At 38.5% G+C, this 72089-nt stretch overlaps 1 long non-coding RNA gene and 1 other non-coding gene across 2 annotated transcripts; both read right to left on the bottom strand.

Annotated features, from left to right (window-relative positions):
* Positions 1-28128: 28128 nt before the first annotated feature.
* On the bottom strand, positions 28129-30526 carry LOC110883368. The gene is made up of 4 exons (XR_002560443.2): positions 30204-30526; positions 29740-29864; positions 29567-29663; positions 28129-28413 (listed from the first exon to the last, which is right to left on the bottom strand). It is a non-coding gene; the product is annotated as an uncharacterized LOC110883368 (long non-coding RNA).
* Positions 30527-40738: 10212 nt separating this feature from the next.
* On the bottom strand, positions 40739-40845 carry LOC118483456. The gene has a single exon (XR_004870745.1). It is a non-coding gene; the product is annotated as a small nucleolar RNA R71 (small nucleolar RNA).
* Positions 40846-72089: the final 31244 nt, after the last annotated feature.

The raw sequence follows: 72089 nt of genomic DNA, 5'->3' as shown, positions 1-72089 counted from the left end.
GTGCGTGCTAATGCAAAGGGGAAGGGTGATCGCATATGCCTCTAGGCAACTTAAGTGTAAAACCCCGAAAACGGGTTTGGTAATTAACCCATGTTAATACTAAAAGACGGGTAAAGTACCGTTAGTGGTAAAATAGCCCGGTGAATATTAGGATTTTAAATAAATAAACCTAATATTAAATAAATGTAGTATAAAGGCTTTTGGAGGAAATAAAGTTTATAGAAGGCCCGACCTAACGGGACCTAAAATAAACTTAGTCATAAATATTCCCGAACCCGCTAAGTTAACTAGGAACATTTAACCTAGTCAATAAGTGGGAAAATTGTTAAAAGAAATAAGTAGGTCGTGGCCTACTTAATAACGAACCAAACACGAGGGGTTAAAGCGGGATAACTAGAAAAGTTATTTAATAAAAACAAACACAAACACACACACACACACAGTGTGTGTTCTGGATCGAGCTCAGGGGCGACCAAGAAGGGTCAAACCCTAATCAACACAATTTCATCAAATTGAAGGGGCAAATCAAGTCCAAATCAAAATCCGAGTATGAATTAGTGATCTCCATTGAAGAAGGAGTCATGAGGTATGTAAATTTCTTGAGAAATCTCTAGTTGAAATTCTGAGCAAACCTAGAGAACTCGAATCTGAACTTGCATGTTTGTTGTTTGGGTGAAATTAGTGATGAAACTATGTCTAGGAGTAAACCCTAGTCATGTACTTGTTGAATTGATGTTCATGGTTGTGAATCCATGATCATACACTCATGTGTCAAGTGGGTTTTGATTATGTAGTAAAGATGATGATGTACACATGTTTAAAAACATCATAGTTGCTAGTAGGAACAAGATACTTGAACAATTTGCAAGTTTGAGTAATTGATCATAAGTGATAGTGGTGAATTTTGATGTTAATCTTGGTAAAAATAACTAGTTAGGAACTAGTTAGTAAATATGTAAAATCATGCACATTAGGTGTTTGTTAAAATGCCTAAATGAGAACTAAGTGTTGATAATGTGCCTAATTGAGTCTTGTGAACTTGATAGTGCAATCATATGTGTTAATTGGTGATTTGACTTTTAAATAGTCAAACCGACCATTAATAAGATCGAATGGTAATTGTGATAGAAAATATGTAAGATGGAATAGTCATAATTAATGATGACTAATATAACCGTCTTACGAATTATGATGATAGTTTGAAGCTTGACAAGCTAGGTGGAGGCTTGGAAAGGAAGCGGGTCAAACGAAGCAAGAATGGCGGAAAAAGCATAATTCGGATGCAAGGTAAGTATAGCTTACACTAGTCTTAAATTGTGGAATGTTTTCTTATCATATAAATTATGAATGAGATATCTAAACAATTGAAATATGATGTTCCGTCGTGTAGTCGAACGGAACAAGAAAATCAAAGATGATAGAAACCATAATAATGGTTAAAAAGAAGTAAATCGATAAATTGGTCATATTATGTCGAAAGAAATACACGGTTTATATTTAAAATTACCGTACGGTGTTAAACGGGAAGAGTCATGTAGAGGAGATGATAATAAATATCATTTCGCAAAGATAAATGGTCAATTCGGCCAAACGGGTCAAAAGGTGTAGACAACACCTTTTGTTATATAGACTAATGATTCTTTTGTCGAGTCATATGCTTACAGGAATAGATATCCAATGGATATTCGCATCGTTCTAAATTAGCGAAATAAAGCAAGGTATTAAAATCGGGTCTATTTGTTGATCCGAGTCAGGTACGCTTATTCATGATGTATGTAAAAGTGCTAATTTGGTCGAATAATTGGTGGTAGCCCTTCATTGTAAAAGAAGGACCAAAATCGACCCAAACGCCCTTGTAGTCTAAATTGAACAAACAACTCTTAGAGGTTGTTTGGAAAGGAGTCTTATGATTAAACAAAAGTTTAGAACGAGTACGGGTAGTGAAAGATGTAGTTCTTGGGCCAAAAGACTCCATATGAGTCTTCGCCGTAAAATGATATTTCAAGAGGTATAAATTCGGAACACATAGATATCTACTTTAAATCCAACACACATTTAGTTGTGATGGAAGAGTACTAGATAAGAGATATAGGTTACAATGCTAGATTAGAATGAAAGCGAAATTGAGCTTAAAAGTGCTTAAAATATCCTTAACGGGTCAAAATAAGCATACTAGTGGAAACGGGTTTAATTTGTGAATAAATCTATGATTAGAACCTAATATGGTATATCACAATTATTTGATGAAGTGTATGAAATATAGGAATCAAATAAATACGTTTGTTTGATAAAATGCATAACCGGGTCAAAATTTGGTATAAAGGGTAATAAGCCGAAGACTTAGAAGTCTTAAATTTTGTTAAGCCGAATATCGGATTTTAACTCCAAATGATGGAGAATCAAATTACAAACACGTAGGAAGAAACGGTAGGCCAAACGGACAAGCGGTTTGAAAGATACGGAAGATTTCGTGTCAAATTACGGCAAAAATGGAAAACTGGATGCAGGGTCCACCGTAAATTATGGTGCCACCGTAATTTACGGTGGAGATGAAAAGCCTTACGGTGGCCCCCTACTGGTTTACGGTAGGGGCATGTAAAACCAGTGGCCACCGTAAATTACGGTGCCACCGTAATTTACGGTGGAGGTCAGGTTGAAATTTTTGTTTTTGTTATCAATTGTTTCTCGGACTCGTTTAGACACGTTTTAAGTCCTGTATGACTAAAGCATTTCATGTTATTGAAATGTAGGTACTTTTGGATGCCGGAAGACGATCAAGCTCAGTGAAGAGCCGAACACGATAAAGACACACGCTTCCGCACTTTGACACATAGTAAATTTTAAACAACGAATTTAATCACGTTATGTAGAATAACTTATGATTTGTAAAAGTTTTAATAAACCCGTATTTTTATAGCATGTGTAGTCTTAACCACACATCTAATCGTTGGTAATTACATACAAAATCGTTAATTAGTAACTAGGGTGTTACAAGTTGGTATCAGAGCCTTGGTTTAAGAGATCCGAGTATGGTGGGGAGGAACCATGCTTGGACTTAAACCTTATGCTCTTGACAAAGAATAGTGTTCGGTTTGAAGCTTGATCGCAAATCCGGTAAGTACAAGTATGTTAATAGTTTAGCATGCTAAAGTGTTGTAAACAACACATAGGGCTATCGTGTGATACACGTTACCCCAATTAAAATGATTGATATAGTTGACGAAAATACGCGCGTTGACGCGTATAGTAGAAAAAGCCTTGTATTATAATACGGGCGATTATTGAAGTTGACGTTACTAACTTTGTGAATGTTTTAATTGAAGGACACTCGCGTTTGAAGACGACGAGAGTCAAACGAATTGTGAATATGATGATGGAACGGTCCGAGGTATGATAGGAAGAGCATACTCATCAAGGACCAAAATCGCGTAACGGTCGCGAACAAGACTAATGACAAGAGAAGCCCGTTAGGGCAAGCATTACCAGGTGCACACTTTTAAATTTAATCGTACGAGTCGTTATATGCAACAAACACGTAAGTAATAACGGTTGCATACACATATGATAGAACTTGGAAAACCTGATTTCCAAGAGAAATTTAATAGGAAATGTGTTATTCACAATGATGAATAACAAATGAATAACAAGACTTGTTTATATAGAAACTTGGACAAGAGTGATCATCCAAGTAAATATTCTCAATATAAATCCTATTGAGAAAAGTAATGATCACATCAATGAATGTGAATAAACGTTTATAAAAAGGGACATTGTACATGTTCAAGGAATAAACGACTAAAACTAATAATTGTTAACTAACAATTAAATAAAGTTTTACCAAATGAAACCATAAACATGGAGATAATTTGAGGAGTTACTTACATGGGACGTGATGTGGTAATTATAATAAGGTCACGCGTACCACGTGTTGATCGCTGACTCTGGCCAAGTAAGTAGTGAACACATGATAGCATGAGCTTCTTATAATGAGCGCAGTTATGTCCGATGTAGTAAGGTCAAGAAGAATGAAATTTAAAGGATCCTTAGGGTCAAGAAATCTCATGGGCATACTCGTATAAATGGTTTTCGCGGGAACCATAAAAACGATGTATGGCGCACATAGAAATAAAAGACCCAAGGAAATTCGTGACATAAGTCATTTTTGATGAAACAACCATGGTAGACAAAAAGGGCATTGTAAAACCAAAGTATAAATGACCCGCGGGGTCATAGAAACAAAGGTATTGCCCACATGGGGAAAAACGATCGAAAACCATGGTAGACAAAAAGGGCATTGTAAAACCAAAGTATAAATGACCCGCGGGGTCATAGAAACAAAGGTATTGCCCACAAGAGAAAAACGATCAAAATCGTTGACTTTGGTCGTAGTAAAGAAATGATGATGATGATAATCATCATTCATAGTTTAAAAGACTGTCAAGGATGGTCAAATAAAGAATAAAGGTTTGGTTGAATAAAAGCGAGGGCTTCCGCTAAGACAACCAAACAAATTAAAACGAAAACTTGATGTATACCGGAATGCTTGCACTAATAATGACTTCGGTAAAGTACCCGGTTAATGGGTAAGGATTTAAACACATGCGTAAACCGAGAAACGAGAACACGAATTTAAAGTCAAAAGACTCAGATTATGAGTTATGACTAAAAGACCATAAAATTTCGTAAACAGAAATTTTGATAATTATATTCAACTATTTTGAGATTGAACGGGTTGAATAAAGTATAATGCTTGAAGGCATAAGTAAGCGCAAGCCGGATAATGGTAAGCTTGAGACAAATGATTTTCAAACGTAAAAAGAGTGCTTTGACACCAAATATATATTTTAATAAGACACGAGTAAAAAGAGTGATCTACGGGATCAACATAACCTTTAGGGTTATAAACAAATGAGAGATCTACGGACTAAAACGACCCACGGGTCATGATTAGAAAGAAGTTATAGGGACTTCGCCCTAAAGAGGTGAATGTCGAATCAAAAATAGCCCGTAAGGCTAAGTGATAAAACCTACGGGTTAGATTGGATAAAGCGAGGAAATCAGTTAAGAATCCCCGCATAAAACTAAGACTGTAAAGGATTAAATTACGGACTGTCAATATCCGGGTATGGATGATTGACACAAGTTAAAGAAAAGATCCTAAAACTAAAACTTCGGTTTTAGTAAGAAATAATGTTTTTACAAACATAAATTCTGATAGGAATTTAAATAGTAAGCATGAAAGATACAAGTCTTGACACTGATAGGCGCAAGATGATATATTCGAAAAGTGATATTTTCAAAAATGAAAGGTTGATACAAATTAAACATGATGTGACACGATCACGGTTAGGAAATGTAATGTGAAGTAAAATCACATTATAACCAAGCGAGTGATAAAAGTAACTGAACTAATAAGACTAGTTAATGAGACCGGTTAAGGTCACCAATTCAAATCAAGAAAATTTGGTTTGCTTGTAAGCGGTAGATTCGGTATAGCTGAACCGAATAGATAAATTTGAAAACAAAAGAATTTGTTGCTAAAAGTGGAATATTTCACTAAGGACCCTTAAACGGGTCGAGGCGACAAATGCACCAAGAGTTCGATAATATATAAAAGCGATGGAAATCGCTAAGTTAACTAAACTAGTAAAAATAACAGAATTACGTTATTTCAAGTTACATTATGTCATATGAGATACGTAAAAGTTCTGTAACCAAAAAGATATTACCATAATTTTTCTGGTAATGCTAACAATTGGTTAAAGTATGAGTAATGCTTAAGAAATTACTCAAGTCAAACGCATTGAGTTTAGAAACTCAATGAACTATGTAAGCAAGGTTTCGAGGACAAAACCTCTTTAAGGGGGTAGATTTGTAACACCCCGAAAACGGGTTTGGTAATTAACCCATGTTAATACTAAAAGACGGGTAAAGTACCGTTAGTGGTAAAATAGCCCGGTGAATATTAGGATTTTAAATAAATAAACCTAATATTAAATAAATGTAGTATAAAGGCTTTTGGAGGAAATAAAGTTTATAGAAGGCCCGACCTAACGGGACCTAAAATAAACTTAGTCATAAATATTCCCGAACCCGCTAAGTTAACTAGGAACATTTAACCTAGTCAATAAGTGGGAAAATTGTTAAAAGAAATAAGTAGGTCGTGGCCTACTTAATAACGAACCAAACACGAGGGGTTAAAGCGGGATAACTAGAAAAGTTATTTAATAAAAACAAACACAAACACACACACACACAGTGTGTGTTCTGGATCGAGCTCAGGGGCGACCAAGAAGGGTCAAACCCTAATCAACACAATTTCATCAAATTGAAGGGGCAAATCAAGTCCAAATCAAAATCCGAGTATGAATTAGTGATCTCCATTGAAGAAGGAGTCATGAGGTATGTAAATTTCTTGAGAAATCTCTAGTTGAAATTCTGAGCAAACCTAGAGAACTCGAATCTGAACTTGCATGTTTGTTGTTTGGGTGAAATTAGTGATGAAACTATGTCTAGGAATAAACCCTAGTCATGTACTTGTTGAATTGATGTTCATGGTTGTGAATCCATGATCATACACTCATGTGTCAAGTGGGTTTTGATTATGTAGTAAAGATGATGATGTACACATGTTTAAAAACATCATAGTTGCTAGTAGGAACAAGATACTTGAACAATTTGCAAGTTTGAGTAATTGATCATAAGTGATAGTGGTGAATTTTGATGTTAATCTTGGTAAAAATAACTAGTTAGGAACTAGTTAGTAAATATGTAAAATCATGCACATTAGGTGTTTTTTAAAATGCCTAAATGAGAACTAAGTGTTGATAATGTGCCTAATTGAGTCTTGTGAACTTGATAGTGCAATCATATGTGTTAATTGGTGATTTGACTTTTAAATAGTCAAACCGACCATTAATAAGATCGAATGGTAATTGTGATAGAAAATATGTAAGATGGAATAGTCATAATTAATGATGACTAATATAACCGTCTTACGAATTATGATGATAGTTTGAAGCTTGACAAGCTAGGTGGAGGCTTGGAAAGGAAGCGGGTCAAACGAAGCAAGAATGGCGGAAAAAGCATAATTCGGATGCAAGGTAAGTATAGCTTACACTAGTCTTAAATTGTGGAATGTTTTCTTATCATATAAATTATGAATGAGATATCTAAACAATTGAAATATGATGTTCCGTCGTGTAGTCGAACGGAACAAGAAAATCAAAGATGATAGAAACCATAATAATGGTTAAAAAGAAGTAAATCGATAAATTGGTCATATTATGTCGAAAGAAATACACGGTTTATATTTAAAATTACCGTACGGTGTTAAATGGGAAGAGTCATGTAGAGGAGATGATAATAAATATCATTTCGCAAAGATAAATGGTCAATTCGGCCAAACGGGTCAAAAGGTGTAGACAACACCTTTTGACTATATAGACTAATGATTTTTTTGTCGAGTCATACGCTTACAGGAATAGATATCCAATGGATATTCGCATCGTTCTAAATTAGCGAAATAAAGCAAGGTATTAAAATCGGGTCTATTTGTTGATCCGAGCCAGGTACGCTTATTCATGATGTATGTAAAAGTGCTAATTTGGTCGAATAATTGGTGGTAGCCCTTCATTGTAAAAGAAGGACCAAAATCGACCCAAACGCCCTTGTAGGCTAAATTGAACAAACAACTCTTAGAGGTTGTTTAGAAAGGAGTCTTATGATTAAACAAAAGTTTAGAACGAGTACGGGTAGTGAAATATGTAGTTCTTGGGCCAAAAGACTCCATATGAGTCTTTGCTGTAAAATGATATTTCAAGAGGTATAAATTCGGAACACATAGATATCTACTTTAAATCCAACACACATTTAGTTGTGATGGAAGAGTACTAGATAAGAGATATAGGTTACAATGCTAGATTAGAATGAAAGCGAAATTGAGCTTAAAAGTGCTTAAAATATCCTTAACGGGTCAAAATAAGCATACTAGTGGAAACGGGTTTAATTTGTGAATAAACCTATGATTAGAACCTAATATGGTATATCACAATTATTTGATGAAGTGTATGAAATATAGGAATCAAATAAATACGTTTGTTTAATAAAATGCATAACCGGGTCAAAATTTGGTATAAAGGGTAATAAGCCGAAGACTTAGAAGTCTTAAATTTTGTTAAGCCGAATGTCGGATTTTAACTCCAAATGATGGAGAATCAAATTACAAACACGTAGGAAGAAACGGTAGGCCAAACGGACAAGCGGTTTGAAAGATACGGAAGATTTCGTGTCAAATTACGGCAAAAATGGAAAACTGGATGCAGGGTCCACCGTAAATTACGGTGCCACCGTAATTTACGGTGGAGATGAAAAGCCTTACGGTGGCCCCCTACTGGTTTACGGTAGGGGCATGTAAAACCAGTGGCCACCGTAAATTACGGTGCCATCGTAATTTACGGTGGAGGTCAGGTTGAAATTTTTGTTTTTGTTATCAATTGTTTCTCGGACTCGTTTAGACACGTTTTAAGTCCTGTATGACTAAAGCATTTCATGTTATTGAAATGTAGGTACTTTTGGATGTCGGAAGACGATCAAGCTCAGTGAAGAACCGAACACGATAAAGACACACGCTTCCGCACTTTGACACATAGTAAATTTTAAACAACGAATTTAATCACGTTATGTAGAATAACTTATGATTTGTAAAAGTTTTAATAAACCCGTATTTTTATAGCATGTGTAGTCTTAACCACACATCTAATCGTTGGTAATTACATACAAAATCGTTAATTAGTAACTAGGGTGTTACATTAAGCCGCATGAAACAAAGTATCCGACTCATGATCTTGAGTTGGCAGCCGTGGTCTTTGCCTTGAAAATCTGGAGGCATTACTTGTATGGTGTGAAAAGTACTATTTTCACTGACCATAAGAGTTTGAAGTACTTCTTCGATCAGAAGGAGTTAAATATGAGGTAGAGACGTTGGTTAGAAGTGGTGAAAGACTACGAATACGAGATCCACTACCACCCTGGAAAGGCTAATGTGGTGGCGGATGCCCTTAGCCGAAAGGACGAATGCGCTCCAATTCGAGTACGGTCTATGCAGTTGGTAGTAACTTCAGGCTTGCTTGAGCGAATCCGATAAGCCCAAACCGAAGCGGTAAAGGAAGAAAATTGGAAGAAAGAACGTATAAAAGGGATGGTAAAAGACCTTACGGAAGGAAGTAATGGGATGAAATACCGGAATGATAGGATTTGGGTCCCAAACACATGTGGTGTTAAGAGTCTCCTGCTTGACGAGGCTCATAAGTCTCGCTATTCGATCCATCCCGGAGCGACTAAGATGTATAGAGATTTGAAGCAAAACTATTGGTGGCCGGGGATGAAAAGGGATGTGGTTAAATATGTGGAGAAGTGTTTGACTTGCTTACAAGTCAAAGCGGAGCATCAAAAACCATACGGTAAGTTGCAACCATTAGACATTCCAGTTTGGAAGTGGGAACAAATTACAATGGACCTGCTAACCAAACTGCCCAGAACCAGCCGTGGTTTTGATGCCATTTGGGTAATTGTGGATAGACTAACCAAAAGTGCCCATTTCATCCCTATCCGGGAAACCTATACGTCAGAAAAGATGTCAGAAGTGTACACTAATGAGATAATAGCACGCCACGGAGTACCGTATCCATCGTGTCCGATAGGGATACCCGGTTCATTTCAAGTTTTTGGTGCGATTTCCAAAAGCAAATGGGAACTAAATTGTTCATTAGCACCGCGTACCATCCTCAAACGGATGGTCAAAGTGAAAGAACAATACAAACATTGGAAGATATGTTACGGGCGTGCATAATTGATTTCGGGGGTAGTTGGGATATTCACCTGTCGTTGGTTGAATTTTCATATAATAACAGTTACCACGCAAGCATCGGTATGGCTCCGTATGAGATGCTATACGGTAGGAAGTGCCGAACTCCGGTATGTTGGGGCGAGGTTGGTCCGCGTGAACTTGCACATAAGGATATAGTCGGACTCACGAATAAAAAGATTGACATAGTCCGAGCTCACCTGAAAGCGGCTCAAGATCGACAAAAGGCGTATGCAGACAAACGAAGAAGACCAATAGAGTTTCAACTTGGTGATAAGGTGATGCTGAAGGTATCACTATGGAAAAGAATAATCCGATTTAGAAAAAGGGAAAACTAAGCCCAAGGTTTATTGGGCCTTTCAGAATCATCGAGCGGGTCGGTAGGGTGGCATACCGTCTCGAACTGCCTGCGGAGTTGAGTGGGATACATAGCACGTTCCATGTATCACATCTCCGGAAATGTCTAACTGACGAAACCGCGTATATCCACTACAACGAGATCGAGGTGGATAATAGTCTCAACTACGCGGTGAGACCAATTGCGATTTTAGACCGTAAGGTGAAAAGCTTGAGAAACAAGATGATTAATCAAGTAAGGGTCAAATGGGAACACCGAAAAGGATCAGACACCACTTGGGAGTCTGAAGAGGAAATGAGACGACTCTACCCTACACTTTTCGGTACGTGTATACATTTATGTCTTATCCATAAACAGGTTTCGGGGACGAAACCCTCTTTAAGGAGGGTGGACTTGTAACACCCCAAAAATATTAATGCTACGTTTTAAACTAAATATCAGTAATAAGTTAAGATAAAAGACTAGGAAAGATAACCTAGTTAGTAGGTATCTTAACATAATATGACAAGTATGATTAAATGCCCTTTCTATAGCTTATGTATAATTGAGGGACCAAACTTGTCAAATCTGGAACTTGAATTATTATTAGTAAAACAACACACCAAACACACACCTAAGTGTGTGTTTAATCGACCAGAGCTTAGGGCGACCAGGAGGTTTCTCCATCAAACCCTAACATACACAAAATTCACCAATTGAAGGTTCAAATCAAGTCCAAATTAAAATCTGAATATAGATTTGTGATCATCTTGGCTAAGGGGTCGTAAGGTATGCGAAATTTCATGATTTGGTTCTATCTTAAATTTTAGATAAATTCATGAGATTTGAATCTGAGCATGCATGATAGTTGTTTTGATTGAAATAGTGTATAGGGATGAACCCTAGTCGATTACTTGTTGAAATTTGGCCTAATTCTTGTAAAGTTCATAATCACCATTAGAGGTGATATGAGAATTTTGTAGAAAAGTATGGAACATTAGGATTATGATGTTATCCTAGTGTAATTCAAGTTCTATGAAATAGGTTCAGAATTTATTGATGTGAAAATTATGTGAAATTGCCTAAATTGATGTTTATCATGGCTAAATGACAAATGTTAAACTTAATTATGAATTGTGAGAAATCATGCACATAAGATGCTCGATAAAATGCCTAAAAGACATTGATTGACACAAATTGTAGTGTTGGTAAAGTAACAAGCTTAAGTCATGAGCCGAAAGGTTCTAATGGTAATTGGCTTGTATATTTTAGGCAACACGAGCGAGGCGTCGGGAAGTCAAGCCGGTGCGGACGCTCGTTTAAAGGGAAAGCTTTGAGGTACGTGGCTAACGCTTCGACAATATTGTTAATTTAGTCTTCATTGTTAATGTTTGTTAGTTATGAACAATATAAGGTTGTAATGGTTTGGTTGCTTGAATGAGGGACTTCATGATGGCAACCCAAACGGATTACCAAGGATGGGTACAAACCGGGTAACGGGAGTACCTTATCCGTAGACCATAAACCCGGTGTTGGGTAATGGGAAAATTTGTGTTAAACACGCAAACCGGTAATGGGAGCGTGGGTGTTGAAACAAGGAACCCAAAACGGGTCACACTTGTTGCAAAGAAATGTCCCGTATTGTGCTTTGATATCTTAAAAGTGCAAAAACTGAAATAAACGGGTCAAAACAGCAAAACAGGAAAATATGCAGAAGCTACCGTAAGTTACGGTAGCTACCGTAACTTACGGTAGAGGATGATCTCTTACGGTGGTTCTTTACTGATTTACGGCAGGCCATAGTTGCCCAGTGGCCACCGTAACTTACGGTGTCCACCGTAAGTTACGGTGGAGCCCAGCCAATTTTGTTGAACTTTGTTTGTTTTCATAGATTGAATCCGTTTTAAGCGTACTTTCGATTATGCGTAATTTCTAAGGATTCTCACCCTAATATTGTTTAAATTTTCCAGCTTCAAGTATGTCAAGCGAGCGGATGATGATCAATTCAAGGCTCACGAACCGAACACATTTGAGAATTAGTTCCGCAACTTTTGTCTTAGTTAATCATTAGTGAAACTTGTAATAGAAGAAATACTTATGTATCCTATTATTGTTTTGGAAGGTTGATAAACTAGTATGTACTAAGTTAACATTAATATTAATGTTTTGTTTTAAATTGATCATGAAAATTCGTGTCTAGTTGGTAAGAATTAGTATAATTAAAATTAGAGTGTTACATTTTTTTAGTAGTAAATTTTGCGGTTTTTTGTTAGTTCGAACTAGATCGAGCCGAGCTAGCTCGAATTCTAATCGAGTCGAGCTCGAGCCTCAAATTTCAGCTCGATTTGAAATTTGACTTCGAGCCGAGCCAGCTCGAATCGAGTTCGAGCCGAGCTCGAGCTGGGTCTAGCTCAGCTCGACTCGGCTCGTTTACAGCCCTTCTGGAGGGGTTGGGTGCCTTGTGTTGAACTCGTATAGCATGGATTATATTGCAGTTTACACACAAATAAACCAAATCTAATTTTGTGTTAATATTTCATTTTCAAATTATTTAACCAAGAAATCACAATAAAAAACAATACTTTATTGTACATACCAACCTTGAGAATTAATATAAAGATAATGTTTAAAAAAAAGAGATTACGCGTACAATTGGGGATGTTTCGTCAAAAGTTCTATAAACAATTAATTTTTAGTGTATCATTTTATTAAACATATTTGCTTTTTTGGATGCATTTGTTATTTTTCTAAAAGTATTTAAAAGTTTTTTTTCGTAAGATATGTCAAAAAAACTATTATTTAAGCATCAAATAACACCAAAATAATAACGGAAGTTTTTTTATTATTTACAAATCAAAATTTTTTATCTTTTTATTGAATTACACAACCTTTTAACACAAGAGTTCTATTTAAGTTTTAACAATGTAACTTTTCTTATAAAAGTTGCAAATTTCAATAAAATATGCAACCTTACAAGAGAAAAGTTGCAATTTTAATAAGATTCTCCAACTTTTTATGAAAAAGGTCGCATTAAATATTTTTATGAAAGTTTCAAGCTCTGTAGTCGACATTTTTCATAAGATTCTCCATCGAAAATGTCGCAATTTTAATAAGATTCTCCAACTTTTTATGAAAAATGTCGAAAATAGACCTACCTTCCATTTTAGAAAGTTTCAAGGCAAGATTCATAGAACCTGTAATTAGAAGACCGACGCTGGATGGAAGAGGTTTTGCACATATCACAAATGATCAAATAAATAAGCTGGTTACTGAGTTCTCAAGAGAAGAGATAAAAAAAGCGGTCTGGGCGTGCGGCAGTGACAGGGCTCCCGGGCCTGATGGTTTTTCGTTCAAATTCATTAAAAAATACTGGGATCAACTAGAGAAACACTTCATGGGAGCACTAAAGGAATTTCATGAAAAGGCACGTATCGACAGGGGTTGTAATCCGTCCTTTGTAGCTCTAATTCCAAAGACGAGAGATCCAAAAGACGTTAGCGAATATCGGCCAATTTCTCTGATTGGAGTACTATACAAAGTGATTGCTAAGATTCTAGCAACTAGAGTTAAAAAGGTCACCAGCTCTGTAGTCGGCTCGGTTCAAACTGCTTTCGTGGAAGGTAGGTCTATTTTCGATGGCCCGATGATTGCAAGTGAGGTCATATCCTGGGCTAAGAAGAGTAAGCCGAAAATCTTCGTTTTCAAAGTAGACTTGAGAAAGCATACGATTCAATAAACTGGAAATTTCTTTTGGCGAATCTAAAAGCAATGAAATTCCCATTCTTGTGGAGAAAATGGATCGGAGCATGTCTGAAATCAAGTTGGGCTTCAGTATTGGTGAACGGTTCCCCAACCTCAGAGTTCAAACTACAAAGAGGCTTAAGACAAGGTGATCCCCTATCCCCTTTCCTATTTATCTTAGCTATGGAAGCATTAAATGTCATAATGAATAGGGCGGGAGAAAGGGGGTGTTTAAAGGTGTAGAATTACCAAACGAAGGCCCGTGTATATCACACCTATGTTACGCGGACGATGTTATTTTCATGGGGGAGTGGTCCGAAACAAATATACAAAATTTAAAAAGAATACTGAGATGTTTTTATCTAGTCTCGGGTTTAAAAGTAAACTTAAACAAATCCAAGCTATTTGGAGTGGGTATTGAAGAGGAGGAAATTGATAGTATGGCAGCCAAGTTAAATTGTAGCAAAGGAGAACTACCTTTCCGGTTCCTCGGATTAACTATCGGAGCAAACATGAAACGAGTTAAATTTTGGAAACCAGTTGTGGATAAGTTTAATAGCAAACTCTCGGCTTGGAAAGCTAAATGCTTATCCTTCGCCGGAAGATTGGTCCTTGTGAAAGCAGTGATGGGAGCTTTGCCAAATTACTATTTGTCAATATTTCGAGCACCAAAGAAAGTCTTACAAAAACTAGAGGGCATCCGCAGAGATTTTGTCTGGGGAAAGAAAGATGGAAAGAACAAAATCAGATGGATAGCGTGGAACAAAATGACAAAACCAAGAAAAGACGGAGGCTTTGGTATTGGGGACATGAGCATTGCTAATCTAGCATTGCGATCAAAATGGGGATGGAAATACAAGATGAATCCGACAGAACTGTGGGCAAGGGTCATAAGGGCGATTCATGCAAACTTAAGAAGTAAAAAATACTTTCCTGTAAACAATAGAATCAGTGGTCTGTGGAAAGACATAGTGGCATCATTTAGAGAACTGGAAAGCAGAGATATAATTATACAAGATCGACTAATGGTGAAACTGGGAGATGGAGCAGAGACTAAATTTTGGCTGGATAGATAGGCTGGAGAGAAACCGTTTATAAAATAATTCCCAGAATTGTATAAAATCGCAAAAAGCAAACAGGCTAGGGTTTCAGAACTCGCCATATGTGTTCGGAACGAAGTGCAGTGGAACATCGAATGGTTGAGACCGCCATGCTCTGATGTTGAGTGGTCTCAATGGTCAGGATTGTTAAAAGAATTATATAACATAAAAACTCTTACAGGTAAAGATAGATGGGGATGGGCGGATGGTAGCTGGGAAGAATTTACAGTAGCAGCCGTCAAAGAGCAGATCTATAAGCAGATGGATAACAATAGAGAAGCAGAATGGAAGCACTAGAACTCGTGGTTGCCTGCAAAATTAAATTATTTCACATGGAGGGCGGGGATTGGTAGAATTCCGGTAAAAGCCGAATTGAGGAGAAGAGGTATTATGCTAGAAGATTACCTATGCCCTAGATGTAGATCAGCGGAAGAGACGGTTGAGCACACCATCAGCGAATGCATAGAATCAGTATTAGTGTGGAGGAAAATCATCATTTGGCTGAAACTACCATCAGCGGGGGATATCAGTTCTTGTGAGAAGGCTCTAGCATACGCAGATGAGTTAAATGGTTCTACAAAGTGGAAGAAAATTGTAAAACTGGTTATACAGACGACTATGTGGCACATATGGAAAGCAAGAAACGAAAAAGAGTTCAAAGGCATAGTAAGGTCAGGAGAAAACATAGTCGATGAGATCAAGGCAGACTCGTTTTTATGGCTAAAAAGCAGATCGAAGGTAAAAGATGCGGTTTGGGAGAGATGGGAGGATTTCAATATAAGAGATATTATAAATTAGTAATAATTTGTTGGGGGATTGTGTAAAAGTTTTGTTTTTCTCTTTTTTTCGGTTTCTAGTTGTAATTTTGGGTTTTACAGCATATGCTGGCCCGGTTCTATAATCATAGAATTTCTGCCGTTCAAAAAAAAAAAATATTTTAATGCAACCTTTTTGTTGAGCGAAATTGCATTAGAGTCCAATGCAACACAGTTGAAAAAGGTTTCATATAAAAAGTTGCATTATCCTCATTTTCTAGTAGTGGAAGATGCGGGTGGGATGAGAAATCATGAGAGACCGGCGAGAACATCGCCTCGTCGATAGGGTACCTTCCAAAACCAACACCAAACGGCATGGCCATATCCCAAAACCACTATGACGAGCCTAACTGTAACGAGCTTGAACCTAAAAACAAGCTCATTAAGTAAACTACCCCGAGCTCAACCCAGCTCATGAGCCTAAACGAGACATTGTTAATATAATTTTTAATTAATATATTAGATATATATCATTTTTCATAAGTCCGTACAATTTTTTCTCTTTAACAGTTTTCAAGTTTTTCCCATGATTTGCTATTGGAAATTAACCATGATTTCCATATTACATAAACAATAACTGCTATAGAAAATTAACCCTTATGTTTATATAATGTTTTTTATGACGCTAAAAATGTGACACACCAAAACAGTTTCATAAATTTACTAAATTTTGTACAGCTATGACATTTTTTTCTTAACAGCGTGTGTCACGTATCAAGATAGATCTTGTTTTTTTATGATGCTAAAAGGATCAACAAAAAAGTGTGTCATAAATATATTAAATTTTGAAAAACCATGACATTTTTTTTTTCTTGACAGGCACTTTCAAATGTCATAAAATGAGCGTGTGTCATTGTTTGCGTGTTAAGATGAATCTTGTTTTTTTATGACGCCAAAAACATGACACACAAAAAAGAATGTCATAGATTTATTAAATTTTGTAAACCATGACATTTTTTTCTTGACATACGCTTTTAAATGTCGTAAAATATGTGTGTGTCATTGTTCGCGTGTCAAGATGAGTGTATTTTCTAGTAGTGTGTAATGAGTAAAAACAATGGTTTTCTTATAGAATATACATTGTTGATTAAAATGATTAGTTTTAAACTACTTACAACGTTGGATGACTATGGGACTAAACTAGTTATAACATTGCGCTCAACTTTGTAACAACGGTGTGCATCGACAACTTATAATAGTAAACCTAACTTTACAATGGTGCGTCTAAATATCGAGACTTAATGCATGAACAATATAATGGATCATCTGAATTATTATGACGATGCGCCTAAAACTTGTAATTAGACATGTGCATATGCAACCGCCCTTAAATACATGTGTTGCATCGTGGATCCTTTGAATACTTGCACAACAAGGGGCAATTCGGGTACAGAGTGAAAAATAATGCTCAACGTTTCTAATAAAATCGGTATTTAATTACGATGTTGAAAACCCTTTAGAAGTTGCTTATAGTGATTGATGGAAAACTATATGAAAGCGGTAGTAATGAATTATTAGTAGTGAGTGATTATCAATAGTTATTGTCATTAATACCAACTCGGTCCATCAGTGCCAAGTAACAAGCGGCAAGTGGCAACTTATAAACAATCCGATTTTTTGGGTGTAAAATATAAGATAAAAAATAAATATTAGTTTATGATGTGTTGGTATAACATCATCATAATTATTATAGAAATGGAGTAAAAATGTCGTAAAATATTGATGTTGGTTATTTTGTGTAAAAAGTGGACTAAAAAGATTGTTTATTGGTTTACTAATTTGAGGCAGCAATGGTTTTGGCATGTTTAGTGATTGAACTATTTTTGAGAGGCAAACGGATCCATATTCCATTCTAAGGGTTCAAACGTGAACAACTGAGTTCCAGTACTTAAGTAAGTATAATTAGAGTGAGATTAGAAGTTAAAGTAGTTGAATTTACCATTAATGATATTGAGTTGACTTATCGGAAGTCAACAAAATTTGACTAGGAACATGCAATTTTGGAGCTCTAAAGGTGAAGGTGGAGAGTATCGTTCAATCACTTAGGGTGTTTGAGTTATTTTCTAGCCAATAATGTTATGTCATGTCAAGCCCCCATTTTACTCTCCATTTTGCACTCAATCACTGGCAATGACTCAAACACTTTTCAGACGGTGTCCTTTTTAACGAATGTTGACAGACGGTGTCCTTTACTAGGTATTTTGTTGCAAGTTTAGTCCTTTACACCCAACCCAGTTAAAAAACCTGTTAATTGTTGGGTGTAAAGGACTAAACTTGCAACAAAATAACTAGGTAAAGGACTAAATTTGCAACAAAATACGTAGTATAGGACACCGCCTGTCAACAATTAACTGAGTTTTTTAACTGGGTTGGGTGTAAAGGACCCCGTCTGTCAACATTTGTTAAAAAGGACACCGCCTGAAAAGTGGTATAAAGATAAAGGACAAAACTTGTAATTTTTTCTAAAAAAAATTGTGATTGGTTGAAAGGGGTTGGGACCTATCATTAAACCCCACTCTCTCCTCCTTCCCTCCTCTTCCCGCATCGGTGAGTAGTCACCGAAATCACCACTCCCCACTCATCGATCCACCACCGGCAATCGTTCCCCGTGCAGCAAACCCTCACCCTGATCAAACTCACCAAAGCCATACCGTGTACCCTAAAGATTAGGGTGAGTTCATTCTACTTCTCAATTTGTGTATGTTGTCCAATTAAAGGATAACTAGTTTTTTACTATCGCCGCGTTGCGGCGAACGTTTTTTGTTGTTTATTCTGTGTTTACATGTGTTTTGAAATTACTACGAGCGCGTTACGCACGGAAACCGCTGACAAGAATAAAAAGAAAATATAGAAAAAAAACACTAAAAGATAACCAAAATAAAATCAACCAAAAAAGTTGTATGGTAATAATGTTGTTCGTATGAAACATATGGTCAGAGATGAGCAAATGATACTGCAAATGATACTGGGTACCGGTACCGAATTTCCCGAACCGAAAGATCTTAAGTACCAATTCGATACGACTTTTGGCGTTCCTGGTACCGGTTCGCTACCGTTTTTTACCTTCATATACAGGTACCGTAATTGGTATTTTCGGTTCCAGTACCGATTCGGTATTGGTTGGCACTGAGCTCATCCCTACCCCTGAAACTAAAATAGAAATCATTAAAAGTTAAAGAAAAAAAGTTGCACGATACCGTTGTTGTTCATACGACACCCGTGATCAGGGATAAAAAAAGGGTACCGGGTAGCAGTACCGAATTTCCTGAACTAAAAGATTTTCAAAATCAATTCGATACCGACTTTTGGTGTTTTCTGTACCAGGCTGGTGTCGTTTGTTTATGTACCGATAACCATGCGTTGACAAAAGCTTATCTAACTTAAAAAGTGAAGAAGATAATGAAACTATTAAAAAATCATATATATTCATATATATGTATTATTTTCAAGCATCACCGAGGAACAGTGACTAAACGGTCACGGCGTCAGCTTTATCATCTTCTAAACCCTAATACCTAAATCACATTCTTCACTTCTTCTTCACCACATCGACACCTTCCCACCACCGCCCTCCATCATCGTCTTGAACGCCAACGCCACCCACTCCGTCGCCCACATCCGCTTCCAACCAACCTCCACCTCCATCACCACTTCCCCGTCGCTGGTTCCGACCACCACGGCCTCACCCGTCTTCTCCAGCCATACCGGAACCACTACACACCACCGTTCGCCCTCACCTTTGCCGCCGATCTCCGACATCAGGTAAACTTCCCTTTATTAGAGCATTAGTATACAGCATAGGGTTTCTTCTGTAACTGTTGTTTACAACCATCGAGTAAAGAGTTGCTTGATTGGTTGCATCATGGTAACATTCATAATTAGGTTACTTTGTTTCTTTGAATCCCAGTAAACAGAGACAGAGGATTAGAATGTGGGTATTGTCAGTTGATTTTTGGGGCTTTTTTATAACAATGAAAAGAACACTCAATAAAAAGAGTAAAAAATTACTTGAAAAAAAATCCCTTTGTTTTTATGCAAATAAGTTGATATTTTTTTGCCTAAGAAGTGTAAAAAAAAGTTCTATGATGAAAATTGATATATGGCAGCTGTTATACTGCCATCTTTGAGAAGGCTACACCTTGACTTGGTGGTGGTTCTTAAGGCGAAAGCTCGAGTTTAGAGATATATGCCAGCTGTTATACTGCCATCTTTGAGAAGGCTACACTGTGACGTGGTGGTGGTTCTAAAGGAGAAAGCTCGAGTTTAGAGATATCAAGTAAAAACAAACCAGAAAACGAAAGTGGTGTCAAATATGATTTGTGCACTTAGCTTGGAAAAGCTTAGCCAAACATAACATACAAGTCTGAAGCTTTCATAATCCAATTGAATTGTATAAATCAAATGCTTTAGTTAAAGAAAAAAACCTTAAAACATTACAAAGTAAAATTTTATTGTTTGTGAGTTTTTTTCTTTGAATGGCGTTTGTGACTTATTGAGCCATTGAATTGAAAGCCCACAGGATCTATCACAGAATCTGAAAGCAAAACGCCCAAAGAAAAATTTTCTCTCTTCGTTGTATTTTATGAATATTACATCATTTATCGTATACGTATTGTTTTTGGTGTTTTAATATGTTTATTATTGCTGCAATTATCTTTTAATAAAATTTACTTTAGTCTGCTCTGTCTACCAATAATTTCAGTGCATGTTCTTTTTTTTACCAATAAAACCACTTTATTCTTTTTGTACAGCTGCAAAACCAGTGAACACACATGGAGATTGAAAAGACGTCCACTTTCAGCTGGAGACTTGATGGACATCCGTAGAAGATGAGAAGCAGGTTAATATACGATATTGTAGATATGGTATGCAAAATAAAACCATTTGTACCATATCTACAATATCGTATATTAACCTGCTTCTCATCTTCTACGGATGTCCATCAAGTCTCCAGCTGAAAGTGGACGTCTTTTCAATCTCCATGTGTGTTCACTGGTTTTGCAGCTGTACAAAAAGAATAAAGTGGTTTTATTGGTAAAAAAAAGAACATGCACTGAAATTATTGGTAGACAGAGCAGACTAAAGTAAATTTTATTAAAAGATAATTGCAGCAATAATAAACATATTAAAACACCAAAAACAATACGTATACGATAAATGATGTAATATTCATAAAATACAACGAAGAGAGAAAATTTTTCTTTGGGCGTTTTGCTTTCAGATTCTGTGATAGATCCTGTGGGCTTTCAATTCAATGGCTCAATAAGTCACAAACGCCATTCAAAGAAAAAAACTCACAAACAATAAAATTTTACTTTGTAATGTTTTAAGGTTTTTTTCTTTAACTAAAGCGTTTGATTTATACAATTCAATTGGATTATGAAAGCTTCAGACTTGTATGTTATGTTTGGCTAAGCTTTTCCAAGCTAAGTGCACAAATCATATTTGACACCACTTTCGTTTTCTGGTTTGTTTTTACTTGATATCTCTAAACTCGAGCTTTCTCCTTTAGAACCACCACCACGTCACAGTGTAGCCTTCTCAAAGATGGCAGTATAACAGCTGGCATATATCTCTAAACTCGAGCTTTCGCCTTAAGAACCACCACCAAGTCAAGGTGTAGCCTTCTCAAAGATGGCAGTATAACAGCTGCCATATATCAATTTTCATCATAGAACTTTTTTTTACACTTCTTAGGCAAAAAAATATCAACTTATTTGCATAAAAACAAAGGGATTTTTTTTCAAGTAATTTTTTACTCTTTTTATTGAGTGTTCTTTTCATTGTTATAAAAAAGCCCCAAAAATCAACTGACAATACCCACATTCTAATCCTCTGTCTCTGTTTACTGGGATTCAAAGAAACAAAGTAACCTAATTATGAATGTTACCATGATGCAACCAATCAAGCAACTCTTTACTCGATGGTTGTAAACAACAGTTACAGAAGAAACCCTATGCTGTATACTAATGCTCTAATAAAGGGAAGTTTACCTGATGTCGGAGATCGGCGGCGAAGGTGAGGGCGAACGGTGGTGTGTAGTGGTTCCGGTATGGCTGGAGAAGACGGGTGAGGCCGTGGTGGTCGGAACCAGCGACGGGGAAGTGGTGATGGAGGTGGAGGTTGGTTGGAAGCGGATGTGGGCGACGGAGTGGGTGGCGTTGGCGTTCAAGACGATGATGGAGGGCGGTGGTGGGAAGGTGTCGATGTGGTGAAGAAGAAGTGAAGAATGTGATTTAGGTATTAGGGTTTAGAAGATGATAAAGCTGACGCCGTGACCGTTTAGTCACTGTTCCTCGGTGATGCTTGAAAATAATACATATATATGAATTTGCTGTTAAAAAAAGAAACCAAATTACATTTGTGTTTTGTGAATGTAAAAAAAAAAAGTATAATACGGCCCTCTACTAAAACGGCGGTACTGACCGCATGCGACAGTATTTCCGCAGATATTGCGCCATCTTTTTACCCATGTGCTTCCTTGTGCGTCAATCCGTCCACCCTAGGTCTCATGTATTAACTTATTCCCAGATTTTTTTTTATGACTTGAAACTAAGCGATGAAAGAAAAGCAGGGTTTTGTCACTGCTAGACTAGAATACCGGACCCAAACTGAAATATCCATAATTAAGTTGATGGACACTAGAATACCGATGAAAGAAAAGTAGGGGTTTTCCACTACCAGATTGGAATACCGAGTAGAAATAATGCTTCTTGCAAACTTTTTCCCACATATATGTTGTTGCTTATTATTAATTTTAGGTTGATTTGCATTCTGAAATAGAGATAGACACACATAACAATTAAAGGAAAGTTTGGTGTTGTAAAGTACGCAACTGCTTCTGTTTGTTTACTTACTGTTGTATATGAAAAGCCTATTCTTTTATATAAACTATTCTCTTAGAAGCATAAGAGTGAGAGACTGACTATGTTAGCAAAAGATTTTTTTTTTTAAATGAAACTAAAAGTGACTGCAGACTGAAATTTTGTTATGTTTATTGCAGCACTAAAGCTAAAGATACCCAAACCGGCAGGATCGTTTGCTTGCTTGAACAGTTTTCATACCAAAAAACCAACCCGACTCATGCTTTCTGGAATACAAGGAACACTAAAGGATTAAGCTACAAAACATAATCAGACCTGTTTGCTTTTGCGAGCAATATGGAGTACTGTTATTTTTGTGTAAAGGATGTCATGTAGAACTATATTTGAAAATCTTAGCTATACAGCAATCTTGATTCGCAATTTTAGCTGATGGCTACTTGTGATTTTTTATTACATCGTTTTGTACATGTTATCAAGAAATACCCCGCCGCACCGCGGCGGATCAACATCTAGTTATTATTATTATTATAACTTTACTGTTCAGAACATTGGACTTTTAATATACAGGGGAATGCATGTAAAAATAATAGCATGTATTGGTATGTATGAGTGGGTATACTACTAAGCAAATATGACTGGATTGTTAAATATTTTAATTTGGGTTTCAAGATAGTAATGTGTAAGGGGCTGTTTGGTAGTCTTTTAATGACCATTCAGATGCAACCTCTTAATGGTTTAAAACATCAGAATGAATAAGAGGTAACCTTAAGTCTGAATGGTTAAGAGGTAACATCTGAATGGTAAATCATCACATGTCACATTCTTCTACATTCTTATTGGAAACATTCTTAATGGTTCCATTAAGAGGTAGCCTCTTAATAACCATTCAGAGGCTACCAAACAGCCCCTAAGTATGTGGATTATTATGCAAATTACGTCTTGAGTTGTTATATATATATAATTTGAATTACATGAAAATTACTTAGAAGTATCTGTGTTATTACATATTTACATTTACATAAGAACTTGCCATTTATGTTTTGTGGAAAGATGGTAATATATACTACAGTTAACTTCCGTTTTGCTTCCTGTGGTTTGGTCATTTTAACGGTTTTGCTTAAATAGTTTAAAAATAGCCATTTTCCTCCCTGATATTTTGAGTTTGTCGCCAGTTTGCTCTCTGGCTCTAACTCAGTTAAAACGTTCAATTAAAAGTATGGGTATTTCGGTAGTTCACTCCCTGGCTCTAACTCAATTAAAACGTTTAGTTAAAAGTCACGATAGTCGTGATCGGCAGGTGGTAGTTGCAGGTGGTGGTGGATGGTGGTGGCCGGTAGAAAGAGTGGTTGGAAAGATGGGGGATGAGAAAAGAATTACTTATATACATGTAAATAAACAAGTTATATGTTTATTAGGTGAAAAGACTTACATGCACTTGCTTTTATCTATAAAATTACCAAAATACCATTCTAGTTAATGGATTTTTTGGATGGAGTTAGAGGCGGGGAGCAAAATGACGATAAGTTAGAAAAAATCAGGGAGGAAAATGACTATTTTTAAACTATGGGGGCAAAACCGTTAAAATGGCCAAATCACAAGGAGCAAAATGGAAGTTAACTCTATATACTATATATTATATATGTAATTGCATAATACAATGGCATTTTAAGATACCAAAAAATAAAAACTTTTTTTTTGCTTTAATGTATAAGGTACAACCTAAAATGAGGGTAAATTAGTCTTTTAAACACTAATTACACTTTAATTCTTCATCTTTAACAAGATTATACTCTCTCCGTCCCACTAAATGTGTCTTATTTTGAATTTTCAAAGTCTTTATTTATAAACTTTGACTTTAATTATATATTTTTTGTGTTATATAAAACGTGATGAAAATTACCCTGATAAAAACACTTGTATAACACACTCAAATCATATAACTTTCATCAAGTATTATCTAACACAAACAAAATTAGTTAAGGTCAAAGTTTATAAACAAAGACTTTGAAAATTCAAAGTAGGACACTTTTAGTGGGACGGAGGTAGTACATAATTAGTTAGTAGTTATATTTTATCATCTTATAAAACACTAACTGCCTCACGATTTTTAATGATCATAACATTTTTCTACTTTAATATTTTTTTTTATAAAAATTCCACCATAAAAACGAGTATTTTATTCTCATTAATTTGAGTACAGTATTGCTATAGTTTTTTTTATTTAAAAAATTGATATGGTATGTGATTAACAATATTGAAGGGTGAGCAATAACTGAATTGTTAACCGAAACCGAACTCAAATCAACCAAAAACTGAATTAACCAAAAATCGATTAACCAAAACCCAAATTAACCAAAACCGGTTATCGATTTTTTTGTACCATCATTTAACCAAAATTAAGCGAATTGAACTATTCATATTTTCATATATTTCTAGCTTTAACACATTCAATTCATGTATTTCATATTTGTACCTCCATTTAGTTCATTTATACATCCATTTCATGTATTTATAACTCAATTTCTTGTATTTCTAATTAAAAGTTTTAGCCCAAGTTTGGTTTTGGTCATTAACCGAAATTAAACGAATAAAAACAAAAGCCGTCAATCTAACCGAATAAACCAACCTATTAACCGAAAACCAATTGATTAATAAAATAGACTAATTGATGACTTCGGTTTTGGTTGAGGATAATAACCAAACAATGCATACCCTGGCAGTGTCTGTGTTTCCCATCGCATGGCGCGGTAATTCTTCGAGTAGCTTTTAATTAATGTCAAGTAAATGTTCATATTGAGATTACAAATCTCACACAAAGGATTGTGAATTCAACTTGTAGGTTTGAGGTCAATGAATCTCACTTGAAACATAAACACAATGAATCTCATATTGAGATTACAAATCTCACATAAACCATACTTACATGAAGAGGAACTATCAAAATTTTTTAATGATCATAACATTTTTCTACAAATGTATGGTTTTTAAGCATTAGCATAATTGTTTGAAAGGTTTACATCCTTTACAAACACAATGGATTTTATTTTCGAATGTTTAAGGTAAACATATGATTCATGTTGCATGACATTCAGCATGTATAAATAACATTTTATATGCATAAAATTGGCTAGTTGGAAAGGACAAGCGTGTAGGATTTTGCTTTAACTGTTGTAGGCATACGCAGTGGGTGACTAGGCGTAGCCATACACCAACTACAAGTTGACGTTTTAAAGTGCATTGCCAATTTGCCATAAGCCTAAAAGTGCAAGTTTTGAGGCGTTTAGTGCTTGATGTAGGCGTATGTTGCTCTAACTTATTCAATCAAATGGTTTGTATCTAAAATGAACTTTACCAATGATTTTCAAATGGTAATTTGTAACAACTCAAATTTTGGTGCATAAAATTGGAATCCCTAAATTTGATGATAAAAAAACTTTTGTGACATAAATTTGCATTCTTGTTAGATATTAAATAAAATGAATATATTAAAATATTAACCTATGGGGTCAAATAGGTAAATAATATGTTTGGGTGAATAATTCCAATGTAGTTAGAATTGAAGGACTTGATGTGTAGAAACTTATATTTAATTAAAACTAGATGAATTCTCCATATACCACGTTTATTCCATCAAGAAGAACAGAAATTCAAGTCCACTGTGTCAGTCGATGACGGTGAGGAAAGCCATAGGAGTTCACCCAAATTGAAAATTAAGATCAGTTTTTATACATCTCAATTTATCTTAGACTTATATCACTAGCAATTATCTTCGTGAGTTCCTATTTTTCGTATTCTGTCAATTTATCTTACACTTATATCACTAGCAATTATCTTCGTGAGTTCCTATTTTTTCGTATTCTGTAAGTTCTCAACTAAAGGCTTACAAAGGGCAATTACAAAGCAATGGCAGGTAGTCGGGCAACAAGTTACGCCGCCACCCAAAATTTAAAATCACTATTATCTTCTTAATTAAATATACCAATTATCGTCTTATTATGAGTTTTTACTTTTTTATAGTTATGACTGGTGAGTTTATATTATAGGACAGGTAGACCGTTAATCTTGCCGAGGGCCCAAAACTTTTTAACATTTTCAAGGATAGGCCTGCTCTAACAGATAAAATTTATATTAAACCGAGATCTGACGGTGATGTTTAGTGATACTTTAACCCTTCAATAATCACCCTACTTAAAAGCAAAAAAAAATAGAAGAGGAGAAGGTAATGTAACCGTTATATTCTTTTCCTGGTGGGTTGTGGTTAGACTTTGTAGTTGTTACTTGTTAGGTTTGGAAGATGAACACAGAAGCAAAAGTAACGACATATTATTTAGAGTTAAATGCCATTTTAGTCTCTATAGTTTGGGTTATTTTGTCAGTTTAATCCAAAGGTTTGAAACCTTGCCATTTTAGTCTAAATAGTTTCAAACTTTGTCATTTTAGTCCACTGGGTTAACTTCATCAATTTTTTCTGTTAACGTGAAGAGCAATTCGGTCATTTTATAGATAATTCTGTTAACTAGAAGGACAATTCGACCATATAAAATGACTGAATTGCCCTTCTCGTTAACAGAAAATGTAATGAAATTAATCCAGTAGACTAAAATGGCAACGTTAGAAACTATTTGGACTAAAATAACAACGTTTCAAATCTTTAGACTAAATTGGTAAAACGGCTAAACCACATGGACTAAAATTACATTTGACTCTATTATTTAATTACATTAGGATTTTGAAAATTCGATTCATGGCCCTATGGAAAATCTAATAAAACATCTAATATTTTTTGAAATGTTTTTTTTTTGGGTTTTGAAGACTACTTGCTGAAAGTTGAAACACTCGACATCATCAGCTGATCATCTTAAAAATTATATAAAATTCTCAAATAAGTATTTTATTTATTTATTTATCTATTAGTTTCTTTGATTAAGTATTAATTTTTTTTTTAAATTCTTAAGTTTCGGTATTGTTTTATTTTTATTTTTACTTTATAATTTGTGATTACCGTTTCTATTTAATATATCATTTGATTTAATTAATGTAGAGATCTATTTAATTTTCTTATAATAAACTTTCATTAAAAGAAAACTCAAAACCGATATTAACCAATAAAAATGTCTAGCTTATCATTAGCAATATAAAGTCGATATATCTGGTGCAAGTCCATCATTAAATAAACTAGGTTTATTTAAACGGCGCGTTGTGCCTGGTTCACTCGTGTTTATTTGTGATATTACTCTTAAGCTAGCTACAGTTGCTACTTTTTTCGTTAATTCAAATACTCGAAACTATACTCGAAGCGCTTTGTGCCTGGATTTCCCAAGCTACACTTTCCACCTCAATGCGCTGGGATACTTTGCGTTACGCTTTCCAACTCGAGCGATGTGCCCGGGTTAAACCAAGACGAAACAACCATTAGTATTTAACCAAACATACTCAAATAGTCAAATAAATTGAAGACATCGGAAAAATTAATATAACAAAATAGAAGAGATGTTGAGGTCTGTAAAACCAATATCAAATCGATAGAAAAATTGAACAATTTGTTTCAATTACCAATACCATATAGTACCATCCAAAACATCTCCACAACAGGTTACAATTATTGGTCTAATCTAAAAGGAATACCAAAAGAATAATAGAACATCCGCCTTGTTCCTTGTTCTTTTACTCTGGCGCATGAGCTATGTATTCCAAACCATTCTTTTTATAGCTTTATGCTTCTAAAGCACACCTGCACTTGACACAACAAAACTATGCAACTCAGTCCCCATCACATCATCAACACTCAAATATTTTTTAAAAATCCCTTCGAACGTCACTCTAGAAGTTTCCAAAAAGATTGAGCCAAACACACGAATCCTCGAAAATGGTTAAACGATCATGTAAGGGTTTGTTTAACAATTGTTTGAGATTCGGACCAGCGTCATAGCCATACCTTTGATCAATAACTGTTATAACTTGACTTTTTCATAGTCAAAGTTATTATGCTCAGTTCTATTGAGAAATAAGTCATAGCCATTCCTTTGATCAACTACAGTTAGACTAGAGGGTATGGGGGTCGGCTGAGGCCCGGCTTGGCCCGACGCCGGTCCCCCACACCGCCCCCCACTCCTCCGGCTTGGCAACTTCGGCTCCCACCAGCCGTTCACGACGGGCCTTTCTCCTCACACACACAGCTATACATACATATATATATATATACATATATATATATACATATATATATATATATATATATATATATATATATATATATAAAGGGGTTCATCCCCCACCCCCTAGGTTCATCCCCTTCAAGCCCTTCCTACATGGCGGTGACGTGACGGCCCATCCCCTTGGGGATGAGGCTCTCCATACCCACTAGTCTTATAGTTTAGCCTTTTCATAGTCAAAGTCATTATGCTTAGTTCTATTGAGAAAGAAAATTAACTATGATAATAGGGATGAGCAAATGGTACCGGGTACCGGTACCGAATTTACCGAACCGGATACATTTTCGGTACCGATTCGATACTGACTTTTGACATTTTCGGTACCGTTCCGGTACGGTACAGGTTCGGTACCGGTTGTTACCCTCAAATACCGGTACTGTACCGGTACCGGTATCCACTTTTGGGTTCGGTACCGTACTTTCGATACCGGTACCTGTTCGGTACCGGTTGGTACCAAGCTCATCCCTATGATAGTATGATGGTTGCTGGAGTACTGGGTATTAAAAATCACAAATTGACTTAATTTGCTAAGCAAGTTAGCCTACCCAATGGTGAAAGTTGTTCTCTTGAAAAATCAATGATATCGAAGTTATTCATCAGACGAAGTTCCAAATAAATAAACTTCTAATATATCAATTGCAAGTAAAGTAGCAATTAGAATGGAAAACATACCTGTGTTGGTGAGAAATAAGAGCATCGATGGTAGGAGAGTTCGTGAGGTGATCGTGATGCAGATTCATGAATAAAAGACGAGATAAAGTTTTGACCACTACGATCATAAAAAAGTTTCACAATATAAAAAATAACAAATTTAAACAATATGTCACATACTTATTGATACTTACAGAGCTTGGTAATCTATTTGTAGAGATAAGGATCGAAACATGAGTTGTCTTTCCACAACCAGTTTCACCAGATACGAAAACTATCTTAAGCAAAGACATAGAAGATTGGATCTATCTTCAGTAACCTGAAAGGTAAAAAATGCAAATTAGCTCTTTAGAAAGATTACATCTAGGTTTTTTAACTTAACATTCAAGTTAAAACTGAGCGAATAAAGCAACCCAACAAAAGTAAAACTGCAATTGCCCAAAAATCAGCATATTAGTGATCGATTCTTGCAACAATGAAGATGCATTTGCGATTAACAAAATACAAATCCTTAAAACACACCAAACCCACAAATAAGATTCACCTAACCAGCCCCCAATTCCAACTGTGCCCTACTCCCCGTCATTGTTTCTATACATTTAGACCTGATTATATAACCGAAATTCACATATGTGGACGGAAGTAGTTCGTGGCTTACCTTATATGTAGAGTCGGCATGGAGAGTTACCGATTCACTTGAAAAACTCTCGTACAAACTATAATCTGCTCACCGAATCTTCAACTGATTCTCCTTACAAGACTCATTTTGAACCGATATAACAAAGAATGAAACATGCAAATGGGTTCGGATCTTACTGGAATCTGGTCTGATTTGGTTGGAATGCTAACCGTCGCCAAGGCCATTGTCTACACAACCTCTCTCTTAAACAATCAGCCATTGTTCCGTCGGTTTGGGTCGGTGACGCACCGGAATCAAGTGGAGCCGCCAACGGTGGCGATGGTCAGCTACCACTCCATCACGATTCTTGATGTGTACAAAATGCAACATATAAATTACATCAAATGTGGCATAAAACTAACCCTTTTTAGTACTAATGTTGGAAAAAGTGTGTTTTTTGTCTTCCTTTTGTATTTTCAGGATTAAATGAGCTCAAATGAACAAAAGAAGCAAAAAGACAGCTAAATCTAACATAAATACAAGAAAAGGAACAAACGTGGCATGCCCGACCCCCCGACAGCATCTTCCCAAGCAAAAACAAGAGAACAGAAGGCTGAACACGCCCCGTGCTCAGTGAGCACGGGGGCGTGCCCAAGTGTCTGCAGAAAAGACAAAGCTGTAGAAGCTTCTATCACCCACCACGGGCGCGTGCCCAGCGGACACAGGGCCGTGGTCAACTCTAAGATTCGCAGAATCTGAGGAAATCTTGATAGTACAGATACGCTTCTGCACACGGGGTTGTGCCCAGCGGACACAGGGGCGTGGTCAACTAATGCAGACAAACTGCAATTAATGAAGAAAGAGAAGATGGGTGGACACGGGGCTGTGTCCGTGCTTCTGTGCAGGCTATAAATAGGGGTGCTTGGCTCATTTGCAAACCATCCCTTGGCACACCACCTCTCTCACACTTCACCCACTCACCACCACCATCACAAAACCATCATCCACCACCATCATCCATCATCCATCGTAGAGTGTGTGAGTAGTCTCGGGATCCAAGATTGATCGTAAGAGTTCTTGACAATCAAAGGCCATGTTTGCCTAAGTCTCTTACATCACTTGGTGAAGACAAGTGTCTAGTGTAATACTTTTTATTTTTAATCTTTTCGCACTTTTTATTTGGTTATGTATTAATAACTTTAATAACTCGTTTCTTATGTTGAAGGTGATTCTTCCTTATCATCTGTCTGTGGTGTCTTGGCATTATTTTACTGTCTAAATAAAATAAAAGATTTTCACCATTCATATCTCCACGGTCTATATGGAGATATGTTGGCTACCTGGTCGGGGGTTAAGGGAATGGTTTGGTAAGAGTCTTGCCTTGTTCAGTGTATAGATCCTGAGGGACCTGGGTCAAATTTAGTAGGACCTCCTTCAATACCCACCGGTATTTGATGGCGGGGGTCCAAACTCTTTGATCCCCTCATATGTAAGCTACTATTAAAACTTTAACCCGACTACTTAGGACTGTATCCCTGCTGACTCAGACTACTTAGCCAAGGGTAACGTCACCTTCAAAAGAGGGGTCTATGTTGGGGTTGAACCCTACCAGAGGAACAGATAATGTAAAGCCAAAACCTGGTCACAACAGTGGATTCACAATAAGCAGATGTTTATACTAATCTCTCCCCTTGACAGTGGTTATCTATCTGCTGATACACTCTAAACACTGCTCAGAAGAATAACTGATGAACCAAACACTGATGGAACAACTAAAGACTGCTGAAAGGCAAACGCTGAGCTCTATCTATTGCTGTCTCTTAAGTACTGCTGAAGATCCAAGTACTGCTCATTCAAAGAACTGATCACCTTTTGAAGAAAGCACTGATGTTCAAGTAATCAGTGCTTAGGCTACAACAGTGGAACGTGAACAGTGTTAGACTTGTTTTGTATTGTATTATCAATCAGTTGTTAGACATCAATAGTTTTGTATAGATCAGTGTTTATAGGTTGTTAAGCTGTTAGATGTCACTATCATGGTGACGTCAGCTGAGGTACATCAGTAGTTTGGTTTGCCTATAAATATAACAGTACTCTGTACTGTTATATTTGATTCGTTTTGAGTGAGTTCTTCTCCTCAATTCAATCCTTTCATCTTGTGCAACCAACTCTGGAGTATCAGGCTGAGGGGGAGTTTAGTCTGTAAACTTGCATTTTTTACCTTTTGCTTTTCATTGTAATCATTCGACTCAAGGTGAAACAAGTGGTTAAACATACTATTCTCTTCTATGTTTGTGTTTACAAAGTTTGTATACAATTCTGCTGCACTTTACATAGTTTTATATTCACTGAATGTTCATTTTATACAAACAAATGTAATCATGTCAGCCTCGGATCCTAACAATTGGTATCAGAGATTGGACAGTCAAATTCGATCTAACAATCAATTTGACAAAACAGTTCGGCTCAAAATTCATTGATATTAAGGATGGTTGTATTCAGTTGAAAAACAGAGTAACGAGTGAATCATGATCAAAATGGTTATTCAGAAACTCTGTAAATCAACCAAGATGTCATATGACACAAATTTCACGCAACAAGTGATATCATGCACAAGTCACTCATAGTTTTCAGATCTGTAAAATATCTGATAAACTATGGGATTGTTGTTCAAAATTGATTTCAATTGTTGTTTTGATATTTGTGATGTTTTCACTAAATGCTAAAGTATGAACCTCAGATTAACAAAAACCTATGTTCTTAAAACATTAGTGTTTTTGATAACACAAAAGAGGGAAATTAAAACTTTAGTCATTCAGATCTTATGTGTTGAAAACAGGTTGAGTTCCTCAAAAGGACAAAATCAACTATGTTAAAATACATTAAGAAAACAAGGAGTCAAAAATGTCCAGATCATAGGTAATGAGAAGGTTGGCATAGGCACGTGCAGAAATGACCAAATCTCTCAAAACATTACTGCAAAATGATTCTGGAACAAGTATTCCTTCAATAAAAACCCCTCAGTAAGTATTTCAATACTTATGATTGGGAAGGGTAAAAAGGGAAGAAGAAAATTCATAAAAACTCAGAAGTGTGTTTATCTCAAAACTCTTCAAGTCAAAAGAAAAGAGTATAAACATAAAACACTTATGAGTCATAGTTTAGAGTAATAATAATCAGTAAGCAACTGTGTGCACCCATTTGCTCAGGAAAAGGTTTTGATTCCGGTGAATGTACTCCAAAAAGGACTAGACAAATTTTCCATCCATGTGTCCTTATGTTTGCAATCAACTGACCATTTTGTTAAACTTAAAAATGATATGATTACGTATCGTATTAAGAATTTACCAGATCTTCTTTGATGCCGTTGTCAGAAAGTCCTTTAATTTTTTTTTCTCGAAGGATTTTCTCAAATAACCAGGATATAATGTTCAATTTTTTTTTTTTGAATAATGTATTTTGAACTCTTGCTTGTTTTTGTTGGCAATTGTTTCTGTTACCTGTTAGGATATAATACCTTATTTTTGTTGGTATTATTGTCCTCATAAATGGGTCAAGAGGAAAAGGTACATATGTCAAGGTCATGTCATTTTCAAAGTTGTTATAAACATCAAAGGTTGATTGCTAAACAGTGCTTAAACTACTGGGGTATTTTATGTTTTAATTTGAATATTAAACGATAATGAGATGCCTTAGTAAAAAGTTTTCATCATCTGGGGTACTTAACCACTGTTCTTCAAAATTGACATGTGGCAAAACCTTGAATGAAAATTCTCAAAACAGTTGCTGAAATATTTGTTCTTCAAATCTGTATCATTTACTCTAATCACTGTTTTGTTCAAACATCTGATCACTAAATACTATCCACTGTTGAAAGTCAACCACTGATTCCTCATTTTGCTAAGACAAGCACTGATACTTAAAATCAGTGTCTTATCCACTGATATACTATCCACTGATAATAAAAATCTTCCACTGTTTTCACATTATTACCGTTGTAACCACTGATGCTTGATTCATCAGTGACTCTTAAAACAACTGTTCTCCACCTTTCATCCATTTCATCAGTGTTTGACACGTGGTCAGTTTTTAGCCTTCAGATCAAAATAACCGCTGCCACATCAGCGATCACTTTTTCCCCTAAATAAAACCCTGCTCTAAACCCCCAAACAGGGCTTTACACTGTCGAATTGAATTCCAAAGTTCTCTTCTCAAAGTAGTTTCCAACCCTTCTTCTCAAAACATTCTCCGATTCTTCTTCATCAAAATGACGAAGTCAAAATCAAAATCAAAATCTAAACCAAAATCACCATCATCTTCAAAAGAGGTCGATCAAACGACCGAAGAAACCATTGAAATCCCATACAAATCACCTCATAACTACGTGGGTCTCCTCACAAAACCTACAGATAACCACACCTTCGATTCCATCATTGATATACTATCTGCATCAAAGTACAAAACTTTGGTGACAGTAGATGCTCCCATTTACTTGCAAACCCAGAGAGAGTTTTGGAAAAATGCAAATCTTGAAAAACAAGACGGAAAAGTAGTAGCCATTAACTCCTCGATACGGGGTAAAGCATTTCAAATCACCCCAAAATCAATCTCAGAGGTCTTCAAACTCGATGATCTGAAAGGTAAAGCTTCTTTTGATAAAACCGAGTTAAAAGCTGATTTTCTGAAAAGAGGGTATGCAGAACAATCAAAGGTAGATACCTTACAAAAAGGTTATTTTCCATCTGCACCCAGATTTTTATTCCACACACTTTTAAGTTGTGTTTCTAATAAAACAACAGCGTTTAATGAAATACCATTGAAGATTCAGTGCCTGGGATATGCTATTTTAAACAATAAAGATTACAACTACTCCCAGGAGATCTTCAATGACATGGTAAAGAATATTGACAGCAAATCATTTCTTCTTTTTCCAAGATTTCTAAGCTATTACTTTAAACAAAAATTTGAAAAAGAGGATGAAAATTTGCCCAAACAAGGTGTCCATTTTCAAATAAAAAGTTTAACAACTGAAACATTTTCAAGAATGATGGCACCAATAAAATTAAAAGCAAAGGTGCCTGAGCAGACTTTAGAAACTGCCACTGATCCTCAGGCAACTTCTGCTGAGCCCACTGCTCCAGGTGATCAGAGCAGCACAACCACTGCTCTGAAACCCACACCTGACATTACCAAAAAGACCAAAAGAAAAACGTCCAGAAAACCCACCAAACCCAAATCAAAGGCATCTCTGGAAGATGAGATCCCAGAGACAATGCCAGTGACAGCACAAAAGTCACCAATAACCACTGCTGCTACTTCCTCACAGCAGTTGGAAGAAAGATCTCAACCCCAGCCTCAAACTCCTCCTGCATCCTCACAAAAGGATCAGGTTGTAACCACAGGAACACCAAATTATGAAGCTCTGGATCCACTCGGATCTATCTTCCACGGTCCTGATCCCAAGGACATGTCTCTTTCAACACCCATACCCTCACCAGTCATAATGCCACAATCAATAATACCCCTGTTGCATGCAGTTGATATTGCACAGACACAAACCAGTTCCTCTCTATCACCCATTACTGAGAGTATACCTCCACAAGTGACTGGGTCTGATGCTTATACCTCTATTATCCCAGCAACAACTGAGGAGGTTACATCCCCTGAGTTACAAGTAACTCTCGGAGGTAGTTCAAGTGGAGCAGCAACTACAACTGATGGATCAACAGATCTTCAGTTGGACAGTTGTTACATAAATAAGACTCCCTTGAAGGCAATTTCTTCCATGGCAACATCGGTAACCACCAGTGAGTTGATTTTAACCACCGGTACCATCAAAGGTTTATCGAGTGCTGAAGAAAGAAGTCCCCAGTACCAAGAACAAGGGGCATCAATGGATGATTTTTGGGACTCAGTTCCTAAGTCACACATTGGTACAACCACCATTGGTGGGGATTCAGATGATCCTACTAATGTAGGTGATGATTCAAAATATCAGGAATTGATGAAAAGAGTTGAAAAACTTGAAGATTCAGTTGCTGAAATTAAAGATATGGTGCAAGAGATTTTAAAAGCTCAGAAAGCACAAGCTACTGCTGTTCCTGCTCAAGCACCTGCACAACATGCATTTGCTGCAAATGAGCTTTGGAATATTTTTCAACCCATGCTTGAAAAACAGCAACATATGGCTGATCAAAAGCATGCTATTCAACTACAAATGCTGACCAACATGGTGGAATCAAGGTTTAAAGACACTCAAGCAGATATCAAGGCTATAAAAGCTAGCATACAAAAGACTGCCCATAGTGAAAAAAGTTCCATCTTCCATCCTCTTCATGGATACACCCCTTGCAGATAATGCCAAAAAGGGGGAGAAAATCAAGTTAAGAAAGAAAGGAATAGAAGATGGGCTGTATATTGAACCAGAAGATACATCAGTAGTTACAAAAACAGCTGATACAAAAACTTCAAATCAAACAGCTGATACATCAGTAGTTACAAAAACCGCTGTCAGTAGCCAAACAGCTGCCACGCCATCAACACACACACCTCCAACACACACCACTCTATCACATACCATCACAACCACTGTTCCACCACCATCTGTGTCTACAGCACAAAAACCACCATTACCATCACAAACAGCCAAACCTACATCACCCCCTGCCAAAAAGCAGAAGACAACAGATGTTACAACATCTGTTGTAATGGCAACAGTGGTTGAAACACCAGTTGTTTCAACTACTGTTAGTCAATCATTGATCACCACTCAAACAACTGCCATCATAACCCCTACCCAAAAGCAGAAGACATCTGCTGATACATCAGTAGTTATAATGACAACAGCAGTTGAGACACCAGTTGTTTCAGCAGCTGTTAGTCAATCATCCACCACTGCTATCACCTTTCCTATATCACAACCAAAGCTCTTCAGTAGAAAAAGAAAGCCAATCCCTGCCAATGAGGAAATACATGATCCTAATGCTGAAAAATATCCACTGGAACTTGAAGCTCTCAAAAATGAGATGAGGCAATTCTATACAAAAGAAGATCCTTCAAAAAGAAGATTCTCCTCACTCATAGGCTACATGCCACCAGAGGATATGGATGATTACCTCAAGATCAAGGCAAGGCAAGCTAAAGTAAAAGCTAAGGTTGATAGTGAAAGAGAAGGTCTAAGCGACGAAGGCATTGCTAAAAGACTGTAGTTCTACTTCACAAAAGTAAAGCAGATAGAAGAATTTGCACAAGAGCTAATCAAAGAAAAGGCTGATCGAAAGAAAAAGTTAAGGAAACAGTATCTAGCCTACATCATGAAAGAGAAATTCTATCCTGCTGAAGAACAACAGTTTGAAGAATGGCTATTAGTTGCATTAAAGCATGAAGCTGAGAGGATCGACAGAATCAAAGATGATCCTACAAAGAATAAAAATGCTCCAAACTGGAACAAATACAAAAAGCTCATTGCTGACCTCACTGCTGAGTACAAAGGAAAGAAAAAGGAGCTGGTGGATGCAAAAATGGATACTGCTGAAGCCATATCAAAATGGTCCAGGCAGCAGACTGATGAAGCCTATAAAAGGCTAAAGAAAAGAAAGATAACTGCTTCAAGTGCTTCAAAGAAACGAGAACATATGATGAAACTTGAACAGCAGATTGAAAACCTCATAACAATGTTCAAGTCAGCATACAATCCTACTCTTGTGTCAGACCAAAAAGAAGGTAAACAGCTGACTGAGGAAGAGGTCAAAGAAAAAGAAGCAGAGTACTTCAAGGACGCCATCATGAAAATGGGTCTGAAAGAAGATAACTCAACAAAGCTTCAGAACCTTTTTGAGAAGGTGTTAAACAAGCCTGCATCACCAAACACTGCAATAGACATGTCAGAAATTGAAAGGCAAGAGCTTATTGAACAAGAAACTGCAGAAGACATAGCTGCAGCAAACAAAGTTATTGAAGAAGCCTTCAAAAGAATGTCTGAGAGCTTGCAAGTGTTTACAAGGCCATCATCCCCCAACTCATCAAAGAATAAATCTCTCCCAAGAAACCCACTAGGATTTAAAATACTAAAGTGGATGTCTAATCAAAAGACCCACGTATTGACCTTGGTCAGATCCAGTGGCGAAATGAAGTACATATCAAGGAAAGAAGCACTTGGCCTTGGTGTTGAAGATCTGCAGGATCTCCTTGAACTTACATTGTGTAGGGATGAGGATGACCAGAGTTCCAAGGAATTTGAAGCTGAATTTAAGAAACAAGCTAAGGAACTCTTGATGAGGAATAAAAATCCAAAATAATGACAGGTTTTGGCATTATCTGTTCCAGGGGGAGATTGTTGGGATTGAACCCTACCAGAGGAACAGATAATGTAAAGCCAAAACCTGGTCACAACAGTAGATTCACAATAAGCAGATGTTTATACTAATCTCTCCCCTTGACAGTGGTTATCTATCTGCTGATACACTCTAAACACTGCTCAGAAGAACAACTGATGAACCAAACACTGATGGAACAACTAAAGACTGCTGAAAGGCAAACGCTGAGCTCTATCTACTGCTGTCTCTTAAGTACTGCTGAAGATCCAAGCACTGCTCATTCAAAGAATTGATCACCTTTTGAAGAAAGCACTGATGTTCAAGTAATCAGTGCTTAGGCTACAACAGTGGAACGTGAACAGTGTTAGACTTGTTTTGTATTGTATTATCAATCAGTTGTTAGACATCAGTAGTTTTGTATAGATCAGTGTTTATAGGTTGTTAAGCTGTTAGATGTCACTATCATGGTGACGTCAGCTGAGGTACATCAGTAGTTTGGTTTGCCTATAAATATAACAGTACTCTGTACTGTTATATTTGATTCTTTTTGAGTGATTTCTTCTCCTCAATTCAATCCTTTCATCTTGTGCAACTAACTCTGGAGTATCAGGCTGAGGGGGAGTTTAGTCTGTAAACTTGCATTTTTAACCTTTTGCTTTTCATTGTAATCATTCGACTCAAGGTGAAACAAGTGGTTAAACATACTATTCTCTTCTATGTTTGTGTTTACAAAGTTTGTATACAATTCCGCTGCACTTTACATAGTTTTATATTCACTGAATGTTCATTTTATACAAACAAAATCATGTCAGCCTCGGATCCTAACAGCCTACCACATTACGCATTAATAACTTAATTAATTATCTTTTAATAATCCAACCCTTTAGGATTGTATCCTTGCTGACTCAAACTACTGGGTTGAGGGTAACGTCACCTTCAAAAGAGGGGCCTACTACAATAACTAAGATAATCTCTTAAAAAGTGCAAAAGTGCGGAAATAATCAAATGTTACACTAAACACGAGTCGGATCCAAGTGATTCATCTTGTCTATCTGTTTTTATTTTTATTTTATTTTTCAGCATTTTAGTTAGTTTTATTTTTCTAGTTTAAAAACATTTCTCTAAACTTTTGATTTGATTAGACGTTGAGGATAAACCGGTATTAAAAGCACTTGTGTCCTTGGACGACCTCGGTATCTTACCAACACTATACTACGCTCAGGATGGGTGCACTTGCTCATATGTGTGTTTAGTGTTAGTAAATATCGTGTTTTATAAATTTAAAACTTGGCTAAAAAGTGTTAAAGGGCTTAAAATATACATTAAAAACTATACGACACTTCACACGCATCAAGTTTTTGGCGCCGTTGTCGGGGACACAAGGATTTTAGAAAGTTAGGAATCAACGGCCTAATCGTTTTTTTAAATTTTTCTATTTTTTTAGATTTTCTTAGATTTTTCAGTTTCCGCAGAGCTCAGCACAGGCCGTGCCTAGTCGGACACGGGCCGTGCCCAGCATTATTACTGGCAGTTTTTATTTTCCGAGTTACAGAGAGTTGAGCATGGGGCCGTGTCGGTGCAACACAGGCCCGTGTCGAACTCCCCAGTAACAGGGATACGGAAAACAATCACTGTATCTCCAACCACGGGCCGTGTTCATCTGAACACGGGGCCGTGGTGAAGCTTCTGACCAACGTTCTTCTTGGTTTTTATTGCAGGACTTGGAACCCAAGTACCACATTTGAATTTTTCACGTAGTGTATGAGCTCCAGTTCTAGTAGAGACATAAAAGAACCCCTAGACAAACCCGAACGCTTTCTAAGAAGAAGACTTAAAGCTAAAAACCAAGAGAAAGTTTCGGGGGACCCACTTCCAATGGCGGACCAACTATCCTCATGGATTACCTACGGCCCACCGTAGGTAATCTCGGCGCCGCTATCAATGCACCGAATGTCGAAGCCAACAACTTCGAACTTCGGCCACATTTGATACAAATGCTTCAAAACTCCGCAACCTTCCATGGGCTTGCGGACGAGGATCCTCATCTACATATTACTAATTTCTTAGAAATATGTGATACCTTTCGGATCAATGGAGTATCAAACGACGCCATCCGCATTCGAATGTTTCCATTTTCACTAAAAGACCGAGCTAAGGCTTGGCTTAATACCCTCCTAGTTGGCTCGGTAAACACCTGGGATGAACTAGCCCAAAAGTTTCTATATAAGTATTTCCCTCCTGGCTCCTGCTAAAATGGCTAAATTAATGACTGAAATTAATACATATTCACAAGAGGATGGGGAATCCTTATATAAAACTTGGGAAAGGTTCAAGGAGCTACTAAGAAAGTGTCCTCATCACGGTCTTGCGGTGTGGCAACAAGTATCCACTTTCTACAATGGGTTGTTGCCACACACAAGACAAACACTTGACTCTAGCTCCGGGGGAATTTTAGGTAATCGTCGCCCAAATGAAATATATAATCAAATTGAAGAAATTGCTCAAACCAATTTTCAGTGGCACACTCCCCGAGGCAATAAATCTATTGCCCCGGGCGCCCATAAGGTTGATGAAAGCACTTCTTTACAAGCCCAAATCGAGGCCTTTCTTCAAAAATCAAAAAGCTAGAAATGGGAAAAATAGCCTCGGTCATGGCTTGTGAGGGGTGTGGTGGGCCATATGAAAATTGGAGTTGTATGAAAGAAGTAGATGATCAAACAGAATCGGTAAACTATATTGATAATAGACCTAGGCCGTCGGGTCCTCCAACGGGTACTTACAACCAAGGATGGCGTAACCACCCTAACCTTGGTTGGAGAGAACCCGACAATGGTAGTAACCAACAAAATCTAAACCAACGAACAAACTTTCAACAACCAAGAATCGAGTCACAAAATTTCTCTCAACAACAACGTGGACGAGAAAGGCTTGAAGATACTGTATCTCGCCTCATCTCCGACACCGAAAAGAAAAACTCGGATCGATTTCAACAATTGGAGTCGAATTTTAGAAATCAACAAGCTAGTATTCAAAACATTGAAAAGCAATTAAATCAAATAGCTCAGAATTTCTCCGAGAGACCACAAGGCGCGTTACCAAGTAATACCGAAACCAACCCAAAGGCGCAAGTACATCTCATCACATTGAGAAACCGTACCGTGTGTCCCGAGGAGGCTCCATTACCGCCCACTGAAAGAAGCCAATCTAGCCAAACCACAACTCCACCCATGCCCCAACAAAAGAAGGCTTCTCCACAAATTCAAGAGCCTACTAAGACTCCTCCAGTTCGATACCCCGGTCGGTTAATTCGTCAAAAGACCGATGAGAAATTCGCAAAGTTCGAAAATTTACTACAACAATTGCATGTTAATATTCCATTTATCGAAGTCCTAACTCAAATGCCTAAATATTCAAAATTTATGAGGGACTTCCTCACTCATAAAAGGAAAATTGAATCATTGCAATTAGTTAATTTAGGTGAAGAATGCTCCGCCTTACTACTCAACAAACTCCCGCAAAAGAAGATTGACCCTGGAAGCTTCACAATTCCTTGCTCGATTGGGGAATCCCCCATTCGCAATGCACTAGCCGATCTCGGGGCTAGCATCAACCTCATGCCCGCATCAATGTTTAACCGACTCGGCCTAGGGAAAACAAGCCCTACAAAAATAAGCATACAACTCGCCGATAGGTCCGTCAAATATCCACAAGGTGTCGCTGAAAATCTATTGGTCAAAGTCGGCGAATTTGTCTTCCCGGCCGACTTTGTCATACTAGATATGGAGGAAGATACCGAAGTACCACTCATCTTAGGGAGGCTATTCCTAGCTACGGCCCAAGCGGTGGTAGACATGAATGATGGAACACTAACATTGAGGATTGGGGACGAGGAAATGAAGTTTGGGGTTGGAAAAAGAGTAGAAGACGACGACCCAGTCAACTACATGAAGGTTATAGACTCGAGTTTGGATGATGCTCTCCGACGGTGTAGCATTGGATGCAAAACATCCCACTTGGTTAACATATGACCAGGCTTTGGGTCTAGCCAAGGACCCTTATAAACGTGGCGCACCACGGAGGCATTCCGCGGAACTATCCTTAGTTTAGTTTAGATTAATTTTTATGTTTTCTAGTTTAGTTTTAATTTTCAGGAATAAAACACACTCGGGATGGTGAAGGATACCAAGGGAAACTTGAACCAGCACCCCATGCACAAAAACAGGGCCACCCGACAATTTTTCTTCATTACAGCAAGTTCAGCACGGGGCCATGCTCACCCAACACGCCCCGTGCCCAACCATCTGCAGAAAATGCCCAGTTCAGGTAACTGGACACGGGGCGTGCTCACTGAACACGCCCCCGTGCCCAGGCTTCTGTTTCTTTTTACTAATTTCTGTTACTGGCGATCTGAACACGGGGCCGTGCCCGGACACCACGGGGCCATGTCCAGACGCCCAGTAACATAAATTTTTGCTTTTTCACACCTTTTTACACATTCAATCAACCTAAAAACTTATTTTTGGGACACATTGAGGACAATGTGTAATTTAAGTGTGGGGGGATGCTAAAACCTTGAATCTTGCAAGTCCTAATTACACGCCTTACACAAAACTCTATTTGAACCGCTAATCACCCCAAATTTTTTCAAAAAATTTTTCATTTTTTTTACTTGTCTAGGTTTAACTTGGGAATTTCAAGTTCTAAAAAGGTTATATTTTTACAAATTTACAGCCGATAGCGTCGTGATAAAAAGAACCAACATAAGAAAATTATGAAACGGCATGACAAATCTAGTTAAAATTTGATTATATATACTTGATCACATAAAAACCCATTCCCACAAAAAGTGAGTTTTGAGCCTTTATTGAGCATACAAATACATATCTTTAAACTAAATGCTCATTTTTCGTTTCTTGTGTGAATAGCCGCTTGGTTCTTACGACTCTAGAACTTGCCACGACGATACATTCCCGGTCCTTACCAACTTAAACCCGAGTAAGTAAATGATGGAGGCATTAGGACTAACCCTTTTTATTTCTACACCATTATTTTTCCTTTTTTACCACCTACCCAAAATCCCCCTAGTTAACCCCTTTAAGCCTAAACCTTTTCATTTCTTAACCCAAAACAAACAACCTTTTACCCACCAAAACCCTGTTTCATTTTAAACCTTTTATTTTAGTAACAAAGCTCGGTTTTTCTTATGACTTCCTTATAAATAAATTGATGATGAATGTAACACCCCCAAAATACCACTTGCGGGAACTCCGCGAGGCGTGTTACGCATCGGAGTCTGAGCCACCAATCACATTGAACCAATGATAAAAACTTAAATAAAACATGTTATTAATTACCAATAGAAAATGTCAAACATAATATTAATTCCCAAAGGTTGTATAGCGGAAGCATGTAGTAAATCATTTAACAATTGTTTCATAATAATGCTCAAAACCAATGTATCACATATAAGTTAATCCAAGAGCCTCGATCCATGACCACTCCAGCACACCCAGATAGCAAGTCCACGTCACGAATTCTAACGACCTGCAAGCATGCAGACAAGTGTGTCAGACGACGCTGGTGAGTTCAAGGTTTTATTAACGTATTTTGTTACCAGATGTATGTTAAGCCAATTCAACGTTGTGATATGATGCTGTTTATGACTTGTTGAGATACCCTAGGGAGTGTGCCCATATGTATCCGGGAAGTGTGTCCCTTAATAACCTGGAAGTGTGTCCAGTCCCCAATGCCCCTAACCAAGCATTAGTAATGATGCCCAGATAATTAGTTCGCGCCCGTCCTTACGGCCCGGTGCAAGGTATCAAACCTAATAGCGCTATCAACTAATTACCCCATTGCCCTGCAGGCAATCCGATAATGATTGATTCCATGTTCAATAACCAAAACCCAATTCAAATGTTTACCCAAGATTCCCTTCCAAATGTTTACTAGTTGTCCCAAACCACCGGGACGCATGGTTGAGAAATGCAGTGAACTCACCTGGGTTTGCTCGGTAAGATTAACTACTCGCTCACACTTAATCAGTCAAGTCCTAAGTATTCACATGTATTTGATCAGTTGATATTCACGAAGTTGGCACGTATGTGTAATCACAACGGACAATGCATCGATAATCACCAAGTAGCACATTGTACACATTCGAGTTCATATAAGTCATGCGTATCACTTAACTGTGGTCAATCAATCCAGTTAATTCCTAACAGAGTTAAGTCAGATTACTGTGCAAGTATTCGAATTGGCGAAACACACTTTGGCGAATCACATCTTTGGCGAAACACAACCTGTTTCGTCAATCCTGCCTTTGGCGAAACAGAGTTCTGTTTCGTCGATCACCCTTGGCGAAACACATTATGTTTCGCCGAAAGTTCTGTTTCGTCAAACCAGTCACGTTCGTCAAACATCAGTTACGTCAATTATCAGTTACGTTTTATAGAAACCCTAATCATACAACTACAGCCGTTACATATCATCATCAAACAGAAACGTTCAATCATCATCTAACCAACACATGATTCGTTAGCTATCTAAACGTAGATAGGTTCATGATAGTAACACGTATTCGATCAATATTCAACTGACGAGATTAACAAACATCAACTTGATATGAACATCACTAAATCCAGTTCCATCAAAACATATTCATATCAATCCGACTCGTTTGGTAGTATTCTAAATTAACATCATAATTCGCACAACGTTACGTAATCGATTAATCATACAAATCAACATTGTCCTACATATGTATTCACATCCGATCAGAAATCAAGTATGCACAATATGTATAAAGAAATCAACGAATCAAGAAGCCGATTAAACAAACACGCACTAACCGGTTCGAGATGAATAAGTAAGGATTCGAGAGGAAAGGATGATGGTGAAAGATGGTTGTCGCCGTTGCACAGTAGAGCAAGTTCTTAGGGTTTCTATCTTTTTGCCAAAGATATGAAACGGGAGTCTGTTTACGTTAATATACACAATTTACCGAACTGGGCCTTGGCGAAACTGGGCTCGGCGAGACACATCCGTTTCGTCGAGTAGGTTGACGAAACAAACTTTTGTTTCGTCTGGTTGTTCTTGGCGAATCAACTTTTGTTTCGTCGAAGAGTGTTTGGCAAAACACACTTGTGTTTCGTCGGGTTGTTCAAGTGTTAACAGTTTAAGTTTAAGTTATCAACAGATTTCCAGTTATACAATTAAACACATAATCATGCAACACACTACGTTTCATCATATCACAATATGTACATTACAAGTCAACAAATCAAACAACTAAACAGTCCAAGTCAACGTGCATTCAATGCGAAAGTGAAGGTCGAAAACTCGAGTTGTTACATCATCCCCAACTTGAAAGAAATTTCGTCCCGAAATTTGATAAGCCATCCGCAACACGATGCGATGCTAATTAGGATGACTGTGCATTTTCCGCGGGTGTCACATCATCCCCAACTTGAATGGGAATTTCGTCCCGAAATTCACTAGTCACATGAGATCTAGAACTGCCAGGCTTGGTCTTGTCTTTGGGAAATAAATGTGGATACTTAAGTTTCATTTGGTCCTCGCGTTCCCACTTGAACTCCGGACCACGTCTCGAGTTCCAACGAACTCTCACAATGGGTATACGGCTGTGTTTACGAACTTTAACTTCCCGATCCATAATCTCAATTAGTTCTTCGACAACCTGCAACTTGTCGTCTATCTTCAGTTCTTGAATTGGTACAACTAGTGTTTCGTTAGCCAAACACTTCTTTAACTGCGATACGTGAAACACATCATGGACATTGCCCAACTCAGCAGGTAATTCCAACCTGTAGGCCACCTTTCCAATTCGTTCCAGAATTTTGAATGGTCCTACATAACGAGGGTTTAGTTTACCGCGTTTCCCAAAACGCACCACACCCTTCCAGGGTGAGACCTTTAACATGACGCGATCATTAACTTTGAATTCCAACGGTTTACTACGCTTGTCAGCGTAGCTTTTCTGGCGGTCGCGAGCTGCGGCCATACGGTTTCGGATCTGCACAATGTTTTCTGATGTCTCCAGTACTAGTTCAGGGCCTGTGATCTGACTATCACCCACCTCAAGCCAACAGAGAGGTGAACGGCATTTCCGTTCGTACAGCGCTTCAAACGGAGCTGCCTGTATACTAGTGTGGTAGTTGTTGTTGTAGGAGAATTCTATCAACGGTAAGTGTTTCTCCACCCTTTCCCGAAATCAATTACACATGCCCGCAGCATGTCTTCAAGTGTTTGGATGGTGCGCTCACTTTGACCATCCGTCTGCGGGTGATAAGCGGTACACATGTCGAGCCGTGAACCGAACGACTTATGCATTGATTGCCAAAGGTCAGAAGTGAAACGTGGATCTCGATCTGAGATGATAGAAGTTGGTACCCCATGTCTAGAGACGACTTCTTTAAGATAAACCGCTGCTAGTTGCGAAAACTTTTCTGTCTCTTTGATTGCTAAGAAATGTGCTGACTTCGTGAGGCGATCAACAATCACCCAAATGGTATCGTTTCCAGCCTGAGTTCTTGGTAGTCCTGTCACGAAATCCATGGCGATCTGTTCCCACTTCCATGTGGGTATCTCTGGTTGCTACAGTAGACCCGAGGGCTTTTGATGTTCGGCTTTGACTTTAGCACAAGTCAAACATTTGCTGACGTAGGTGGCTATGTGAGCTTTCATGCTAGGCCACCAGTATGTAGTTTTCAAGTCGTGGTACATCTTATCTGATCCAGGATGTACGGAGTAACGTGACTTATGTGCCTCCTCCATTACAAGTTCTCGTAAGTTGCCATAGAGTGGGACCCAAATGCGTCCGGTTACGTAGTAAGCACCGTCTCCCTTTCGTTCTAGTCGTTGCCTTGAGCCGCGTAAAGCTTCAGCTCGAACGTTCTCTGGTTTCAACGCTTCTAACTGAGCGTCTCGTATCTGGGAAGGAAGATTGGACTGGATCGTGAGTTGCAAGGCTCGTACACGCCTAGGTGTACTATTCTTTCTGCTGAGGGCGTCAGCTACGACGTTCGCCTTGCCCGGATGATATTTGATGGCACATTCATAATCGTTCAATAGTTCAACCCATCGTCGTTGCCGCATATTCAATTCTTTTTGGTCGAAGATATGCTGAAGACTCCTATGGTCGGTGTAGATGGTGCATTTGGTACCATACAGATAGTGCCTCCAGATCTTCAACGCAAATACCACCGCTCCTAACTCCAAGTCGTGTGTCGTGTAGTTTTTCTCGTGAATCTTCAACTGTCACGAGGCATAGGCTAACACCTTCTCGCATTGCATTAACACGCATCCGAGACCCTGAATCGATGCATCACAATAGACCACAAAATCTTCGGTACCCTCTGGTAAAGACAAAATTGGTGCACTGCAAAGTTTCTGTTTTAGTACTTGGAAAGCCTCTTCCTGCTTCGTCCCCCAAGAGTATGTCGTGTTCTTCTGTGTCAGCGAGGTGAGGGGTTGCGCGATCTTTGAAAAATCTTTAATGAATCTCCGATAATATCCTGCGAGACCAAGAAATTGTCGCACCTCAGAGGGAGTCTTTGGCGCCGCCCAATTCTTAACCGCATCTACTTTTGCAGGATCCACATGTATCCCTTTTTCATTAACAACGTGGCCAAGGAAATGTACTTCTCGAATCCAAAAAATCGCACTTAGAAAACTTCGCATACAGCTGTTCCCTTCTCAAAAGTTCCAAGATGAGACGTAGGTGACGCTCGTGATCCTCCCTGTTCTTTGAATAAACCAAGATGTCGTCAATAAACACTATAACAAACTCGTACCGAGATATGGCTTACATACGCGGTTCATGAGATCCATGAATTTCCGCTTGGTGCTTAGACAGCCAATCCATGCCTACCACTATATCGAAACTACCGAGCGTAACGGGAAGGAGATCAATATCAAACACTTGACCCACGAGATCTAGTTTGCACCCGAAGAGGGCATTCGAGGCTTCTATCGTTTTACCATCTGCTAGTTCTACTATTTGTTTAACTTCTAAGGGTGTTGGGGTTATCCCCAATCGTCGACTAAATTCTAGGGACACATAACTCCAATCGGCACCAGAATCAAATAACACAGAAGCAATATGATTGTTTACAGGAAACGTACCGGTGACAACATTGCCGTCATTCCTAGCATCCCCCGCCCCAAGCTGAAACACTCTGCCCCGAGCACCATTACCCCCATTATTGCCATTGTTGTTGTTATTGTTCCCAGCATTGTTATTATTCGGGCGGTTGTTGTCGTTAGCGTTCTGGTTTAGTTGAGGGCAATCCCGCTTAAAGTGACCCTCGTCACCACACTGATAGCACCCCTTCCTGAAGCCCTGATTCTGCTGGGGTGGTTGTCCCTGCTGTCTTTGGTTCTGCTGGTTCTGTTGCTGCTGGTGTTTGGGCTATGGGGCCCTACAATCCCTGGCCTCATGGCCCGCCTTACCACACCTGTTACATATCCGACCACACGGCCCGAAATGATGATAGCCACACTTGTTACACCGTGGCTTCTTCCCCGCATACTGACCCTGACTTTGGCTACCCCCTTGGCCTTGATTGACAGAAGACGACTGGCTGATGCTGCGGTTGTTGTTATTATCTGGTCTTTTCTGTGTCTGACTCGCGCTAGAGGCTTTATCATAGTCACTCCACTTCCTTTTGTTATCATTAGCGGACACAGTGGCAGTGGGTGCAGCAGCAATAGTGGTTGAAACACGCGGTGGTAACGAGTTACTCTCTACCTCTTGATCCACAATCTTGTGGGTTAAACGAACAATCTATGTCAAATCATTGAGATGGGCTGTAGTGACCAAACTCTTCACACGCGGAGGCAGCCCCTTGATGAATAACTCAATCCTCCGAGACATAGGCCGGGACAAGTTCGGGCACATGTCGGCCAATTCATACGATCGCTTCACATACGCTTCGACTTCAGATCCAACCATCTTCAAGTCATAGTACTCGTTTTCCAACTTCTGGACCTCATCCCGAGGACAATACTCCTCTCTGATCAGTTCTTTAAAGTCATCCCAAGTTGTGGCATTCGCTGCCTCGATGCCCAACAACTGCACCTGGGCATTCCACCACGTTAGGGCACCATCCGCCAAGGTACCCGCAGCATATTTCACCCTGTCCCCAGCGGGACAGTTACAAATAGCAAACACGGACTCTGCTTTCTCGAACCATCTCAAGAGTCCCACAGCCCCTTCAGTCCCGGTGAAGGTCTGTGGCTTACAGTCCATGAACATTTTGAACGTACACGCAGGCTGGTTGGGTTGAGGCTGCACTTGCTGACCTAAATGACGAAAAGAAACACATTATAGGAGTGAAAAGACGTGTACGCGATATAAGAGTAAAGAGTACTTGGTAGATTCCATACCAGCTTGATAGGTTGCTAAAGCCTCAGCCACACGGGTGTTGATTAGGTCAGTCAACTCAGCCTGAGTCATGTTGATGTTGCCACGTCCGTGTCCTCGTCCACTCATGATTCTATATATAGAGATGAACCAATTCAGGAAATCGAAATGAGATGGAAATCAAGTATTATGTTGATATCTACGTACTACCAAGTTCGCACATAATAAGGCAGAACCCTTCTCACGCTCGATAAGCCTCACTGGGACTTGCATGCACCCCACGTTATTATTAAGTGTGCACCCATAATAATAAGGCAATTTGCATGCTTATCTCAATGCCTCTTAGCTTGCGCTCGAAGTTTCCCCCGTTCACACAACACAACGAATGGTATCACAGGTTTACTATTCACATAAGTCGAAGAGTAGTGTCACACTATTAAGTCACCATAGTATCAAGTGTATCGTTTCATGCAAGTTATGAGTGTGTGACTACTAAGGAAGTAATGCATAAACTAAACAGAAGACGAACCTTGCGATCTGGAGCTGAGTGTCATGATCGATTCTTCGAAGGTATTCGGTTATAGTCTGGTTTTATAAAACGTTTTAAAACCTAGTTCGCTATAACCAGTGGCTCTGATACCAAACTGTAACACCCCTAAAATACCACTTGCGGGAACTCCGCGAGGCGTGTTACGCATCGGAGTCTGAGCCACCAATCACATTGAACCAATGATAAAAACTTAAATAAAACATGTTATTAATTACCAATAGAAAATGTCAAACATAATATTAATTCCCAAGGGTTGTATAGCGGAAGCATGTAGTAAATCATTTAACAATTGTTTCATAATAATGCTCAAAACCAATGTATCACATATAAGTTAATCCAAGAGCCTCGATCCATGACCACTCCAGCACTCCCAGATAGCAAGTCCACGTCACGAATTCTAACGACCTGCAAGCATGCAGACAAGTGTGTCAGACGAAGCTGGTGAGTTCAAGGTTTTATTAACGTATTTTGTTACCAGATGTATGTTAAGCCAATTCAACGTTGTGATATGATGCTGTTTATGACTTGTTGAGATACCCTAGGGAGTGTGCCCATATGTATCCGGGAAGTGTGTCCCTTAATAACCTGGAAGTGTGTCCAGTCCCCAATACCCCTAACCAAGCATTGGTAATGATGCCCAGATAATTAGTTCGTGCCCGTCCTTACGGCCCGGTGCGAGGTATCAAACCTAATAGCGCTATCAACTAATTACCCCATTGCCCTGCAGGCAATCCGATAATGATTGATTCCATGTTCAATAACCAAAACCCAATTCAAATGTTTACCCAAGATTCCCTTCCAAATGTTTACTAGTTGTCCCAAACCACCGGGACGCATGCTTGAGAAATGCAGTGAACTCACCTTGGTTTGCTCGGTAAGATTAACTACTCGCTCACACTTAATCAGTCAAGTCCTAAGTATTCACATGTATTTGATCAGTTGATATTCATGAAGTTGGAACGTATGTGTAATCACAACGGATAATGCATCGATAATCACCAAGTAGCACATTGTACACATTCGAGTTCATATAAGTCATGCGTATCACTTAACTGTGGTCAATCAATCCAGTTAATTCCTAACAGAGTTAAGTCAGATTACTGTGCAAGTATTCGAATTGGCGAAACACACTTTGGCGAATCACATCTTTGGCGAAACACAACCTGTTTCGTCAATCCTGCCTTTGGCGAAACAGAGTTCTGTTTCGTCGATCACCCTTGGCGAAACACATTATGTTTCGCCGAAAGTTCTGTTTCGTCAAACCAGTCACGTTCGTCAAACATCAGTTACGTCAATTATCAGTTACGTTTTACAGAAACCCTAATCACACAACTACAGCCGTTACATATCATCATCAAACAGAAACGTTCAATCATCATCTAACCAACACATGATTCGTTAGCTATCTAAACGTAGATAGGTTCATGATAGTAACACGTATTCGATCAATATTCAACCGACGAGATTAACAAACATCAACTTGATATGAACATCACTAAATCCAGTTCCATCAAAACATATTCATATCAATCCGACTCGTTTGGTAGTATTCTAAATTAACATCATAATTCGCACAACGTTACGTAATCGATTAATCATACAAATCAACATTGTCCTACATATGTATTCACATCCGATCAGAAATCAAGTATGCACAATATGTATAAAGAAATCAACGAATCAAGAAGCCGATTAAACAAACACGCACTAACCGGTTCGAGATGAATAAGTAAGGATTCGAGAGGAAAGGATGATGGTGAAAGATGGTTGTCGCCGTTGCACAGTAGAGCAAGTTCTTAGGGTTTCTATCTTTTTGCCAAAGATATGAAACGGGAGTCTGTTTACGTTAATATACACAATTTACCGAACTGGGCCCGAACTGGGCCTTGGCGAAACTGGGCTCGGCGAGACACATCCGTTTCGTCGAGTAGGTTGACGAAACAAACTTTTGTTTCGTCTGGTTGTTCTTGGCGAATCAACTTTTGTTTCGTCGAAGAGTGTTTGGCAAAACACACTTGTGTTTCGTCGGGTTGTTCAAGTGTTAACAGTTTAAGTTTAAGTTATCAACAGATTTCCAGTTATACAATTAAACACATAATCATGCAACACACTACGTTTCATCATATCACAATATGTACATTACAAGTCAACAAATCAAACAACTAAACAGTCCAAGTCAACGTGCATTCAATGCGAAAGTGAAGGTCGAAAGAGTTCTTGACAATCAAAGGCCATGTTTGCCTAAGTCTCTTACATCACTTGGTGAAGACAAGTGTCTAGTGTAATACTTTTTATTTTTAATATTTTCGCACTTTTTATTTGGTTATGTATTGATAACTTTAGTAAATAGTTTCTTATGTTGAAGGTGATTCTTCCTAATCATTTGTCCGTGGTGTCTTGGCATTGTTTTACTGTCTATATAAAATAAAAGATTTTCATCATTCATATCTCCACGGTCTATATGGAGATATGTTGGCTACCTGGTCGGGGGTTAAGGGAATGGTTTGGTAAGAGACTTGCCTTGTTCAGTGTATAAATCCTGCAAGGATCTGGGTCAAATTTAGTAGGACCTCCTTCAATACCCACCGGTATTGGATGGCGGGGGTCCAAACTCTTTGATCCCCTCATATGTAAGCTACTATTAAAACTTTAACCCGGCTACTTAGGACTGTATCCCTGCTGACTCAGACTACTTAGCCGAGGGTAACGTCACCTTCAAAAGAGGGGCCTACCACATTACGCATTAATAACTTAATTAATTATCTTTTAATAATCCAACCCTTTAGGATTGTATCCTTGTGTAACACCTCGAAATTTTGTGTCCAATCAATAAACGACACGTGTCATTTACGACAAAGGTATTGTAAACCCGGATTTAATTAAAAATGTATGGTAAGGATTTTTGAACCTGTCGACATGTTAATTTATACCTCTGAACGACTTCATTATAAATCCCAAGACCCTAGCATGATTAACAAACAACCATACCTTAATCCGGTGCTTACTAATGATAAAGGATGTCTAAGTTTACTAATTTGGATCCTATGAAAATAATGTTCAATAAACCATTTTTCATGAATTCCATCTTTGTGCAAACCAATGATACATTGTGATAGATAGATAACTATCCAAGCATGGGTTAAAGGCATTGTGCTGAAAATGCCAACCAGGAATCATGCATTACAAGTTGTCCGTTCAAATCATGAAAGGTTATTTCTTTTGCTCCTGACAAGGGCTTACGGACCGCAAGGGTCCTGCCTTACGGACCGTAAGGTGCGAAAGGTTAAAACGTTTTCTCTGTCAAAGGCTTACGGACCGCAAGAGCCCTGCCTTACGGTCCGTAAGGGGTGCCCAGCGACAGTAAGTTGGCTGTTGGCTGTTATAACGGTTAAACCGACTTACCAAGATATTTTTGGGGACATGGGCGACTCCTAACACTTCCTAGGCACTAGGATACACTTGTAAATGATCTGGATCACCCATAGACCTAGTTGTCACCATCTTGGAGGATGATGAACACTATAAAAGGCCATTCATGTTGTAACAATTGTTCACACCTTCATTCATTATTTCTGCTCATTTCTGGAACTCAAGCATTCTCTCTATGCTTCACAAGTCGTGCATAGGACTCTTGTAAGTATGCTCTACCCTTCTTAGTTTAGTTTTTGCTTAGTTTTAGCCTAAAAGTCAATCCGTCGTGATTAACGATTGACTTAACGATAAATCACAAATGGTCCAGTGGTTTGTTGAATCAAAGGTAGTTATATGTTGGTAATCATGTGGGCATTAAACCCGTAAAAGGGCACCCTCTGGTTTCCACTCTAACTAGTCCGAATGTCGAGTCAAACTTGCTTAGAAAAAGTCAACAGAATGTTATTTTGCGATTTTATGCATAATCGGTAATGTAGATGGCGTGTAACCTGTTTTAACACTCATATGACATGATAATAAGTATATTAACTAGTCTAAGCTTGTTTGATCCGACCATTTACTGTTTTGACCCGGTTCGGAACCGAAAGTCGTAAAACTTTGACTTTTGCTTTGACTTCAGTTCTGACCCGTTATGGTATGAATTAGATATGCCTTAGGACTCTCTTAGGACCAGGTTACATGATGGTATAACCCTCTGTGACCGGTTCGTTGTTTGTCCGAGTCTTTTACACATTTCCGTTAAACGCCTAAAAGTTGACCATAACGCCCTTTTTTCTGTAAAACGAGAATTTTGGACATGTGAAAGGACAATAACCTTAGTTACTGATTTCTAAGCATGTCCCTAAAATTTCACGTCAGTCCGAGGTCTAGAATAGGAGTTATGCTAAATAGCGCAATTACGGAAACTTTAGTAATTAAACGGCACAATTAGCATAAAGCCTATCTAAACCCAAATTTCGACACCAAACCTTTTACACACTTATGTAAAATAATATTTTGGGATTTTAAAAGATTTTTAATTATTTTTAACCTGCTCATAACCTGCGGTTATGGCATCGGTTCGGTAAATACCGAATATACCCTTTTCGGACATAACTTGAGTTCTACATGGTATTTTGACCCGATTCCAATTGCTACTGGTTATAAATAATAAATAAAGTATTTTAGACTTCATAAACTGTTCGGAAAACTCATATTTCCTGTAGAACTCGGAAACCTCTTTTATAATCTTTAAAATGACCAAAGTACCCCTACGGGCATTATGGAAGGTATCCTACTGATACCACAACCTATTTAGAGCATATTAACTTAGGAAACCTGCGTAGGACTCCTACGGTTCTCCGTTACGCCTTTTGCGCGCACGGTTCGGTTTATGTAACCAGTTTACATAAACTAGCCGAAACGGGTCAAACCTTATTGTTTTGACCTCAAAATCCAGAGTGTGGTTATATTACCCGTATAAAACAAGTCTTCAAACTTGTTGGGTCCAAACCACATTCCATTCCCGGTTTTCGCCTTTCACGCGATTAAACCGTAATTATCTTTTGAAACTGACCGGTCTAAGCTAAGGCTAAATTAAAGACCCGTTAGGATTCTAATAGGTTGTTTAAACCTTCGTTCCAGAATAGGAGACCAGCAAAAGAAACTTGCATTGTTTATTAAGGATATTACTTGCTCAGGTAAATACTTTTAACTTATTTTCCGTTATACGGGCTTGGGTTACGGTATTTAAAATACCGCTTGGTCGGGCAATTGACCCTAGCTCATTAGTAGTTGGGTATTATCAATGTGACCCGTTTAAAATTTGTTTTGTTGGCTTTACGCCTTTGGGAGCTTAATGACCATGTCCCGGATATCCTTGGCATCATTTTACGAAATGGCCACGACCCCGACACGCGGGTGTAGGCGTACACCCGGCAATGTGTCTATATTAATTAAAGGTATAACCGTAGGTTTTCCCGCAACGGCTTTATGCTTTGTGGCGTGTCTATTAACCTTAAACCCGGCACGACCCGGGCGACCGAACGCATAGTGAACATGTAATTCTATTACAATATTTAATCAATAAATTATCCCAAGTTATAAAGAGTTTGTGCCTTGTGCATTCAAATCAATTTTATTAAACATTTTACAAAAGTGTCGGTTGAATGTATTTACCAGTGTAAACTGACGTATTTTCCTTAAAAAGATTAAATGCAGGTTCTGTACGAAATAGGCTGGCCACTCCTTAAGCATCGTTAGAGTCTCGCAAGCTTGGGATGCCATATCTGTTGAACAATATTTATATTTTTATTTTGATCCCCTGTGGATTTGTTTCGACTATTCATAATACTTGGATATTACAATCAATGGTTGGAATATAATTTATCTTTATGCTTCCGCTATGCATTTAAATATTGTGGTTTGACTATATTGTTGCCAACTACGTCACGGTAATCCCCCACCGGGCCCACCGGTGAGACACGTGGAAATCGGGGTGTGACAGGTTGGTATCAGAGCCAACGTTGAGTGAATTAAACACTATCCTTATGTGTTTAATCTCAATGACACAATTGCACATACTTGAGTCTAGACAAGAACATAGGACAAATTCGAATTTTCATTCCAGTTTGTCTTTTATTGTTTATTGTGATTTAAAGATCTGTTAAGCAGGAATTATGCCACCAGCAATTAGAAGAGGAGGAAGAGGCAAAGGGCCGATCACTACTCATAATGATCACGAGGCCAGACCTTCGAACATGCGAGCTCCTTCTAGCACGAGGAGTGAAGAACCTCAGAGACGTAGAAGAAACCTCTTTGAGCCAGCAAGACGGTCTACCTCACACAGTTCGACACCTTCATACCGTCACTCTTTTGGACCAAATTCGGAGAACGAGCCTAGTAACCCTCAACCTTCGTTTATAGCTCTCCAGCGATCTGCTTCGCACCGTTCCTATGGCGATCCTACTCCTTTCTTCCAAGGCCAGTTCAACCCGGCCGGTTATGTCCAAGAACCAATAGGTTATAACCCTTTAGGACCTGAAGACCATTTCTCCGAAGATAATGCGGTAGATATGGATGAAGACACGGATCCCATAGAACCTGCACGAGGTACTCCCAACCATCCTATCGAAATCTCTGATGGGTCATCCTTTCATGGGACACCCTATCAAGGACCCGACAGTTATCAGGCGAGGTTTAACCAGTGTGATTGGTACTTCACACCTTCTCACCACTTCTCGCCTCATGAGCAGCAGCAGCAACAGGATCCTTCTGAGGATTCGCGTTTCGTGGCAGTTACGCCACCGCCTCCACCGCCACCAGTTCAACCAGCACCTCCTGATCCGCCAAGGCGTAGGAGATCAGGTGCGCGGATGTCTACCCGAGGAGGGGAATTCCACTTTAGCACCCCTCGCCACTCGAGTGCAAGTCACTTTCCGCCAGTGCCTGAAGAACCACAGTTAGGGGAACCTTCGGGTCACCCTGCAGAGGCGAATTCTGCACCAGTTGCACCACCTCCGCCACCATTCGGCTATGACAATCCGATACCAGCATACACCGGTTCCACCGCGTACAACCCGTTTGAGCAGCCGACTCACACGCACTACAACTATAATTATGATGCCGACCCATACGTGGTAGCGGCCAATTACAACGCCCTCCACCCTACAGACCTTATGGGGATCCTTGGGGATTAGGATACGCAGCTCATGGGTATCCAGCACCTCCTAGACCTCCGGTTCAACAACCGTCGCAATAGCCACGTTTTTCTCCACCGGAGCAAGAAGAAATCCTCCACCGTCTAAATCGAGTGGAACGAGACTTTGAGCAAGAACGTAAAAGTAATCGCGGATTCCTCAAAGGCCTAGCAAACTTACTAAAAGGGAGGAAGAAACGAGATCATTAGTCTCTTATTGTACTATAGTATTTACTATTACAATCAAGTCCCTGCGTGGACAATTGCATTTCAGTCCCTGCGTGGACTTATCTTTTAGTCCCTTTGTGGACATCTATCTATGTATTTGGTCCCTGCGTGGACTTGTTTTCTGTAAACCTCTGCGTAGGTATTTATCTATTTAAAAGTCCCATTTAGGGCAGTGTGTAATCATTATTATGATTAATGGAATGTTAAGTTATAAATTTCATTTTGTGATTAGATACATTATTATATGAAATAAATTAAAAATCATTCCTTTTAAATTAATCTGCCTATCAGTTATTAAATAAAGAATCTTAATGGTGAGACCTAGTCTGGTGTCATTATATGGCCCGGCCAAGATGGTGAGACCTAATTAAAAGATTCAGATTTCTGTTAACCTCTGTAAGCATGTTAACATTCTTGACAGATGTGATTCGTTAAAATCACACGCGTCATTCTAATAAGAATATTGCAAAGGATTCCAAAACCTAAATTAGTGATTTATAAATCATTGGGTTAAAACATCCAGTAGTGATGAAGTGCCTACGGGCCATACTTATTGTCATATAAGACAAAAGGCGGTTGTAGTCTATGACTCCCTGTCAGAAAAGGTAAAAGGACTACGGTTCAAACCTTCATGCCTTGATTCTCTGAAATCCCGGCTTATAAAATATAAAACGTCCTTGTGACTAGGCTTATGTGCCACTAACAATATTATTTGCAAATAGGATAAGTCATATTCAAATCCTAAATAAAAGTGAGTAACAAATTAACCAGATATGGTCTATGATTACCATGGTTAATGAATTGCCATAAAAGACAATTCCATAATAAACTCCTAAATAAAATTCTGTCATTTTCCTTGTAGCAGATCAAGATCGCGATGGCAGAACCAAATGAAGTTAATAGTCATTCGAAGGAGGATGACAATGATAACGCTTAGATTCATATAACGGGCGCTGAATTGAAAGCTCTAGTAGACGTCGCTGTTAAGGCAGCCTTGGATCGGCAGTATGAAGAGTACACCGAGTCTCGAAGCAGAACCCTATCTACACCACACTCAAAGCCAAGAACCCACTCTAAATCTCACAGCAAACCACCCTCGACTCCGTCTAAGCCTAAGAAGGACGACGATAGGCACTCATCCAATGAGAATAGCGTCCACCCTAAGAAGAAAGTGGTCGATGACGCACCTCGCGCCAGGGGTTGCCCGTATAAGTACTTTGTCTCCTGCAAGCCCAGAGATTTTACCGGGGAGAAGGGCGCGGTGGATTGTATGACCTGGTTAGACGAAATGGACACTGTTGTGGACATCAGTGGTTGTGCTGAGAGAGACGTGGTGAAGTTTGTATCCCAGTCGTTCAAGGGTGAAGCCCTAGCATGGTGGAGATCTCTGGTTCAAGCCTCAGGGAAAGCTGTTTTGTATAGCATGACATGGGAGGAATTTATTGCTCTCATCAAGGAAAACTACTGCCCTCAGCACGAGGTTGAGAAAATAGAGTCTGACTTCTTATCATTGGTCATGAAGAACCTGGATTGCCAGGCTTATCTCACAACTTTCAACACTCTGTCGAGATTGGTTCCGTACCTTGTTACACCGGAACCCAAACGGATCGCGCGTTTCATTGGGGGTTTGGCCCCGGAGATAAAAGCTAGCGTGAAGGCTTCTAGGCCTGCTACCTTCAGATCCGTGGCAGATATATCTCTGTCTCTCACCCTGGATGCAGTGAGGCAGAGTTCGTTGAGAAATGCTGATAGTGAGAAGAGGAAGCGTGAAGATGATGATTCACGAAGATCCAACAAGAAGCACCGGGGAAATCGTGACCACAAGAAGGGGTCAGAAAACAAGAAGAATGATCGACAGTCGGGCGATAAGCCCTTGTGCAAGGTTTCTCAGAAGCACCATTTCGGAAGGTGCAGGTTTGAAAAGAAATCCCAGCCGAAGGCATGTGGGATATGCAAGTCCTCTGAGCATAGGACCCTTGAGTGCAAGAAACTCAAGGATGCAACTTGCTATAGTTGCAACGAGAAAAGGGCACATCAAGACTAACTGCCCGAAGATAGCGAAGAAGACTGGAGAAGGGAAAAAGACCAATGCGAGGGTCTTTCAGATGGATGTTAAAGAGGCTATCCAGAACGACAACGTCATAACCGGTACGTTCCTTATCAATGATGTTTTCGCAAGAGTGTTATTTGATTCTGAAGCAGATAAATCCTTTGTGGATGATAAGTTTTGCGAGTTGTTAAAATTGCCTGTTAAAACCTTGAATGTAAAATACGAAGTAGAACTAGCTGATGGGACTATGGGAACAGTCTCAACTGTTTTAGATGGATGTGTTATATCCATTAGGAATCACTCATTTCCTTTATCCCTATTACCCTTTAAACTAGCTGGTTTCGACGTAGTATTGGGTATGGATTGGTTATCGCATAACCAAGCCCAAATCGTGTGCAACCAGAAGCAAGTGGTAATCAAGACTCCGTCTGGAGAACCACTTACCATCCAGGGAGATACTCGACATGGATTGCCTGCACATGTATCTATGCTAAAGGCATCCAGATGTTTGAAGAAAGGATGTGTCATTTATATGGCACAGGTGACTATCGGTGAGGAGAAACCCAGAATTGAAGACATCCCAGTCATCTCTGACTATCCTGAAGTTTTTCCGGAAGAACTGCCTGGTTTGCCACCAGACAGGCAAGTGGAATTCAGTATCGACATCATTCCAGGAGCCGCGCCTATTGCGAGAGCACCTTATAGATTGGCACCCACAGAAATGAAAGAATTGAGGACACAGCTAGATGATCTGCTAGCCAAGGGTTTTGTTAGACCAAGTTCATCTCCTTGGGGAGCACCAATCCTGTTCGTCAAGAAGAAAGATGGTTCGATGCGTCTATGCATCGATTACCGTGAGCTGAATAAAATTACAATCAAGAATAGGTATCCTTTGCCTAGGATCGACGATCTGTTCGATCAGTTGCAAGGAGCGAGCTACTTTTCCAAGATTGACCTGAGGTCAGGGTACCATCAATTGAAGGTCAAGGATGAAGATGTGCACAAAACTGCATTTAGGACTCGTTATGGTCATTTTGAGTTCCTAGTGATGCCTTTTGGGCTCACTAATGCACCTGCCGCATTCATGGATCTCATGAATCGCGTTTGTAAGCCTTATTTGGATAAATTTGTCATTGTCTTCATCGATGACATCCTCATCTATTCAAAAAGTCAAGCTGACCACGAGAAACATCTTCGATGTATTCTCAAACTACTTCATCAAGAAAAGCTTTATGCCAAATTCTCTAAATGTGAATTTTGGCTACGAGAAGTTCAGTTCCTTGGACATGTAGTCAGCGAGCGTGGCATCCAGGTGGATCCCGCCAAAGTTGAAGCCAGTCTTGAATTGGTAGGAGCCGAAGACACCTACGGAAATTCGCAGTTTCCTAGGTCTAGCAGGATACTACAGACGCTTCATCGAAAACTTCTCAAGAATTGCTCCACCCCTAACTTCTTTAACTAGAAAGAGTATAAAGTTTAATTGGGGCCCTAAGCAGCAAGAAGCTTTTGATATCCTCAAACAAAAGCTGAGCAATGCTCCAGTGTTGACATTGCCGGACGGAATGGAAGAATTCGTCGTATATTGTGATGCATCGCACACCGGGATGGGTTGTGTGCTTATGCAGAAAGGCAAGGTGATTGTATGCTTCGTGACAACTGAAAGTGCATGAAAAGAACTACACCACCCATGACTTGGAGTTGGGTGCTGTTGTATTTGCACTAAAGCTTTGGAGGCATTACCTTTATGGCATTAAATTTGTGATCTATTCTGGTCACAAAAGCCTTCAGCATCTGTTCAATCAGAAAGATTTGAATATGAGACAGCGACGTTGGATGGAAACTCTGAACGACTATGACTGTGAAATAAGATACCATCCAGGAAAGGCCAACGTAGTCGCAGATGCCTTGAGCAGAAAAGAGAGAGTGAAACCAATTAGGATCAATGCCAAGAGCATTGAAATCAAGAACAGTCTGAATGAGAGATTGTTAGCTGCACAGAAAGAAGCTGTGACAGAAGCTAACTATCCTCACGAGAAGCTAGGAGTAACTGAAGAACAGTTATCCTATGGCAAAGACGGAATTCTGAGATTGAATGGAAGGATATGGGTTCCTGTTTATGGACGTCTTCGTGACGTTATCCTTCAGGAAGCCCACAGTTCCCGATATTCCGTTCATCCTGGTGCTGATAAGATGTACCAGGACTTGAAGGCAAATTTCTGGTGGATAGGCTTGAAGAAGTCTATAGCCACCTATGTAGCAAAGTGCTTGACTTGTGCGCAAGTAAAGGCTGAACATCAAAAACCGTCAGGCTTGCTACAACAGCCTGAACTTTCCGAGTGGAAATGGGAAATGGTGACGATGGATTTCATCACCAAGTTGCCAAAGACAAAGAAGGGAAACGATACAATATCGGTAATAGTTGATAGACTGACCAAGTCAGCACATTTCCTACCCATAAAGGAGACTCATAGCTCCGATATAGTAGCCCAGTTGTTTGTAGACAAGATTGTAGCCCTTCATGGTGTGCCTGTGTCTATTATCTCTGATAGGGATACCAGATACACGTCACACTTTTGGAAAAGTTTCCAACAATCTTTGGGCACACGTTTGAATTTCAGTACGGCTTACCACCCTCAGACAGATGGACAGAGTGAGCGTACAATCCAAACGTTAGAAGACATGCTTCGTGCATGTGCGATCGACTTAGGTGGCAGTTGGGATAACCACCTACCCTTGGTCGAATTCTCCTACAACAACAGCTACCATACAAGCATTAAGGCTGCACCTTTTGAAGCCCTATATGGTAGAAAGTATAGAACGCCCGTTTGTTGGGCAGAAGTTGGAGATATCCAGATGACAGGACCTGATATTATCTTTGAAACAACGGACAAGATTGTCCAGATTCGCAATCGATTGAAAGCTGCCCGAGATAGGCAGAAGAGCTACGCAGATTTGAAGCGTAAGTCTTTCAATTTCGAAGTAGGCGACAAAGTATTACTTAAGGTATCACCCTGGAAGGGGGTGATGCGATTCGGTAAGAAAGGCAAACTAAGCCCGAGATATATTGGACCTTTCGAGGTAATCGAACGTGTCGGATCGGTTGCCTACAAATTAAATTTACCGGAAGAGCTCAGCGGTATCCACAATGTGTTCCACATCTGTAACCTGAAGAAGTGTTTCGCTGATGAATCACTGGTTATACCACATACAGATGTACACATCGACGAGAGCTTAAAGTTCGTTGAAAAACCTGTGTCGATCGAGGATCGAGAGGTTAAGAAGCTTCGCAGGAAGTATATACCGATAGTGAAAGTAAAATGGGATGCCCGTAGAGGTCCCGAGTTCACGTGGGAGGTAGAGTCCACGATGAAAGAAAAGTACCCTTATTTATTTCAATGAATCTCGAGGTCGAGATTTCTTTTTAGGGGGTGAGGATGTAACACCTCGAAATTTTGTGTCCAATCAATAAATGACACGTGTCACTTACGACAAAGGTATTGTAAACCCGGATTTAATTAAAAATGTATGGTAAGGATTTTTGAACCACTCGACATGTTAATTTATACCTCTGAACGACTTCATTATAAATCCCAAGACCCTAGCATGATTAACAAACAACCATACCTTAATCCGGTGCTTACTAATGATAAAGGATGTCCAAGTTTACTAATTTGGATCCTATGAAAATAATGTTCAATAAACCATTTTTCATGAATTCCATCTTTGTGCAAACTAATGATACATTGTGATAGATAGATAACTGTCCAAGCATGGGTTAAAGGCATTGTGCTGAAAATGCCAACCAGGAATCATGCATTGCAAGTTGTCCGTTCAAATCATGAAAGGTTCTTTTTTTTTTGCTTCTGACAAGGGCTCACGGACCGCAAGGGTCCTGCCTTACGGACCGTAAAGTGCGAAAGGTTAAAACGTTTTCTCTGTCAAAGGCTTACGGACCGCAAGAGCCCTGCCTTACGGTCCGTAAGGGGTGCCTAGCGACAGTAAGTTGGCTGTTGGATGTTATAACGGTTAAACCGACTTACCAAGATATTTTTGGGGACATGGGCGACTCCCAACACTTCCTAGGCACTAGGATACACTTGTAAATGATCTGGATCACCCCATAGACCTAGTTGTCACCATCTTGGAGGATGATGAACACTATAAAAGGCCATTCATGTTGTAACAATTGTTCACACCTTCATTCATCATTTCTGCTCATTTCTGGAACTCAAGCATTCTCTCTATGCTTCACAAGTCGTGCATAGGACTCTTGTAAGTATGCTCTACCCTTCTTAGTTTAGTTTTTGCTTAGTTTTAGCCTAAAAGTCAATCCGTCGTGATTAACGATTGACTTAACGATAAATCACAAATGGTCCAGTGGTTTGTTGAATCAAAGGTAGTTATATGTTGGTAATCATGTGGGCATTAAACCCGTAAAAGGGCACCCTCTGGTTTCCAGTCTAACTAGTCCGAATGTCGAGTCAAACTTGCTTAGAAAAAGTTAACAGAATGTTATTTTGCGATTTTATGCATAATCGGTAATGTAGATGGCGTGTAACCTGTTTTAACACTCATATGACATGATAATAAGTATATTAACTAGTCTAAGCTTGTTTGATCCGACCATTTACTGTTTTGACCCGGTTCGGAACCGAAAGTCGCAAAACTTTGACTTTTGCTTTGACTTCAGTTCTAACCCGTTATGGTATGAATTAGATATGCCTTAGGACTCTCTTAGGACCAGGTTACATGATGGTATAACCCTCTGTGACCGGTTCGTTGTTTGTCCGAGTCTTTTACACATTTCCGTTAAACGCCTAAAAGTTGACCATAACGCCCTTTTTTCTGTAAAACGAGAAATTTGGACATGTGAAAGGACAATAACCTTAGTTACTGATTTCTAAGCATGTCCCTTAAATTTCACGTCAGTCCGAGGTCTAGAATAGGAGTTATGCTAAATAGCGCAATTACGGAAACTTTAGTAATTAAACGGCGCAATTAGCATAAAGCATATCTAAACCCAAATTTCGACACCAAACCTTTTACACACTAATGTAAAATAATATTTTGTGATTTTAAAAGATTTTTAATTATTTTTAACCTGCTCATAACCTGCGGTTATGGCATCGGTTCGGTAAATACCGAATATACCCTTTTCGGACATAACTTGAGTTCTACATGGTATTTTGACCTGATTCCAATTGCTACTGGTTATAAATAATAAATAAAGTATTTTGGACTTCATAAACTGTTCGGAAAACTCAGATTTCCTGTAGAACTTGGAAACCTCTTTTATAATCTTTAAAATGACCAAAGTACCCCTACGGGGCGTATAATGAAATAAAACTCGTTACGGGCATTATGGAAGGTATCCTACTGATACCACAACCTCTTTAGAGAATATTAACTTAGGAAACCTGTGTAGGACTCCTACGGTTCCCCGTTACGCCTTTTGCGCGCACGGTTCGGTTTATGTAACCAGTTTACATAAACTAGCCGAAACGGGTCAAACCTTATTGTTTTGACCTCAAAATCCAGAGTGTGGTTATATTACCCGTATAAAACAAGTCTTCAAACTTGTTGGGTCCAAACCACATTCCATTCCCGGTTTTCGCCTTTCACGCGATTAAACCGTAATTATCTTTTGAAACTGACCGGTCTAAGCTAAGGCTAAATTAAAGACCCGTTAGGATTCTAATAGGTTGTTTAAACCTTCGTTCCAGAATAGGAGACCAGTAAAAGAAACTTGCATTGTTTATTAAGGATATTACTTGCTCAGGTAAATACTTTTAACTTATTTTCCATTATACGGGCTTGGGTTACGGTATTTAAAATACCGCTTGGCCGGGCAATTGACCCTAGCTCATTAGTAGTTGGGTATTATCAATGTGACCCGTTTAAAATTTATTTTGTTGGCTTTACGCCTTTGGGAGCTTAATGACTATGTCCCGGATATCCTTGGCATCATTTTACGAAATGGCCACGACCCCGACACGCGGGTGTAGGCGTACACCCGGCAATGTGTCTATATTAATTAAAGGTATAACCATTGGTTTTCCCGTCACGGCTTTATGCTTTGTGGCGTGTCTATTAACCTTAAACCCGGCACGACCCGGGCGACCGAACGCATAGTGAACATGTAATTCTTTTACGATTTAATCAATAAATTATCCCAAGTTATAAAGAGTTTGTGCCTTGTGCATTCAAATCAATTTTATTAAACATTTTACAAAAGTGTCGGTTGAATGTATTTACCAGTGTAAACTGACGTATTTTCCTTATAAAGATTAAATGCAGGTTCTGTACGAAATAGGTTGGCCACTCCTTAAGCATCGTTAGAGTCTCGCAAGCTTGGGATGCCATATCTGTTGAACAATATTTATATTTTTATTTTGATCCCCTGTGGATTTGTTTCGACTATTCGTGATACTTGGATATTACAATCAATGGTTGGAATATAATTTATCTTTATGCTTCCGCTGTGCATTTAAATATTGTGGTTTGACTATATTGTTGCCAACTACGTCACGGTAATCCCCCACCGGGCCCACCGGTGAGACACGTGGAAATCGGGGTGTGACACCTTGCTGACTCAAACTACTAGGTTGAGGGTAACGTCACCTTCAAAAGAGGGGCCTACTACAATAACTAAGATAATCTCTTAAAAAGTGCAAAAGTGCGGAAATAATCAAAGGTTACACTAAACACGAGTCGGATCCAAGTGATTCATCTTGTCTATCTGTTTTTATTTTTATTTTATTTTTCAACATTTTAGTTAGTTTTATTTTTCTAGTTTAAAAACCTTTTTCTAAACTTTTGATTTGATTAGACGTTGAGGATAAACCGGTATTAAAAGCTCTTGTGTCCTTGGACGACCTCGGTATCTTACCAACACTATACTACGCTCAGGATGGGTGCACTTGCTCATATGTGTGTTTAGTGTTAGTAAATATCGTGTTTTATAAATTTAAAACTTGGCTAAAAAGTGTTAAAGGGCTTAAAATATACATTAAAAACTATACGACACTTCACATGCATCAATTCTCTCTCGCAAACTCTCTTTCTATCTCTAGACATCTACATATCTCTCCCACTCTCATCCTCTCTAGGGTTTATATGTAAGTGTAAAATGAAGGGCAGATAGATGGTTTAGGATTTTATGTGGGGGTGTGTAAATGGTTTTGTGAAAACCACTGGCCAAGAAGATGAAGCACCTTCTCAAAAAAGGGAAGTGAAAAAGAGCCAAGAGGGCTCGAACTGGCGCCATTCGTATTATAAAGTCTATACCAACCACTTTAACAAATGTTCAAGTGTATCAAATTGTGAAATAAAACATGTATATATACAATAACATTATTGAGTAGTTACTATTCATTATTACTATTCATTGACTTCTATTTTTAATAGATATATAATAAATAATTTTTGTGAATATAAAAGTTACACTGCAAACCCTAACATAAAAGTCTGGTTCCACGACTGATGTTCTTATTTTAAATTTTATATAAACAATATTTAAAGAACATCAAGTCTCTTCTCTATTTATATTTACATGTTTATACTCCACGTTAAACACGTGTCTTTGTGTCATTCTTCGACTATTTCATCACTGCCACGCGCTCTCTTCCAGAACCAAATGTTAAAATTCCTCCAAAAAAAATTTTCCCCTAAAAGATAATAATATATAACCGTGTTTTAAGGTAGGGGACATAGATAGTGGTGGAGCTTAACCAAGAGTTTCATAGAGACAAAAAGTCATGGGATCAAAATTTTTTTCCTATTGCAATGCTTTGAGTTATATGTTCGGGTCGGCTATCGATTCAGGTCGGTTCAAACAATAATAACTCCAAATAAAACTAAATAATCTTCATTTATTCAAAAGAACCATTCTTACACATAAAAAAACTAAATTTGAAAAGAATCGTTCTTACACATTAAAAACTAAATTTGAACCTTCAAGTTTCATTTATATAAAAACTAGTTTTAGACTTTATTTAAACTCGCGTTAAGTTTAAAAATAAGGAATATTGGATTTTAATAATTCCAACTATTCGTCGTTGGCCACCAACAGTCCTGTAACGCCCATAAATTTTCTAAACATTCTTACTATGCGGAATGTAGGCCCTTTTTTTAGCTTCAATTTCTAGAAACAATTATAGTGTCTTGACTTTCATTTGATAGTTACCATCATTTAAACACTTACATATTTCATGCCAATTTTTATAAAATTTCGGCATGACCCGTTCGTAATATGGATAACCGTTACGGTAACAAAACCTGTTTACAATCCATTTTACAACTCTAAACTTGAACATAAACAAAACAAGACACTACGTCTGACTCGTGAAGCTTACACGGTTTAAAACTACCGAATGCCTAAAAAGGCAAGTAAAACATGATGACCCGTCTAAGTCGGGGATATAACCTGACGGATGGACGAACCGACATTGCTGACCCGATCTCGGATTTGTCACCAAACCTTGTTCCATTCATCAGTCCGCGAACCTCTAGTTCCCATTATACCTGAAACCCAACATGCACGTTATGAGTTCTATATATAATATATATATATTAGATAACTCAAATAGGTGGATTCTGATCTATATTTTTCACAAACTTCCAACGAACTCGACTCCATTAATTTCATAGTCAACTATCGCTTCCAACTTGTGAATCAACCTCCACTAGAATTCACAATTAAGCCACCTGTGATAAAAATCTCATTCAACTATTAGACCATTAATATTTATTTCTAACAGATCCAAAGATTTCATTAATGCTTTATTTAGCCAGAATCCAAATCTTTTTCATTCATGTGGATCAAGTGACCCAAATCTACTTGCTTACCCCAAGTTAAATAACTAGAGACAGTAGTTTAACCAGTTACCACTGTAATCTAATCCACTTACTAAATAAACATTATGGTTATGATATTTGTACACAACTTGGAATCATATGCATATGTACTTATTTAATCCAAAGCATCCCATTTATTAAGATTGTGGTTTGGAAGCCACGTACTAATTTGACTTTTAATAAGTCAACAACCCTTTATTAGATTAACCGTTATCAACACATCTAAAATTCTACCCTTAGTTTAAAAAAAAAAGCATAATAATCACCAGGCAAGTCATGTACCCATGACTTGAATTCATCTTACCAATTAAATAGTTTCAAATCTATGATATAGATACTTACCATACTCGTGGGTTATGATTCCCTTGCCCGTGGTATTCTCCTATGAATACCTCCAATTTAACATTTCATACTTTAATATTCTCTTATAAGTTTCACATTAAACCACAAGATGTTCTACGTATACAAGTACAAGAACCTGCAAACAATAAACCTATGTTCCTGCATACAACTATTAAGTGCAAGAAGCACTTACCTTGACCCGTAAGTAGTTGATACGTATTCCATATGTTCGTCTCGTTGCCTCCCGAGTTCGCGCCCAAAATGGCATGTACCTATCCTTTCATGTCCACGTTTACATGTCATTATTAGCAAACGTTATAACTCATATTATCAATTACTTTATTCATACATCGAGAAATTCTACACATGGTTCTATATACCACATATGCGTGTTATAGTACACATTCCACCATACATTAAATCAAATACATTCATACATGCATAATTACCAATGATTACATAACAATACATACAATTTACAATTCGTAATGCCATAGACCATTACTAGTAGGCAACTGCTAACATAATATGGCATAGATCCATTATCACATCATTCATAACATAACCAATTCAACTTACCGTCATGTACGTCATATAATAATCTAGCAAATATTCACATGATCTCCTTATTCTCACAATAGTGTTAGGAAGTCTAACCTTATTATTTATACCTTGTCGACTTTCTAAAAAGTCAACTGTCAATCATACACACTTCCAATCCTATAAACATATAACCACTTAGTCACATTACTTTCATTAATCAATCATTCACTAACAGGTATAGCTCAATTCACTGAAAAAAAAGGCTGTTTTGTGACGTCCGTTTACTGTACTTACGAGCTTGCAAAAATTACAATCTTTTTAAGTGACGTGCCCCTCGAAGGGGTTATCATTGTGTTAAATTTTTAGAGTCTAACTCTCTACCAAAAATTTATAAAAATTCATTTACTAAGCTGCAATCTGATTCGTCACTTCTGAATGCAGCTTACGGAAAAATTCATTTAAAATTCCTCGTTTATCCGATTGACGAAATTCCAGTTGGAGATTTTTGGAATCACCTGAAGCTACTTACAGTAAAAATTTGAGATCATAAATCAATTCCTAAATCGAGTTATGACATTCGTAATGGGATGCAAACTCTGCCAGAAAACGCAGCCTGAACCTTCTATACGGAAAAATTCATAAAACGTTCATTTTTCGTCGAAAAAATGCAATTCCAGTTGGGTTTGAAAGGTTTTCCTGGAAGTTCATCACAAACTCAATAAACATCTGTTTCTTATAAGATTTGATCTGGTTACAGCCTATTAAAGTTGGCTGTAACTTTCTGGACAGATTTTGTTTTCACCAAATCTTTTCTAAATATCTCACATTCTAACTTCACCTAGACATTTCATCATACACTTAGTGTGGATACTATATTCTAAGCACATACTACAAGTAGTTTAAGCATGTTCTTTCCAATATTCATCTCATGATTCAATTTATTCAAACAAGATCACAATGTCCACAAATTCAACATCATGTTTACTATCAAACCCTACTACATAACATCTAGTGTATCAACATAATCAAAATTACCAACATACACATGTTCATCACAATCTTTCTCATACGCATACACATAGGGTTTCATCCTAAATCGCCAAGATAACTAAAATTCAGCCATTATTCAACTTAAACATGATAACATTTGCAAGCATTCATCCTAATTCAGATCGAATTCACATATTCATCAACACCCACTTAATGGTTGTTCACCAAAACTGAAAATTGAAACATACCTTGGCTAAATCTTGCTTAGATGATCACTACTAAGGTTCATGCAATCCGATTTTGGCAAAAAATCCATTCAATTTATCGATTTAGGGTTTGAGAGGGGAAACCCCTTCCTTCTTCTTCTTTGGTCGAACACCCACACATGCCCAGATGTGTGTTTGGTGTTTTAATTTTTATTTTTATATTTTTATCTTTCCATTCTTTACAATTTAACCCCTTTAACTAGGTTCATAATTCTATTTACCATTCTAACGACAATTATATTCATAAATACTTATTTCGTCATATTTACATATACGACTTTTGGGGTGTTACAAGTCCCAACTTCAAAATTAACCACTTGCAGTCCCAACTATTAGGGTCTGTTTGGTATGTGGTAATGGAATGGACGAAGGAATGGAATGGACGACGTAATGGAATGGACGAGGGAATGCAATGGATCATTACCATTCCATGTCTTGTTTGGTTACCATGTGTGAATGGAATGAGTTATTATTGTGTATTGTTCGGTAGGCAAGAAAAACGGAGTAATAAAATCAGCGGTGAGTGGTGGTGGTGGTGGTGGCCGGTGGTAATGATTGTGGCTGGTTATAGGTGGCGGTGGTGGGTGTCAGCGGCGGCGATGGGTGTTGGTGGTGGCGGCGAGTGGCAGTGCGGCGGCGACGACGAGTGGTGGTGGCGGCAAGGTGGTCGTTGGTGGTGGGTGGCAGTAGAGGTGGCGGTTGGTGTTGGTGGTGGTGGTGGTGTTGTTGACGATTGTGGTGGGCGGCGGCAGCGGCGAGTGTCGTTAGCGGTTGGTCGCAGCTGTGGGTGATAACGGTGGCGAGTGGGTGGCGGCGGCGGCGGTGGCTGTCGGGGTGAGGTGGTGGCGGATGGCAGCGTTGGCGTCGGTGGTGGGTGGTGGTGGTGGTGGTGGTGGGTTGTGGCAAAGGTGGTGGGTTGTAGTGTTGTTGATGAATGGTGCAAGATGGGATGGAATGGAAAAAAAACATGGGGGGTGGAAGGAATGATTTTGAGGGAATGGAATGCATTTTGGAATGGGTGATTCCATTCCATTGACCAACCAAACACCTTTTTCTTCATTTCCTCGTAATCATCCATTCCATTACACCTCTCATTCCTGCATACCAAACACTACCTTAAAATATTGGCCTCCAATGGACCCTGACTAACAGAACCGTAACGTCGTTAGTCTCCGGTCGCCGGAAAAACATTTTTGGCCGGAAAACTCATTTTTGGCCGGAAAACTCAACATTTTTATCCCAACCCTCTTTCTAACCTTATTACAAACCTTTAGTAACCTTTTTTCTAGTA

This window comes from Helianthus annuus, chromosome 10 (genome assembly GCF_002127325.2).
Source record: "Helianthus annuus cultivar XRQ/B chromosome 10, HanXRQr2.0-SUNRISE, whole genome shotgun sequence".
Lineage (NCBI taxonomy): Eukaryota > Viridiplantae > Streptophyta > Magnoliopsida > Asterales > Asteraceae > Helianthus > Helianthus annuus.
This window is presented reverse-complemented; position numbering and strand designations above follow the sequence as displayed.